This window comes from Pinus tabuliformis, chromosome X, assembly GCF_031772625.1.
Source record: "Pinus tabuliformis cultivar Carrire ecotype Pingquan chromosome X, CPIR1, whole genome shotgun sequence".
Lineage (NCBI taxonomy): Eukaryota > Viridiplantae > Streptophyta > Pinopsida > Pinales > Pinaceae > Pinus > Pinus tabuliformis.
The window spans coordinates 287,166,186-287,238,274 of NC_142308.1; positions in this window are offsets into that span (position 1 = coordinate 287,166,186).

Genomic DNA, 72,089 nt, shown 5'->3' on the forward strand with positions numbered 1-72,089 from the left:
GTACAAAGCTCTCTTGAGTCGGCACACATGTGACTCACAATCGAAGGTCTCAAAACCTTTCAGCTGCTCTATGTACACCTCTTCCTCAATATTGCCATTGAGGAATGTAGTCTTCACATCCATCTGATGGATCTTCCAACCCATTTGTGCTGATAGTGCCAACATCAATCTGATAGATGAGTACCTTGCTACAGGAGCAAAAGTCTCATCATAGTCAATCCCCTCAACCTGTGAGAAACCACGGGCAACAAATCTTGCCTTATGCTTCTCCACACTACCATCAACAGCTTTCTTTACCTTGTAAAGCCAACGGGAACTCACAAATGACTTGTTCTCCGGTCTCGGAACCACATCCCAAACACTGTTATGAACTATGGAGTCATACTCCTCCACCATAGCATCAACCCAAATCGGCTACTACACTGCTTCCTCAAAGGAAGATGGCTCAGTCTCAACACATTCCCCAACAAGGGCCATGTATCCAGTGTACCTCTCAGGTGACCTCCTCTGTCTGCGCTGAGAAGATGGTTCTCCCACATTCTCTCTCGCATCCAACAACAATTTGTTAGCTTCTCTTGTGTGCTTCCATCCATCTCTAGAAGACTCTATTTGAGTGAATGTCACCACTCTTGGATCCTCTGCATGCGGCTGCTTCGCATCAGTCTGAGGCTCCTCCTCCTTAGGAACCAACAGTTCCTACACACCCTGTAGTTGGAGCTCCCTCTCAAGGGAAACTCGCATGGCCTTCTGCTCATCAAACTTGAGATCTCTACGAACCATTGTCCTCCGACTGGTAGGAAAGTACACTCATTAGTTGTGGGGTGTATCAGTGTACCCCACAAGTATCCCCAACTCTGTTGTTGGCTCAAGCTTCTTCCGTGCATCCTTTATCACATGGCAATATACCGATGAGCCAAAGATCCTGAAGTTTCTCTTACCGGAGAAAGCTTCCTCTGGTGTCTTCATCCCAAGTATGCAATGCGGGCTTCTATTCTACAAATAGACAGTTGTGTGCATGCCTCAGCCCACAAATGAAGTGGTAGGCCTTGGTCATGCAGCATCGCCTGTGTTGCCCCTACAATAGTTTTGTTCTTCCTCTTGGCTACCCCATTCTGCTATGGGTTATGAGGTGCCGTCAACTCTCGTTTAATTTCTTCCACTACATAGAAGTCCTTAAACTCTTGAGAGGCATATTCTCCATCGTTGTCACTTCTCAAGGCCTTGATCTTCTTCCCTGATTCTTTCTCGACCAAAGCTTTGAACTCACAAAACTTTGAGAAGGTTTGGTCCTTCTTCTGCATGAAATAAATCCAGCATTTACGAGAATAATCATCAATGAAAATCACATAATACCTTTGCTTCATTATGGATGCTGTCGAGAATGGTCCACACAATTCAGTATGAAGTCACTCTAAGATTGCTTCTGCTCGACCGTCTCAATCATGAAAGGAAGACTTGGCATACTTTCCCAAGGTACAACCTTTGCATGTGTCAACTTGCTCCAGCTTACCTTTGGGAAGTCCGGTAGATATCTGCTGCATTATCTTCAAGGCCCCATGATGAAAATGGCCCAACCGCCTGTGCCACAACTCGCCAATGTCTTGGCTTTGCACCAATTCTGCTTTCAAACTCAATGTTGCACAATCATCTACCTCTAGTTTATAGAGATTCTTCACTCGAATCCCGATCCTCTTGGTTTGACCCGTGGCTATGTGTCTTAGGAACGCCTTTCCTTTACTAAAGACAACATCGTAGCCTTTGTCCTCCAACATCACGACAGATACCAAGTTCTTCTTCAGTCCAGGCACATACTTCACATCTATCAAGGTGAGAGGAGCTCCATGCTCCCTCTAAAAAGCAACCGTGCCCACTCCTAAAACACTGTACTTTCTGTCGTCACCCATCTCTATGCGCATCTTGAGGTCTTTCTCCTCCAAGGTACTGAATAAAATTTTATCGTCGGTCATGTGGAATGAGGCTCCACTGTCAAGATACCAAACACAACCCACCATCGATGACACCATGCATGCGATGAGGGTAAAGTCCATTTCGAACTGAGAGGCTAATGCCTCACCTTCCGATCCTTTCGAGGATCCCTTCTTGGACTTCTTCGATGGGCAATTAGTCGCATAATTTCTCATCTCATGACAATTAAAGCATCTCACTTTAGACTTGTCAACCTTCTTCCCTCCATGAGAAGAATTCGATTTGGAATGGGAAGCCTTCCCCTTCCCTTTCCTTGCCTTACTTGCTAAGGCCATATTTTCTTCATCATCATTCTTTGATGAAGAACCATCTCGTGTGCTCCTCCTGATCTCCTCCTGCATCAGATCTGACCACAGTCGTTCCCAATCCGGCAGTTTCTCCCTTCCATTCATAGAGTCTTGGTAGCTATTCCAACTCTTTGGAAGGCTGAGGAGAGCGAGTTTCACCATATCATCATCGACAGTAGTTATTCCCACACTACTAAGCTCATCTCTGTAGGTGGTGAGCTTGTTCAGATATGTGGAAATAATATCGCCCTTCTCCATCTTGATTCTTCGAAGCTTATCCTTGAGCGCCAATTTCCTCTGGTCGCTACTGTTCTGGTAGAGGTCTTTCAATGTATTCCACATTGAAAATGGAGTATCCTTCCCGTGGAGACTTGAGACAATATGGTCTCGAACTCCCTCCAGGATGATCCGTCTCACCTTCGCCACACACTTCTTCCATTCAGCCAACTCTTGTGCATTAGTTGAAGCTAGCTTTTGGATTTCTTGATCAATGAATTCCTTCAAGCCGTTGTCTTCTAATACAACCTCCATGCGATCTTTCCATGCTATGTAATTCGAGCTACCATCCAAGGCATACTCGAGTCTCAAGCCATTGAACACCATTGGCCAACCTTGAAGTATGATAAGAATTTTATTTTGTACCTGCAACCCTAAACTTCAAACTTCAAATTCTCTCCTCAGTATATTGTTCACAGCTCTAATAACCTTTGCTCTGATACCATGTAGAAATTCTGACTGTAGATTAACCTGATAATGCAATATAACTAAAGCAAAATACTTTAATCTACTTCTATAATCAAACTTGCGGAAGCTTAATATATTTGAGCAAGATCAAGCTGAACACATATAACCAGAAGAAGAATCAATGCACATGAAACACAGAAGAATACTCTGGGGAAAGCCTCAGCTAAAAACCCCGTTATCTGTATTATCATACAAGTGGAAATATATCAGGATTACACAAAGCCTTAGCTCTCACAGCTAGCCATCTCTCATTACAATCCCTCACTATGCTCATAGACAAAATAGACTGCTCATATGCCATCTCCTCTGTTGTCCAAGCTCCTATTTCCTTGCGTTGTTTCTCCTGGGTGATCCAGCTATTACCAAGTGTAACACTGATCACTCACATTGATCTCACACCCTGTAAAACTACGCAAATCTCAAGGAATGAATTCCTTCTGCATGGATGAGTTTTGTTTATAGGAAAACTCATGCAACTGATAGTACATTGTCCCTGTCTTTAATCTCAACTAGGTCTTTCTCTGAATAGACATGCATGAGTTACTAATGAGAGAATCTTTAGTTATCTGGAGTACACTAGTTGGATGCATGCATGCATTAACTCACTGAAATCACAATTAGTTCCTCAAACAGTTTCGAACTAATTTAATTGGACTTAACTCAGTAAACTGAGCTAACTAATTACAACTCAAATATAACTCATCCTTATCTCCTTAATTAAGGGATAATCTCCTTAATTTAAGGGATAATTGTTGCATGACTTCACAAAGACTTCTAACTTGAATTTCTCCAACTAATTAACTCAAGATGAATTAATTAATTATTATTCAAGCAGCTGGTGAGACTAAATTCGAATTTTAATTCCAAGACAAATTAAAATTGGAATATTCTTGTTTCCACATTTCAACATATTGTTCCTTTATGTTCCACTGCATTGATGACAATGATAGTTTTCTTTCTACATAATTGCATATGATATTGAATAATGATGTAAATCTGAATAATGTTATGATGTTACGGGGTGAACTTAATGTGTTAATGAATAAATGCAATTATCAAAGAAAAGAACAATATAACCCTATGGAGAATTAGCAAGCCTTTAAAGAAGAATTGATTCACCATATGGACCACCTCAACTTATCCATTTATCCTAATTATAAGTATAGTCTCTCATATCCCCTTTCTCAGATAAACATATTTACAAGACTTACCATATCTCAATTGTTTCGATCCGGGAGAAGGATAGTATATATTTGTGAGTTTAAGATGATCAAAGTTTTAGTTTCATCTCTGATGTTTCTCCACTTCCAGTAGGCATTTTCAGTACCCTGACAAGGTCACTACAAGAACACAAGCATTGCTTTGTTTCCAATGATCTTGTTCAATACTCCAACGAAGTTACTTGCTTCAAATCTTTGTGCAAGAATCCTTTCTCTTCTTTCACCCCTTAGTTTATTTCAATATGTGCATTGGCATTTTATCGAAATTTATATCACTAGGGTGGAAGAGGGATCTAAACGTATTGAGAGAAAGAGAATTTATTCCTTCAGAGATTGTTATATACCTCTGAAATTAATATGCCCACTCTTAGTTGTCTTCTTTCCCTTCTCTACTTGATTGGATCGACAATAAAAATACCATTCAATCGGGTTAAGGAATGAAGATCCTACAATAGATATGGGCATCATGGTTTCGCTTATAGATTTTGTTCGAATGGATCATTTTTTCCATTCAGACATCATTGACCTTAAATGATGTGTAGGCCCAACTAAAGAAGAGGAAGACAGATTAGCTAGATAAAAGCAATTTCATGCATAGTCTTATTGAACCAAACCCTAAAGAAAAGACATGACAAAATAAGAAAGACAAAATCAAAAGAATAAAGCAAAAACTTAAAAGAAAAGCAACATGTAAGACAGGAAGCAAGAGACAAAGAAAATACAAAAACTAGATGCGGAGCCAAGTGCAAGGTCCATGCAATGCAAAATAAAACTTAAATGCAACCAAACCTACTCCTAATTTAACCGGCTAGAAGGTTAGGGTTAAGTAAAGTGAAATCTCCAATGTAGCCATAGAATTTGCTCCTAACCTACAAGTACAAATATACGAGCAATTATAAGAAATGGAAAGCAATGTGCAAAAGTAAAGATAACAACTTGAATACTTTTCACGAGAAATTGAAGGTCTGGCCTATATGCAGAAAAATGTGTCATAACAATTAATCTTAACCGATCTGTAACTTTACCTTGTTGATATAAACAATAGTCATACAAACCTTAGAAAATTCTTTTGAATGTACCTTCCTCTATGTTTTCATTCTTAGAAAACATCAAGAAAAATTGTAACTTATTATTAACTAGGAATTTCTAAGTAAGATGCTTCCATCCAATCATAGATTCGATCATGGAATCCAAAACAATCCTCTTGAAAACCCTGAAATCCTTGAGAAAATGAATTTTCAATTAATGGCATGGAATCAAGGGGAGAATCTTGTAAGGGAAATTGAATTTGATCATGTTCAGAAGGATTGTCAAGATCATGAAGGCCTGACATAACCATCAACAACAACTGAAGTGCTTCAACTACTTGAGAAGTATCTGAAAAGTGAAATGATGAATCATAAGAACTTATGGCCTTGATGCTATCAACAAATGTAAGACAATTATCATTAGATACACTTGTGGGAAAAGGATTGATTGAAAAGCAAGTTTTAAAGCCAACTTATGACCAAATGGGTTGATTAAGACATCAGATTCTCCATTATTTGAACATAAAGATGGATCAATTTGAGTAGTTTCACAAATGATTTGAATAATAAAATCACTTTCCTTACATGTTGAATACAAAAAATCACCACCTTGTAATTGACTATAGTCTAAACCAACATCATGGAATGATCCGGATTTAAACAGGAACGCAAAAAATTACAGAGATAACCATAAACACAAAGATGCAGTGGAAACAATACTTCATTTCATTAATGTAAAATACTGAGATATGCTTACAAACAGAAAATGGAAATAAATAACTAGGGCGATGGTAGTTTATCTCTGAGAAGAGATGTGGTGGCTACATGCCTCTGAACTGTGTTACAATGAGGCTCGAATGCCTATTTATTGTTAAGAAAAAATGGAAAACCCTAAACATCCAAAAACCTAACCCTAGAAGATGAAACGCCAAACTGTGGGCCCCATTTGGGTAAATTGGTACATCAACTTCCCGGGGTCGTAACTTTGGCATACGATCTCTGTTTGACGCGTACAATATCTCGTTAGAAAGATCTATCCGAGAACTACAACTTTGGGAAGAGCAACATCGGTCCATGGACCCATGTTGCTCCCAGTTTTCCCAAAAAACGTCGTTTAGGGCCTCAAAACAGCTCTGGAAGTTCAGGACCCGAAAAATTGCTAAAAATAGTAAATTGTGCTACAATTAAGGAAATTGAAAAGCTAAAATAAACCATGGTGGTGGTCCAAGTGGACTTGGCGGGTGGCCACCAATATCCACCTGGATCATTCCTCCCCCCTTAGGAAGCAATGGTCCCCATTGCGTTGAGTTCCTCCATGAGATGAGGAAACTTTTGTTGAACTTGGTCCTTGGTGAGCCACTTGCCCTGGTGAAGGAGTTGGCCTGCTTTGACAACTCGATACAGTTGGATGTTCTGCTGGCGAGTGTGCTTGATCTGTGTGTCCATGATCCAATCAGTTGCAGCTTGTTCCATGCAATCTGGATTTAACTCTGTGGGTGTGAGTTGTTTTGCAATGTCGGATGTGTCTAGTAATGGTGGAAAGTATGGCCGAAGGCGGTCCACATTGAACACTGGGTGCAGAACAAGGAATGGGGGAATGCTGAGCTCAAATGCATTATCTCCCATAACCTTGGCAATGGTGTAAGGACCATATCGGAGTGGTCTAAGTTTCCGATAGGCTCCGGTAAGGCGTTCCTTTTGCAAATGAAACCAAACTTTGTCGCCCACCTGAAATTTGTGTGGCACCCGAAGTTGATCATGTCGCTACTTGTACTTGGCATTTGATTTCTCCAGAATGTCATGGACTTGCTGGCGAATATGTTGGATGTGCTCAATGAAGCTGTTTGCCTTATCTGTTTCAGACTGGACATGAGCCGCACCTGCGTGAGTAGCTGCAAATGGCATGGCCACATCAATGGGACATAGTGGCTGGAATCCCAAGCCCACCTGAAAAGGGTTGTGGCCAGTCGAGCTGTGGAGATCCTAATTGTAGTTGCACTGAACATAGGGGAGGCTCTCGTCCCATGTGCGTGGATGCTTTGAGTTGTACATGCGCAGAATGTGTACAATCATCCTGTTGAGGATGGAAGGCTATGGACTTAGTGAGTTTGGTGTCCAGCATCGACCACAGACTGGACCAAAATGTACTGAGGAACCTGCTGTCCCAATCTGAGATGATAGACTGTGGGATCCCAAAGTGTACCCACACTTGTTCAAAGAAGAGTTTAGTAGTGGCTTCTGCCGTGATATTCTTCTTACAGGCCGCCAGAATGGCCATCTTCGAGAACCTGTCAACGACCAAAAAAACACAGTCATTTCCATGCTTAGTGGAGGGAAGGCCTGACATGTAATCCATGGAGATGGATTCCCAAGGTTGACTAGGGGTAGGCAGCGGGGTATAGAGGCCTTGCTTCTTGACTGCTGGTTTGGAAATGGCACAGGTAGTGCATGATTTGATGTACTTCCCGACATCCTATCGAAGATTTGGCCAATATAAATACTTCTGCAGTACTGCCACCATTTTCTTGACCCCGAAATGCCCAACAGCTCGACTGTAGTGTGCTTCCCAAATCATCTTGGCACGCTCGCTTGAAGGAACACAAAGGTGACCCAGGTGGCATAACAAGGCATCCTGGAGGTGAAAATCTGGAACATGCCAACCCTCCAAGAGTGTCTAGTATGTGTGGCCGAATTTTGGGTTGCTTTTGTAGAGAAGTGGCCAATCAACAGTCTCGTGCCCACAAGAGTTGAGCACGGTGGTTAATGACATGATCGGTGGTCAACTGAGGCAATCTGCAACATTATTGGTACTGCCCTTCTTATACTTGATATTCAAATGGAACTGTTGCAGATATGTGGACCACTTCTGATGGTGATCATTCTGCAGTTTCCCTTGGGTCTGTATGAACTGGAGGGGTCGGTGGTCTGTGTGGATGACCGTTTCCTTCCCCAAAATGTAATGTTTCCATTTTCGGCAGGCCTGCACAATGAAATACATCTCTTTGTCATAAGTGGGATACTTCCGGACTGTGTCTGAAAGTTTCTCACTGTGATATGCCATTGGATGCTCGTGTTGAGTAAGGACTGCCCCAATAACATAGTCAAAGGCATCTGTCTTTACCTCAAATGGTTGTTGCAAGTATGGCAATGCGAGCACTGGTGCCGAGCAGAGGCTATCTTTCAACTCTGTGAATGCCTTCTGTTGAGATTCAGACCAAAATAATTTTGCTTTCGCTCCTCCTTTGGTGACTTGACTCAAGGGCCAAGTGATATGAGAAAATCCCAACACAAACCTATGATAGAAGTTGGTAAGACCTAGAAAGCTGCGGAGCTCCATTAAGGTGGTTGGAGAGGGCCAATCCCGAATGACTTGGATCTTGGCTGGATCCACATGCATCCCCTATTCATCAATAATGTATCCCAGATACTGAACCTGGGTCATGCCAAAAGTGCATTTCTCCAAATTGGCACATAACTTGTGTTGTTGCAGTGTTTGGAGAACCTGTCGGATGTGGTGGAGGTGCTCTTCCCAACTCTAGCTAAAGATCAGGATGTCATCCAAGTATACCACTACAAATGAGTTGGTGAATGGCCATAAGATGTCATCCATTAGCCTCATGAAGGTTGCAAGAGCATTCGTTAATCCGAAAGGCATAACCAACCATTCGAAAAGGCCCTCCTTGGCTTTGAAGGCAGTCTTCCACACATCGGAGGGTTCGATTGGTACCTGGTGATATCCTGACTTCAAATCGATCTTGCTAAAATATTTTGGCCCCTTCAGTTGGTCTAGGAGGTCATCAATCCGTCGGATCGGGTACCTATTATGAACAATGATCTTGTTCAGCGCCCGATAGTCAATACAGAGTCTCCAAGTCCCATCCTTCTTCTATACCAACACGATCGGGCTCCCACAGGGCGATGAACTCGAACGGATGTGACCTTTCTGTAGCAGCTCCTAAATCTGCCTCTTGATTTCATCATTCTCCAGAATGGAGCACCAATAGATTGGTCCATTGGGCAGCGGCGCACCTGGGGTCAGATCGATGGAGTGCTTGACCTGACAATGCAAAGGAACCCCTGCGGGGGAGGTGAAGATGTCCTCGTACTCCTGCATGACCTTGTCCATTTGGAGTTGTCGTGTGGAGGGGCCCTGTTCAGAGGTCGTGGCCACCGTCTTCTTCTTTTCTTGAGGGCGTATCATCAGGAAAACAAATTTCCTGGTTTTGGAAATGAGCTTACTGCATTGTTTTGCAGTAACCAAAGAGATGGCGGTAGGCGGTGCTACCTCCGGTATCATATACAACTTATTTCCCAAAGTAATAATAACAGCACGGGGCCTTGATTCATACACAACATGTTGCTTCCACAAGTATGGTTGTCCTAATAATACATCACAAACTTCAAGGGGAGCAATGTCACACAATACCTCATCCGTGAAGGGCTTGATGTTGTATGGAAGGCGACACTGCTGGCTCACGTGAAGATCCCGTCCTTGGTGAAGCCACTCGAAAGTGTAGGGTTGTGTATGTGCTGTGGTCAGTAAGCCCAGCCGCTTCACGACCTCTGCCGAAATGAGGTTCTTTTGGCTCCCGCTGTCAACAATGAACTGCAACGGGGATCCCTTTACCCACATCTAGGAGTGGAAGAGACGATCCTCCTCTGGATCTTCGGGTTCCTCTTTCTGGATCTTCGTGGTGGCAACGGTGGCATTGGGCTTTGCATCAATAATCTGCTTCCCTTTGTCATTCCCCTTGTCGGGTTCTAACTTAGAGTTGGAACATGCATCTGATTCTGAAACCTTTATCTCAACCACCAGTGACTGCTTGGCCTGACACTCGCTTGTGTTGTGAGTAGAGCTCTTATGGAACTCACACCATTTTCCCGTGTCCTTTTTCGGCTTCGCGGCACTGTTCTTTGCTTGCAGCTTTGGCAAGTTGTCTTGGGCCACCCCGCCTTGGTTTTGTCCTTTGTTCTACAGTTTGGGGGCACCTTTCCCTTGCTTCAGATTTGCATATCCAAAGTCTTGCTTCTTCTGTTTAAACTTTTGCTCGACCTTGACGGCATATCGGTATGCCGTGCCAAGTGAGGAGATGTTCAGGAATTCTATTTCTTCCTGGATGTACTTGTGTAGGTAGCCGTGGTATTTGAGTATCAAATGCTGCTCTAAATCCTTGATACCCAACTTTGTGCGAAGGGTATGGAAAATATTGGTAAACTCTGGCACGTCTTGGTCCCTTCCCTGCCGCAGCGTGGTCCACTTTATGTATTGATCCTCATAGCTTCCGACAGGGTAGTACTGCTCCTTGATGGCATCCCGAAATGAATTCCAAGTGGGTGCGGCTGAAAACAGTGAGCCGGTATTTTCATCCTTCTGCTCGCAGTAGGTTTCCCACCAGTCCTTGATGTGGGGGGCTGCTTTGAGAAGAGCGAAAATAATCTTTTCCCGATTGGAAAAATCATGAACAAAAAAATAACCCTCTAGCAGATTTAACCATTTATTGGCAGCAACTGCGTCTATCTGACCCTCGATTATGGGGATTTCAAAATTAACTTGTACCTTAAACGGTGTGGCGTTTCCAAAGTAGCTGTGGGAAGCCGATGCGTCGCCCCTAGGTAGCCGCTGAAAGATCTAGGCAAAGTTGTCCATCATCGTGTTCCTTTGTCACTCGAGGGCTTCTTCGAGCAATATTTTGATAGGATCTCCTACCCCCTCATCTTTCTTTTCATCTGCCATGGGAGGCCGTCGGGTTTTGCGAGGCTGGTCTTGCAAAGGTTCGACCAGTTCAAACCCTAACTCCTTATATCCCGACCTCATTGGGGACATGCAAAGAAAAACAAAGAAAAAGCAGACCGCTCTAATACCACTGATCCAGATTTAAATAGGAACGCAACAAATTACAAAGATAACCATAAACACAAAGATGCAGTGGAAATAATACTTCATTTCATTAATGTAAAATACTAAGATATGCTTACAAACAGAAAATGGAAATAAATAGCTAGGGCGATGGTAGCTTATCTCTGAGAAGAGATGTGGTGGCTACATGCCTCTGAACTGTGTTACAATGAGGCTCGAAGGCCTATTTATTGTTGAGAAACAATGGAAAACCATAAACATCCAAAAACCTATCCCTAGAAGATGAAACACCAAACTGTGGGCCCCATTTGGGTAAATTGGTACATCAACTTCCCAGGATCATAACTTTGGCATACGATCTCCGTTTGATGCGTACAATATCTTGTTAGAAAGATCTATCCGAGAACTACAACTTTGGGAAGAGCAACATCGGTCCCAAAAAAAGGTCATTTAGGGCCTCAAAACGGCTCCGGAAGTTCAGGACCCGAAAAACTACTAAAATTAGTAAATTGTGCTACAATTAAGGAAACTAAAAAGCTGAAATAAACCATGGTGGGGGTCCAAGTGGACTTGGCGGGTGGCCACCAATATCCACCTGGATCATGGAAATCAGAAGAATTAAGAATGAATGCTAGTATAACAAATATAAGAAACCAATCAGGATACAATGAATCAACATGTATTGAATTAGATTCAACCTTCACATCAACTTGGGACATTAAACTGTCAAGATAAGTAATTTTATCCACCAAATAACTCAAGCATTCACTAACACTCAAGAGGAGAGCTTGTGCCAGAAGGAAAATGATTAACATCAGAATATTCACAAGAATGACCAGGAGTTGATTATATTCAGGAGCATTTGACAAATGTGAATCCTTTGGCCGATGAAAATATTTGTCATCATAATTAAAAAGACAAACTTCAGAACTTTGTGCATCCATGGAAGATGTGCATTCCAATCCTGAGTTCAATGCCAGAGTTTTACATGATAAATTAACATAATCATCTATCTGATCAGAAGCCCAATCTTGAAAATTAGAATGATTCTTTTGAAAAAACCCAAAATTTATCAAGAATGAGTCTACATCCAACGAAACAATATAGAGAATTGAATTTTATGAGGAAATCCAGATTTGACATAGTTCGAGGATCTCACTAAGATTGCGAGAACTTGACATAACCATCAACAAGAATTGAAATGTCTCGACTCCCTGACAAGTACCGATATTTTGGAATGTTGGATAATTAAATTTTGAGAGTTGAGTCAAATTGTGCATTGCATGTAGACAACTGCTATTAGTTATTTCAACAATATCACTATTATTTGAATCTACACCACTAGTTTGATCATATTTTTCAACTTCAACAGACATATTACTCAAGTCATTAGATTCTTTTAATTGAAAATCTAGAGATGTATAAATCATAGAAATCTCATGAGGAACCCGATTTGAAGAGTTGTCCTCATGCAAAATAGGATATTGCAAGGAATGGAATGGATGCTCAATGATTTGATTTTCTCTTCTTCCTCATGGATGACCTCACTGCCTTGTGTCAATCCAATATTCTTCTCATTAGATTATGAACTTGCACTGTAGGGAACACCTTTATCATGAGTTAATTCAATAAAAATAATAAGACACAAGGGATAGTGATTTGAAGAAGAAGTACTCATGAGAGAATATTCATGAGAAATCAAAAGATCAATTGATGTATCTAGGAAATCATAACGACATACATTAACAGAATCATTGTTGTCAGGATGGTGGCTGCCCAGGGCTTCGGGTTGATTAATAGCTTTGATTTCATTTGATTGATTGTCAAGATCACTAGATTCTAAATTAACCAAGAATTAAGGAATAACATCTTGACATAGAGGAAACAAAGAAGAGATATCAAAAGTATCTTCACCTTTCTGTCCCTCTACCTATGGAATGTGACCATGTTGTACTTAATCAACATTTAGAACAAAAAATCGAGAATTAAGAGTATCTAAAGTACTAGTTGGTGGTACGAATTGATTAAGTGGATCAAGGTACGAAGGGTCATGAAATGTAGATGATAGAGGATGACAGGTATCCCTTGAAGAAACATCACTTTTAATGATATCAGATTCAAGATTTCATTTACGTACATTAATGTGATCTGTGGAAATCAAGGGACCAGTGTTAAACTTAGGTTGCTTTTTCATAGAGTATCGACCAAGAAGATAAAATGAGGATGGGATGAATGGATCATCAATCTATTTTATATTTCACAACTTCAACAACAGTACCAGAGACAACCTTGTTAGGCCATGAAAAGGGAGAAGGATAAGGGAAAAAAGGGGAAGTATGCTCCCCCTATGAGATTAAAGGTGTCTCATGATCAATAGAAGTTGGGAGAACACTATTAACTAAGGATTCAAATTCAAATGGTTTCAAGTATATTTGAGCCAAGCATTGAAACTTTTCTTTGAAGAAATCCCAATCCACATATTCTTTAGGAAACTCATAACATGAGTGAAGAAATATATTACAAAATCCTCTATTGATTCATTAATATTCATTCTAATTTGATTAATTATTTTATAAACATCTCTATAATCATACATGTCAAAGGCTTGATGAATCTCCTTGAAGATTTGTTCAAATGAATGAATAGAAGTAGATGGTAAGGTATGACACCATAGTTTAACTCGACCTTCAAGAGTGAGGGTAAAAAATTTACAAGCAACATCTTCACAATTTATTTCATGAGATTCACAAACTTGAGAAAATGAGATGTATGCTCGGCTATGGGTATTCCACCCTCGCCATCAAACTTTAGTTGAGACGAGCTGTAAAAAAAGTTCCACGGGAATTGAAGGTTTAAGATTGGATCTATTAGAAAGACATCATGGGAGTATGACTTGGGAACGAGACATTCAAGATAAGATATTCAAAGCACACTTAATGGGCTCGACTTGTCATCTGACCCACCTTTTAGCGCCAACTGTTGACGATGCTGGAAATCTGTCAATAAAGGGGGTCTATGTTATGCAACCAGTTCATAGAAAAGATAGATCAACAACCTAAAAAATATCCTCTTAAAGGGGGAAACCTCCTTTACATTACATAAATGAACAATTCTTGGATGATACAAATGATAAGACCTCCTTTCTATATATAGGAGTCTAAGGGGTCAAAATATAATCAGAGGCTACATAGAAATAATAATGTAAGGGCGCAACAATAATAATAGCGGGCATCAATGGGGCACAACAATAACAATATGGGGGCTAAATGGGAACAATAATAAAAATAAGGGGGCTACACTAACAATAACAATAATGAGGATACACTAGTATTATAGGGACCTAACATGCCCCTCTCCTTCAAAAAAGTGTTTTCCTCAACACTTGAGTAGTTTTGGATACTTCTATATAAATTCTCATCCTCCCATGTGGAATCTGCAACGGGTAAGTTCTTCCACTTAATGAGATACTCTCAAATTTATCGCTTTTGTAGCTGTCGTGTTCTTGTTTCCATCACTGCTTCAGGCTCAAATATGTTTTTTCCTTCTTCGTCAAGTTCTAGTAACGTTGTTTGAACTGGAAGCTTGTCACTGATAACCTTCTTTAAGCATGAAACATGTAAAACTAGGTGTACTCGTGAAGATGCAGGTAGCTCCAATTTGTATTCCATAGTACCAATCTTTTGCAACACCTTGTAAGGACCGCAGTACTTGGGTGATAATTTATTATCCTTCTTAGCTTGCTTGAGAGACATTTGTTTGTATGGTTGTATCCGTAAGAATACCTAGTCACCTACATAAAAACTTACTTCACTGCGATGTTGATATGCCTATTGTTTCATTTGATTATGTGCCAGAGTGAGGTTATCCTTTAAGAGTTGGAGAAGTTGTTGTTAATGCTCGATGTGATCTTCCACTGCTTGAACATTAGAATTTTCTCTTAAAGATGATGTGATGGATGGTGGATGATATCCATAAAGTGCCATAAATGGGGTCATTTTTGTTGTAGTATGGAAGGAAGTGTTATACCACCATTCAGCTAGAGGTAACCACTTGACCCATTGTGTTTGTTTATAAAATACAAAGCAACGAAGATATCCTCCAAACATTTATTCAGTATCTCAGTTTGCCTATCAGATTGAGGATGATAAGATGAGCTATGAGCTAATTGAGTACCAATACAAGAAAATAATTTTGTCCAAAACATTCCAGTGAAAATGGGATCTCTGTCAATTACTATAATATTTGGGTTTCCATGAAGCTTTTGAATTGTTTCCATAAATGCAGCAGCAATTGTACTTGCTTTAAAAGGATGATATAATGCACAAAAGTGTGCATAATTGGTAAGTCTATCAATTACCACCATGATGGCACTCTTTCCTTCAGACTTGGGTAAACCTGTGATAAAATCCATTGGGACCTCCTCCCAACGTTGACTTGGAATGACTAAAGGTTGTAACAAACCCGGGGTCTTAATTGTCTCAACTTTATTTTGTTGGCAAACCAAACATTTTGCCACAAACTTCTGAATATTAGATTTAAGGCCATCCCAAAAAAAATCCTTCTTGACCCTATGGTAAGTTTTCAAAAATCTTGAGTGCACTCCTAAGGGAGAGGTGTGCAATACCAAAAGAATCTTTTGTTTGAGTTGGGAATTCTTACAAAGATTCAAGAAATCTTTGTACCATAATGAATCGGGTTTTCAGCTAAATGCATCAGATGTACTAGGATAGTGCTGCAAATTTTGAATGAGTGTCCACACCTCTTCCTCATTCTTCCATTCATCCCTTGATTCGGTTATCCACTCAAATTGGATAATAGAAATGGCACAAAGCAATGCTTCCACATCCTCATCCTTTCTTGAGATTGCATCTGCAACAAAATTTTTCTTCCCTTTTTTGCAGATGATTTCAAAGTCATAACCCAACATCTTTGTCACCCATTTTTGTTGCTCTTCTGAAGATAATATTTGTTCCAAAAATTATTTAAGACTATCATGATATATTTTTACCTTGAATTGTCTTCCCATTAGGTAAGGTCATCATTGCTTTAGTGCATGTAGTATTGCCAACATTTCCTTCTCATGAATAGGTTTGTATAAATACTTTCCTTTGATTGGAAGGTTTTCAAAAGAAATGGGTCTTCCTTCTTACAATAAAGCAACACCAATTCCATTTCTTGAGGCATCACATTCCACAGTAAATGTTTTTGTGAAGTCTGGTGTAGTTAAGACCGATGCTTGGAACGTTGCCTCTTTAAGATGTTCAAAAGCCTTAGATGCTTTTGGAGTCCAAGAAAATGCATCTTTCTTCAGTAACGATGTTAGAGGTACCGCTATTCTCCCATAATTATTAACAAACTTGTGATAGTACCCTGTCAACCCAAGAAATCCTCGAAGATGCTTTATAGTTGTGGGGATTTTCCATTCCTTAATGGCTTTAATTTTGTTAGGGTTTGCCTTAATACCCTCATGAAATACAATATGACTCAAATATTCTACCTGCTGCACTACAAAAAATCATTTGGAGGTTTTTTCATATAATTGTTTCTCCTCCAATAGTTTGAGCACCCTGTCAACATGTTGAACATGATCCTTCCAAGACTTGTTATAGATTAGTATATCATAAAAAAATACTAACACAAAATTTCTAATTAAGGGTTTGAAAATGGAATTCATCAAAACTTGAAATGTGGAAGGTGCATTATTAAGGCCAAAAGGCATGACCAAAAATTCATAATGACCCTCATGAGTTCTTAATGTTGTTTTCGGAATGTCTTCAGTCTTCATTCTAATTTGATGATATCCTGAACAAAGATCCAGCTTGGTGAAGTAAATTTCTCCATGTAATTCATCCAACATTTCATTAATGATAGGAATGGGAAATTTATCTTTAATAGTGATCTTTTTGAGCTCCCTATAATCAAGACACATAAGCAATGATCCATCCTTCTTGTGCACTAATACTACCAGAGCAGAGAAAGAACTTTGACTAGGTTGAATTATACCCGCTTTTATAATTTATGTAACCATACATTCAATTTCACTCTTTTGGGCATAAGGATATATGTAAGGCCTGATGTTTGGAGGAACAGTTCCTGGAATCAAATGAATATCATGATCAAGATCACGAATAGGTGGGAGGCCTTTGGGAGTCTCAAACACCTTGGAATGATTGTCCAAGACTTTTTGGAGATCTGGAGAAATATATGATTTCTATGTTGAAACCTCTAGTGAGCATGATTGTGCAATTACACCCTATTTTTATTTCTTCAAAAGATTTGCCATACCATTAGAGTTGATTATCTTTCCTGGTTTCCTTGCGATACCCCTTAATTCAACTTCCCTTCCTTCCCAAAAAAAAAAATTCAAAAAAAGTTCTTGAAAATTGAAAGCTATCGTCCCTAAATATTGTAACCATTGGACTCCTAGTACAAAATCAACACCACCCATTGGAATGGAAATCATTGGACTATTAAATACATATTCCAACATGGCTAGCTTGATATTATGGTACTTTCTTGAGAAATTTATAGTTCCTCCATTTTCAACCATCACTTGAAACTCTGGTGTTGGATATAGGAAGAAATTCAATTCCTTGGCTATCTTACAATGAATAAAATTATGGGTACTTCCTAAATCAATCAACACTATTAGCTTTTTCTTCTTGATATATATATTGAGAGTTTGAGGAGTGGTAATTCCGTCCAATGCATTACAAGATATGGTCGGATTCATTTATTCCTTCTCTCAGGTTGGTTCCAGGTGTATATCCTCCTCTTTTGATGTTTCTTGTTCCTTTTCTTTCCCCTCTTCACAATATATGTAGAATAATTTTTTTCAACACACTTATGACCTTTAGTGTATTTTCTATCACCATTGTAACAAAGCCCTTTTTCTCTTTTTTCCTTCAATTATCATGGTGTCAACCTTGTAGGTTGTGGAAGACTAGGAGAAACAACACTTCCATCTTTATAGTAGTGAGTGGTAGACTTCCTTGTTGCCATAATTTTGCTTTCAACTTTTCTTGCCACCCTGAATGCCTTCTACAATGAATCAAGTTCCCAAAGACGAAACTCATGTTGGATGTTATCTTTTAAATTCCCTATGAAGACATCAATCCTATGCTCCTCTGGAATATCAGTTACCCTAATATCTAATTTTTGTAAGTTTTCAATGTGCTCCACGATTCAACCCTTTTGTTTGAGATCTATTAATTGGCTAAAGAAGGTGTTGCTCTTTGTATCTTCATAATGTGTCATATTTTCCTCCGTAAAAATTAACCAGGTGACAAGTGGTTTACGAGAACAAATCCTTATATACCATACAAATTGATTGGGTTCTAAATATAAAGATGTAATGCATACCTTTTGTGAGGGTTGCACATCTTGTAGATAAAAATATTGCTCCATCTGTAGTATGCATGTCACCGGATCCTTGGCATAAAAATTCCTCATATCTATATGTTCTTAAACCCCACATTGGAGTCTCTAAAATCATAATTCATATTCATTTTGTCCTCTTCATGATCTTCATGGATTTCCTTGTCACCACTGGGAAGGATTTCTTGCAACAACTTTGTCAATCCCACCAACTTGACATTCATCGCATCCATGCCTACTTTAAAAACCTCCATGTTTCCTTTTATGCCATCCATGTCCCCTTTTAAGCCATCGATGTCCCCTTTTAGTTCATCTTTGGTTGCTCTTTGTGAGAGAGAAATTTGTTGCACTTTGTCCCATAATTTTAATATATCATGTTGCAATTCTTCCTCTTCATGCATCATAGTAGAGATTTATGAGGGCTTAATGGGTGTAGAATTATTTTGTTTGGGTAGAATTTTAGAACCACCTAATAATATTTATGCTTCAATGTGCCCTTTGAATCACTTCAAACTGATTTTTGAAACAAAAGTTATGCAAAATTAAAAAATACACACCTTTTTCTTGCTTTTTAGGAGCTCAATATTGCAACTATTGTATCTCTGTAATTTTGGATCTACTAGATCTGAAATTTTGTCCTGTGGTATCCCTCTGAGTCTTCTTTATAACCCCACAAGTCATACCTTGATTGGATTCTTCAAGAAATAGTTATGCCCAATCTCCCACAATGGCTTGATTATCGACTAGTTCAGAAGAGCGAACTTGTACGGAGTTCCACGTGTCACTGCTTCAACTTTCGGCCCTGAAAATGACACAAGAAAAACTACAATCTATTTAATTTTAGCCACTTTTTACGAAATTCAAATCCAATGCTCAGAGAGAAATTTATCACGATTTTCCCTAAATCACCTGTTTGAGATTTAATTCTGGATCCTTCAAAAATCTAAACTTCCTCAGATCATATCTACGAAATTATAGCGAACCAAGATTTTGAATTTGTACATGACATTCACCAAGATTTCCTATCCACGTGATTGAAATTTCAAATTCTGAAACATCGTAGAAAAAAAGTTATAGTGAAAATTCCAAGATGACATGTTTGAAGAAGCGAAACCCTATAATCCAAAGCTTCGAAACCAAATGTTTTGCAACCAATTCATAGAAAATATAGATAAACGACTTAAAAATTATCCTCTTCGAGGGGGAAACCTCTTTTACATTACATAAATGAACAATTCTTGAATGATACAAATGAAAAGACCTCATTTGTAAATATAGGAGTCTAATGGGTCATAATATAATCAGATCCTACATAACAATAATAATGTAAGGGCACAACAATAACAATATGGGGGCTACATGGGCACAACAATAACAATAAGGGGGATACACTAAAAATAATAGGAAGGGTGATACACTAGTATTATAGGAACCTAACAGTCTCCCTGGTATGAAGTCCCAACTAGACCTCACACCATTTGGAATAGGAGCCCCAACAACAAATATGACCGATTGCCATTATGCTTAGGAATTTTCCTTGGCCATAATTATCAACATAATTTATTATGCAATAAAACTTTGAAACAAGCAAGTTGGCAATGTGAGGCATACAATTGCAATGCATATATGGTACTTTTATGGAAGGGAAAAGAGAGAGTGAGTTGCTAGGCAAAAAGTAATAATACTTAGCTAAAAAAGACACACAAGAGCATGAAAGAATCATTGATTAACCTGCAAACCAATTCACAAGATAAAAATGATAATAAAATCAAGTAACAATGCACATTCAATGAGAGGCATATTGAAGCCAATGAAATAGTTCATTTTCATTAGTATGTGTTAATATAAACATACACCACAAACAATGAAAGAATATTCTCACAATCATTCACGACATATGCATGAAAGTGTGTCGAATCAAATAGCTTCATATATAAGTGAAAGTGCCAAGATATACAAGTAAAATGTTGCCACAATATTCCCAATAGTCACAAAGTTACAACTTGCTCCTTCAAAGGAATATATTCTCTCCTATGCCAAAGTAGAGAAGCTGAGTTGAAAAGTCCAAAGTCCAAATTCCAAATTCCTCTTCTCTTGAGCTATGAGGATGTATTTATAAAAAATGAGGTGACTCTTCACCTCCCTCATAAATCTGAGCTTCTACTCTTACTTCTCAAATTCCTAGATGACCTTTGAACTTCTAATCACTCTAGAGATTTCTAGTGACTTTTCACATTCCATGTGGGACCCTTGGCCTTCCACACATTTCACATTTTCTCATTTTTAATAATTAAAATCCACAAATGATGTGGCAAGATACATTGACATATATGGCTTTATGATGACACTTGGACAAGCCATGAATTGGCATTGATGACATGGGACTTCATTATGATGTTTCTGAGCCAAGCCTTGCTCCTAGCTATCATCTTTCTATCTTCTTCATGATGGATATTTGCTTGTTCTTTATCTTCAACCTCCAAAAGTTTTATATGAGTGTCAGAACCTTCCAAGTTAACACAAGTTTCCATGTATTTTGTTTTGGTCTAATATTCCTTCAAGTTCTTCATGATGGTCCCTTTGATGCTTCTTCTCTACAAGTGTTCTCAAGATAACAGTGCCTGCAAATGAAATTCACTCGTGAGAAGACAACATTAGTTCTGAAATATCCCAGTTTATCTCGTTCCTTATGCAAAATGTTGATCAAGTTGGGACAAAGTGCATGACTAAGAAGGGGGCTCAAGGATTTTTTAGTGCACAGCTCCAGGAGGTAGTGATGAAGGTATAATCATTGTGACTATGTAATACGTAGTGGCTGAGAGACTGGAATTCAGAACTACACATTTGATGGAGATAGTGATGCAGTGAGGTAGGCTTGCTCACTATGATTGCACATTGCGAAGTTCAAGGAATATGGAGCCAAGTGATTGGGCAATTGCATAGGTCAAGGAGGCAGTGAGGCCTAACTTTTGACTAAGAATGTGCAGTGTACAATGGAAGACTAATTAAGAGGGAGAATTATGCAAGTTTCAGGGACAAGAGGTAGAGAGTGAAAGCAATCAAAAGCGACACTTGCGATAGTAAGAAAATGTGAAAATGACACTTGTAAAAGCTAGAAAAAATGAGAGCGCTGGTAAGGACCGGAGGGGCTCGACTGATAAGGACCTTTAGGTACTCGACCCCAAGGGAGAGGAGAGGGCTTCGCCAACTGGGCGACACATGCCAAAATGAAAAGAAATAAAAAGAGACACTTGTTAAAGTGAAAGCAAGCAAAAATGAAAGTTTTAAAAGTGAAAGTGACACTTGTGAAAGCAAAGGTGCACAAAAACAACAATTAAGAAAACTCACTAAGGTGATGATATTGTTAACACTTCGTAATTCCTCCAGGCTAAGGAGAGTAACCCAAAGGTAACCAAAAACCACTTTGAAACTAGAATCTAACCCTTTTTAGTTTCATAGAGGGCTCTCCTTGTATGATTCTTTAGTCACTTAGGCCTTAGACTAGGTATGAAAATGAGATGGGAATAACATTTAACAATTTTCTGGCAGGGAAGAAGGAAAATCCATTAGGAATACAGTCATATAAAGTTGATTGATTTTCCAGTGAGAGGATAAAGGGATGAGGTATATTTCGATAGGGGAAAGGTAGGAAGTCCTTCTGGTTTTTTCAATTAAATTCGTTGTAGAAGGGTGAGAAGAAAAATGGTGAAAAAAAGACATACAAAGCATCTAACTGAAGGATGAATTTTAAATGTCATTAAAGAAGAAAACATTAATTGTTTCGTAAGCTATAACAGAGTACTTTGATAGTGAATTCTGAGATAAGTGATTTCTTAACTAAACATCAAGACATACATTCAAGCATTATAATGATAAAAAGGAAAAATTACAACATAAGAAAGCACATCATCATTAGGAAATGACACAGGAATCCCTACAAAATCAGACCTCAGTCTTTTTCATTCACAGGAAAAAAATCAAAAAAGTATAATGCACAATGTTTCCTCTCCTAACCCTAACCAACCCCTTTATTCATCAAAATCACATCATAAATAGATCAAAAACAAGTTGTTCCTTCCTTTAGGAACCAAATTCCCCCCAAAAAAATCAGTTTCTGCCTTCAGCAGCGAATATAGAACCACTTCTCTAGAAACTAGGAATTGTTTTGAGTAAGGATTTCTCAAACAAATTACATTAAATACAATGCCTAAATCGAGTTTCAAAGCTCCTAAACACCTCAAGACATTTACCATGACCATAAAAATTAATTACATAAGATTTAGACAAATTATTCGGTCAAAGAGCTGATTGTGTGAAAGCCCAGCATTGGCGCTGCGCTACTTCCTACTCCAGCAAAAACGCAACACGAAAGCACAATGAGTTGATGGTTTGACTAGTTCTGACCACTTTATGAGCCTATGAATGAGTCATGCATATAGAAAATAACTTGGACATCATCAACTTCCCCTTGAGAAACCTCTTTTCATTTTGTAAAGCTTCCATCTTTCAAAAACTCCACCTACAGTAAAAGTGCAATGCCTATATGAAAGTGAAACGAAATCTATCCTTCACGATTCTGACTAATGCTAAGGTCTTTGAAAAAATAAACAACCTATTGATGATGTTGATAGTCTTGAAAGCCTTTCTCAAGTCGCCACTCACCAAAAAGATGCCAAAACATCACATTTCCATCAAACCCTAATGCCTTGTCAAAATTCAAGATTGTTGTGTAAATTGCTCCCTTTGGAAAAGTTTCATAAGCTTCAAAATTCTAACTGATTGTTCTCCCAAAAAGTTCATACAAAATATAAAACTCTCAACCTCCTTATCTAATCTTATTCAGCTAGTATACTTGGGAAAAAGGGAAAAAACAAAACTGTTCTGATTACTTGTTCAATACTCATACTTTGGCTACCTCGGCCAACAAATCAAGCTTTCCTCTGTCCTTCTCTTGTATTTCCTACAACTTTTATTTAGAAACCCTTAGCTCCTTCCTCAAAGTGAGGTTTTGTCTACATATTTTCTTGAGCTTCCTGTGTAAGGGTAAAGTCATTTTCAATATATACTTAGCATTTCGCAATGCTGGCTCACACATGTTCGAATGGTCATATATCTTTTGTCTGACCCTTTCATCTTGTTTCTTAAATCTAATGATATCATTTTGGGCTTTCTTCAACTACATCCTCAATATATGAAATGTATGTTTCCCTTCATCTACCTCAACCTTCTTCTCTTTCTGCATTGACTCTTCCTTCTGTAGCTGCAACTTTCTTGCTGAAGACCTAGTCACATGAACTCTTGTTGATGGAGCCTCTAACTCTTGAATGTCCTCTGTTACAATCTTCTCTTTACCTTTGGACTTGGTGACAGATGGAGCTTCCTTTATCATTGGTTCTGTTTCACCAATCTTAGGTGTCCTTTCTAAAGCAGTCTTCTTCAATTCCCTATTGTCATGTTGTAGTTGGGCAATGACCAAGTGTGCCTTCTTCAATTGTTCTTGCAGTTCTAAGATCTCCTTGTCTTTATCATCTAGAACAATATCCTCTGGTATGGTATCTAAAACCTCAGTTGGTTACTCAAGTGTGTGTTCCAAAGGAAATTTCTTTGCAGTAGCTCTAGTGAGTGGCTTCTTGGGAACTTCTGTTATGAAACCAGCTCACAAAAAGATAGAAGAAAGAGATAAACGCCTTAGAATTAAGCCTCTTCGAGGGGGCAACCTCCTTTACATTACACAAATGAATAATTCTTGGATGATACAAATGACAAGACCTCCTTTCTATATATAGGAGTCTAAGGGGTCATAATATAATTAGATCCGACATAACAATAATAATGTAAGGGCACAATAATAACAATAGTGGGCTTCTATGGGACACAATAATAACAATATGGGGACTACATGGGCACAACAATATAATAAGGGGGTTGTACTAATAACAATAAGGGATTACACTAGTAGTATAGGGACCTAACATGCCCCTCTCCTTCAAAAAGTGTTGTCCTCAATGCTTGAGTAGTTCTTGATGATTCTGTATAAAATTCTTGTCCTCCCATGTGGAATCTTCAGCAGGTAAGTTCTTCCACTTGATGAGATACTCTGAAATTGATTGATTTCGTAGCTGTCGAGTTCTTGTTTCTGTGACTGCTCCAAGTTCCAATATGATTTTTCCTTCCTCATCAAGTTCTTGTAATATTGTTTGAACTGGGATCTTTTGCAACTTTTTAATGAGTGGCCACACTTCTTTGTCCTTCTTCCATTCATCCCTTGCTTCGTTTATCCAATCACATTAGATAATAGAAATAGCACAAAACAATGCTTCTACATCCTCATCCTTTCTTGAGAGTGCATCTGCAACAACATTTTTCTTCCCTTTTTTGTAGATGATTTCAAAGTCATAACCCAACATATTTGTGACCCATTTTTTCTGTTCTTCTAAAGATAATATGTGTTCTAAAAAGTATTTAAGACTATCATGATCCATTTTTACCTTGAAGTGACTTCCCATTAGGTAAGGTCGCCATTTCTTAAGTGCATGTAGTATTGCCAACATTTCCTTCTCATAAATAGCTTTCTTGAGATGTAGCCGTAAAAAAACCTAATCACCTACATCAAAACTTCCTTCACGGCGATGTTGATCTGCATGTTGTTTCATTTGATTCTGCACCAAAGTGGCATTATCCTTTAAAAGTTGGAGAACTTGTTGTTGATGCTTGATGTGATCTTTCACTGCTTGAATCTTTTTCTTCATGATATGTCCTTCTATCTTGAGAGTTTGAGGAGTGGTAATTTCTTCCAATGCATTACAAGATATGGTCGGATTCATTTCTTGATGCTCGATGTGATATTTCACTTCTTGAAAAAATTTCTTCTCGATATGTCCTTCTATCTTGATAGTTTGAGGAGTGGTAATTCCAGCCAATGCATTACAAGATATGATCGCATTCATTTCTTCTTTCTCAATGTGATCTTTCACTTCTTGAACCTTTTTCTTCTTGATATTTCCTTCTATATTGAGAGTTTGAGTGGTAATTATTGCTAATGCTTTACAAGATATGTTTGGATTCATTTCTTCTTTCTTTGGGGTTGGTTCCTGGTGTGTATCCTCTTCTTTTGATGTTTCTTGATCCTTTTCTTCCTCCTCTTCATAATCTATGTAAAATAATTTCTTCTCAGAACACTTATGACCTTTAGTGTATTTGCTATCACAATTGCATCAAAGCCCTTTTTCTCTTTTTTCTTCCAATTATTGTGGTGTAAACCTTGTAGTTTGTGGAAGGCTAGGAGAAAACAAACTTACATAATTATAGTCGTGAGTGGTGGGATTCCTTGTTTCCATAATTTCACTTTCAATTTTTCTTGCCCACCTGAATGCCTTCTCCAATGAATCAGGTTCCCAAAGACGAACCTCATGTTGAATGTTATCCTTTATAGTGTTGCGAAAATCGCGATTTTTTGAGTTTGGCGATATTATCGCCCGATTTTACGCTAATTTTTTTCACAAAAAATTGCGATAACTTGAAAAAATCGTGATTTTTGGGAAAAATAAAAATAAAAAATAAAAATTTCTCCGATTTTTTTATGAGGAGGAGGAGGTGACACAACCTACCTAGGCTACCCCTGTCACCAGTAGAGGACGTGGTCTACCCCCTGTAGCTCCTAGTTCTTTAGCTTCTAGAGCACAGCAGAGTCCACTGCCAACTCCATCGACATCTACATCTAGAGGGGCAGAGGAAATCAATAGTATTAGACTTTAGTTATTTGGTTCATTTCATTGTATATGACATTTTGACTCATGATATGAGATACATTATTATATTTTTTGTTGATATTTTGAGGCTGAGTTGGGACTCAGGAGTCAGGACTTACTATTCAGGACATGATTCACTATTATGTGTGATGTAGCACTAGAAATGATATTACACATCTTATATATTAGTTCTTTTATCATATTTATGTGTCAATGTATTTATTTTATGTTGTAGATGCTTTAGATATTAAAAAAAATGAATATTTTTGTATGTTACGATTTTTTCCCGATTTTTCCCGAGTTTTTCCCCATTTTTACAATTTTTTCCGATTTTTCCCCCTCGCCGATAATATCCCAATAACGATTACTGCAACATTGCTTTAAAGTTCCTATGAAGACATCAATCCTTTGCTTCTCTGGAATATCATTTACCCTTATATTCAATTTTTGAAAGTCCTCAATGCGCTCTTCCATTGAACCCTTTTGTTCGAGATTTATTAACTGGCTAAAGAAGTTGTTACTCTTTGTATCCTCATAATGTGCTATCATTTCTTCCGTCAAAATTGACCAAGTGAGAAGTGCTTTATAAGAAAAAGGCCCTTTATACCATAAAAATTTATTTGGTTCTAAATATAAATATGCAATATGTACCTTTTGTAATAGTTGAACCTCATGCAGATCAAAATATTGTGCCATATGTAGTATCCAATTTATTGGATCCTTGCCATCAAACTTCCTCATATCGCCTTTTCTTGATTTTAGGAGCTTGACCTTGAAACGACTGTAACTCAGTAATTTTAGATCTCCAAGTTCTGAACTTGTGTCCTGCAGTAGCCCTCTAAGTCTTCTTTCTAACCCCACAAGTCTTATCAGAATTTGATTCTCCAAGAAAGAGTTATGCCCAATCTCCTAAGATGACCTGATTATATAATGTTTCAGTATAGTGAACTTGTACGACATGCCACGTGTCACCATTTCTACCTTCGGATCTGAAAAATATACACAAAAAATTACAGTCTGTCCTCTTTCTATAAGTTCTTACGAAATTTCAATCTGAGGCTTAGAGAGAAAGTTATGACGATTTTTCCAAGGCACCTTTTTAGGATGTAATTTGGGAGTCTGCAAACACCCTAACTTGCTCAAATCATATATCCGAAAATATAGCAAACCAAGATCTAAAATTTGGACCCAAGGTTCAGACCGATGTCTTCTCATATGGGTTTTGTTTTGAAATTCTCTAACTTTGTAGTGAAAACGTTATAGCAAAAATTCCACGATGACCTGTTTTAGATGAAATTATGGAGCTTGCAAAAACCCTAACTTCCTCATATCATATCTCCGAGAATATAGTGAGACAGGATCTAAAATTCGGACCCGAGGTTCAGTGCGATTTTGTCTCAAATGGGTTTTTTTTGTCACTTCTAAAACGACGCAAAAAAAAAAAAAAAAATTATAGCAAAAATGCCATGATGGCTTGTTTGCAGCAGCGAAACCCTAGAATCCAAAGCTCTGATACCAAATGTTATGAAACCAGCTCACAAAAAGATAAAAGAAAGAGATAAATGACTTAGAATTAAGCCTCTTTGAGGGGGAACCTCCTTTACATTACACAAATGAATAATTCTTGGATGATACAAATGACAAGACCTCCTTTCTATATATAGGAGTCTAAGGGGTCATAATATAATCAGAGCCGACATAACAATAACAATGTAAGGGCACAATAATAACAATAGTGGGCTTATATGAGGCACAATAATAACAGTATGGGGACTACATGGGCACAACAATATAATAAGGGGGTTGTACTAATAACAATAAGGGATTACACTAGTAGTATAGGGACCTAGTAACTTCCATTACCTCAGGAGAAAAGTGCAGTTTTTTACCCTTTTTCTTTTCTGATGGATCAAATGAAGCTGATGGCCTTTTTACTGAACTTTCAACTGATGATTGCACATCTCTTGCCATAGATGAAGGTGTATCTTTTTTACTCCAAGGGCTAGTTGGTAACTATGCTTCCAACTTTGATGAATCTAAGAATGCTTGCCATGATTGATTTCTCTTCTTCAGTTCTTCTACCACCAACAACTTAGTCAAAGAGAAATGGAAAAGACTGGGCTCCACTTGGATTTTCTTACCTTGAACCTTATCTTCCATCTTACTAAGGCTTCTAAACAAATAGAAAGGCAGATTCAAAGGGCTTTTGCCAGTGAAATGCATCAAAAGCCTAAAATGATACTGTTGGATCCTCCCAAACCTACCTTCAGAAGTGAAGTAACTCTAGATTACCTTCAGAATTTTGTTGTAGGGTTCAAGCAGGTATTCTCTAGGTACAATAGCTCCATATCCCTTGTTTCTATACTTTGGTTTTAAGAAATCCTTGTAGTTGATTATGTCTAGAGGCATGCCATTGAACCATTGTTCTCCTTGTAGAGGAATTTCTGTAGCAGCTAAAATGGTGACATCTGACACTGGAAAACTCAACTCTCCAATCTTAACATCCACCCCGGTGAAATTCAAGGCAAACTCTTTAGTGAGTTGCACACTATAACCCTGGATCTTCTCACAAAATTTGATGCAGCCAACCTATTCAAATACAACTCTAATTGTTGGGGCTGAGATTATCAATGCAAGGTCTTGGGGCTAAAACCTGGATGTATGTCCTCCTTTGTGCTTCTTTCTTTCTAGAGTTGTCATGAGTTCACAACAGAGATGAATCCTAGGGTTTTTTAATGCAATTTCAGTGTTTGCCAATTGAGCGCAGCAATATGGTAGCAGTTATGAAATAGGGATTTAGATAAGAGTTTTATGGAAATTTAGAATGAAAATCCCTATATTAGCAAAATCGGACAACAACAACTCATTTCTTAGACCCAAAGCAACAACTTATTGTTTTTTTCTTACAGTGGAAAATTAAAAACACAGTCGTAGCGAGAAAGTGCAACACATGGGGGAACAAATTCTTGATCCTTAAGGGCTGTAACAATAAGTTTTTAGGCTCTAGACCAGTTAAATGAAATGTTGGGCTTCAAAATATGTATGGAAAACAAAGCTTTGAATTTTTTATGCAAGTAACAACATAAAATGCAGCAAGTGAAAGAAAGTGCAACATATGTTTTAGGCTCAACAAAGAAAACACAACAACCTAAAAATTTGAAGTTTGCAAGGTCATATGCGTGTTTTTTTTGACTGGTAAGAACAAATTAAAAAACATGCAAGACAAATCATCCAAGGAAATGATGAATTGGAACCTGGAAGTGGTGAAAACCCTTTGTGTTGAAGAAACACAATGACTGTCTCTGAGCTCAACACCTCCCCTGCAGACTTAATGCAACATACTTCAAACAATGTCTAGGAATATTTTGATGGAACCAAGAATGGATCTCTAGTATTTTAGATGCTAAACAAGTTTTTTAAATTCCCAAGGTGACCAAACTCGACTTTCAAAGATAATCATTGTGATTTGGAGCCTTAATCATGAAAGCTCAACAACTGAAAGAAGCAGAGCATGTCTCATAACCGTTGTACTGGAGGTGATGTCACAGCACCATTTGGATTTAACAACCTAACTAATTGACCTGACTCACTAATTTGTCCCAATGATGAGAAGACAAAACTTATTATGACCTCACTCATGATTTTGTATGAGACATAGACCCTAGACTCACTTAACCCAATCTTTTAGGGAAACGATGACTATCTTGACATTATCACTCACACACTCTAACATAGTTACATCAATAATGAAATCTTACATTCTTTACGAAGACCAATAGCTTGATCTCTAAGATATCATAGCCAAACCTTTACACATTTACCAAAATGAATTTAAAAGACTAAACTTGTTTTTTACTACTATAATACATCTATGATATAGGACACTAACAGATACAATGAAAGTAAATTAATGTTCAGGGACAAGGGATGGCTCCCCTTCCTTTAAAAATTCAAAGAGTATGAAAGCGTTGTGATCCTGACATTTTCGTAAGAGCTTGATGACAAATTTTCTTGGGTTGGAGACCTTGTAATGGAAGTAACATAAGAGTTTATGGTGTTTTCCACTAGATTATGATAGATATGAGATCTATGGTTTGAAAACAAGCAAGTGGAGAAGGGGTCATGGATGAGGTTCTTATGCTCTGTAGAGCTAATTCCAAATCGGGGGAAAGGTGTGCCTCTATATTGGATTGTGGATAAATGGAGAATTTTTTTTCTTCATTTTGCAAAATATATTACGTGTGAAGGCAGGTGTGCTATTACATTCCTCTATCATATCAGGTTGCTTCTTCACTTCAACTTTGATGAACAATTAAATTTTCCTTTCGATCTTTATAGGATTTTAGGTAGCATGGAAAAAGGAGTCCAAAAAAACCTAAAATTTTGGTTTTCGCCTCTATCACCATGGTTTGATTAAGATAGTAATTGTAGAAGAGCTCCAATAGAAAGGGGACACTTGGGATGTTTTCTTGACCATAAAAAATTTTGGTATCTCACCCCAAGGATTACTAAAAGAACGAGTAAGAAAACTATCAGAGAAACAATTGAGGAAGTTGCTAATGAATAGGAGATTGAGCCTAAGAGCAAGAATCACGATGAGGATGATAGTGTGCATGAAGTTATGGATTTTGGAGAGAGCTATAAGCAAACTAAGAGGAGAGGTAGACAACCTATTGTCGCTAGAAGAGGAATCATGAGCATGGCTAGAAAGGAACCTTCAATGCAAGTTGGAGAAGTTTCACTGCCCCCTTTTGAACCCTTGGAGAAACCTCCATCTTTGCCTCCTCAACATTTTAGAGAGGCTACCTCAGCACCCCATGTCGAACCCTCTAGAAAGACTATATTTTCTCCTCCTCGAAAGGCTACCTCAATACCCCATGATCATTCTAAAGAGGTTTCTTCCATGCCCATTGCACATAGTCATATCAAACGAAAGGCCCTTAGTGACATCTTCATTTAGAAAATCTAGAACCAAGTTCTCAAAATCCAAAATTCATGATTCTCACCTTTATGACTTCACTAGCCCTTCAAAACCTATGAATTCAAATACACCATTGACTATTATGAGCTTGGAAAGCTAAACTTGTCTTCCACTACTCCAATAAAACCCTCCTCCTCATAATTAAAGAAGAAAATTAAGAAAATTCATTATTTTAAAGATGAAATTGTCTTATTCAAAGTCCTGGAAAACTATATTAAGAATGAGAATTCCATCCTAAAGAGCAAAAATCCCCAATTTCTACAAGAAGTTGATAGGATAATGGTAAATAATAATAAGTTATTTATGTTGGCAAAAAAGTGGTTTAAGAGGAATCAATACCTGGTAAGACACAATAGGGCTTTGGAGAATAAGCTTCAATCAATAAGGAAAAGGAATGGGACAAACATGAACATTTATGTTGGCACCTGTTATAATAGGAAGCCATCATCAATTTTGCTCAACTTTGTATAAGTTTTGCTCAAATGTACTCATAATTGATTGAGATGATATTAGATGGATGTTTTGTTTGTGTGAGGATATGCAAAGGCTTAGGCATGAGGGAGATGTCCTTTGGATTCACATCATTCTCATTTCCAGTCACCCCTTTTACTCCATAAAATTTCGTCTTTAACCAGGCATTATCCTTCTTCTTACACCATTATAAGGGAGAAGTCCTTAAAAAGGGTTGTGAGTTACATTGTAGGTGAATCATCATTATTTCCATTGTTTGATGCATTAAAATTCTCAATTAATACCAATTTCCATTAATGACATAGTTTGATATAGGTCCTATAACCAATGTGGTTTCTAATAACCAACCTCGATGTTTGATATGGTTGCACACTTCTTGAGAAAAAAGTGCAACACATGTTTTTCTCATAGTAGCCTTGAGAAGCTTTTATGTTTAATGGATCAAGTCAAGGGTGGTCAAGGAATGCACTAGTCTCTAGTCAACATAGCGGTCAACCAAGGGCCCAATTCAAAATTCTCAACAAGGTTATCAGGCCTATGCAATTATCCACCCAAATTTACATATACCAAATGATTTCCATATTTTAGAAAATTCGATTGAGGCTTGACACTATAAGGGTATATGATAGGATCACTAATGTTTAATCCATTCTAGTTATGCTCAAATGCAGTAGAAAGGGGATTCATTGAATCACGTTGCTCATTACATCTCCCATGTAAAATTATATATGTCGACCTTTGCACAGAGGAGGAGATCATAAGGTCTATAAAAATATATATTGTAATGTTGTTAGTCTGAGGAATGATTGATCCGATCATTGAGTATCTAAAACTTTCTATGTATTTTTGAAGATAGAATAATACAACCATTTGTGTTTTTCAAATCACATCTTTTTTGTTTGAACTATGCATGATATAACTTATTTAGGCAACATGAGTTGGTTAGAAAGGGCCCACCAACTTAGCCACATTCCCCTTTGTTCTGTAAGCTCTATAATGTAGTTCTTATTCCTCGTTATTTGTGTATTGTGTGATGATTTACTATGCTAGTTTCGTTATACAAATTATGAGATTTGTGACATCCCTATCCCCTCAGTTAAGGCGAGGCCACTCATTTTGACATTGACGCCATAATAGCACAAAAATATATAATGATATAATAACATGTAATAAAACCATAAGACATAACTCTTGTACATGAATAAAACAATCCTTAGATACTTATTTATTAAAATTTGTCGATTGGTTGCAAAACTTATACATGCCACCTAGTTGTAGACCAAATTTCTCTAGTTCTCTTAGAATTCGGTCACCCTCAAGTTGGTGTTATCGGGAAATCTAGTGTCCACTCGAATCTGCTAGTCCCACTAAGACTGGTAGCTATCTTAGAAACAAACAAACTAAAACCACTTTTGTTTTCCTTTATGAGAAGTAGATAAGAGGGGAATGAAGGACACCAACCTCAGTCTTGCACTTGGTTCCTTGCTCGGTTCCTCTCCCTTCTGACAGATCTTTGCCGCTTCTCCTTTGTCTACCCAGCTTCACAGAGCACCTGTGGAATCAAAGCAGCATAATACTATTGAAGAACAAAGATCTACAATCATAAACAATATAGGACCAGATATATATTGACCACACAAATGCATATATCATCAAACATACAAGAATGTGGAGGAAAACTTGAATCGCTTTATTAATAATCAAGAATAGCAAAGAGGATTACAACCAATTTTTCTGACCCAGCGTCACCCTCTAGCATGAAAGCCCTTCTTTCACCTCATGAAAAGCTTAGATCACCCAACACTATGATATTCCAACAAGAAACCAAAAACACTTCCTTACAAGATATAAAATTCCAGCCTTTGGATCTCTGGGAGAGGGATCCATATATAGATGATTGCAGGGGGGTGAGCCAGCTTCTGGGATTCTGATTAGTGTCCTCTCTCTAATAGTTCTTGATTCCACTTGGAGATTGATGATCTCTTACTCATTCCTGGGTGAATTTAGAGAGGCAAGTGTCACAGGAGAAGTTTCTGGAAGATTCCATGATCATCCACCTCGCAAATTGACTCTGCCATTTGTCCACTCTCGCCCATCGCACCCCATAGAAGGGATTTTCAGTATGCATCACACCTCCCGTGTGCATTAGGTGGGATGCATCACACTTTGACCATGGAGCAGGTGAGATGGTCTAGTTTTGACCAGTTCTGAGCAGTTTTCCCTAGAGAACTTCTGGGAGATGATGTAATCAGCTGACCTTGTTCTTTTAGGGTATGGAACAACACCTTTAGGGACTTAGGAGCCCTTGGTTTATGGACATGTTTGATTGGGGTTGCAGTGCCCAAAAATGTCTATAACAGTTGCCCCCTAAAGCATGAGGTCGTTAATCTTTGATGTCGGGTGAAATGCTTTATCATGAGGATCCGAAGTTTTTTCAAGCTGGAAGGCGACCTGTAATAAGATACAATACAATACATTATCTTCACAATATCTTTCATGATCTAGCTGAGGCGGGCATTCCCATGCTCAGCTTTATAAATTCATTTTCATGTACATAAGTCAGACAACCGTCTGTGCGGGAGACCGATGATCTAATAGATTCATCATCCTTTGATTCAGATGATCATCTGTGCAGCAGCAATGTACATTTGATGTCTTTATTTTCCTGAATATATTGCAGCCCGGATGGATGAAACTAGATCTGGGGTCTTCAAACTCGTTCAATCTTCACTCGGAGTATAAGTCAATCCATTTGAAAGATGTTCTGGAGTCGAACATGGAAAGACATAGTCTGATTACCAGCCAATGATGTAAGCTGTTAACAGGCGCGAGAGGAATCACCGATAATGATGATGACCCTCAAGGTACTACAGTACAATTCGCGTGGTGTGAATAAGGGACTTGGCATCGAACACCACGCAAAATCTTTTGGTCGAAGGTCATTGATGTAAACATGTCGCCGAAGGTGAGAAACTTTCCATTGAGGCATGCAAGCTTCAAAGTACTGAAGGGGTTGTTCTTAAGTCGACTTCTTGGATAATGAGCTGATGTCGACAAGAAGCGACCCGCCGTAGGAGGGCCTTAATGAATCCCTCATCTACGACACGGAACGGAGTAAATGATTTTGGAGGTGAAAACGATCTGATGATACAGGGTTCAGGGTGGCGGTCATGAAAGAATGGAGCATGAATGTATTGTAGTGGATGAGACACAGGTGAATTCTCTGAGCGACTTCTCTTGAACATACCGGCGACACTGACATGATGGATTGGTAGCGTTAACCCCAAATGTGGATGGTGTGATGGACCAACGGTGATATGACCATTGAACGGAACAACCCAACCCGACTCGGATGCGGAGTGAAAGTGTCATGTTCAACAGCGACTTGCTACCAATAAAGTTTCTTCAAGTTTTCTTCCTAATTTTTCCCCAGTCATTGCTGACCAGTACCTCTTTATTTTTTTCAAGCTTGAGGAGGATAACATATGCTTGTTCTATAATTTTCCCTTCGGGCAAACCCGTCGCTATATTTTAACGAGCTTAGCGGCAGTGAAGCTCGTTCTTGTCTGTATGGACAAGTTTGTCGCTATTCGGTTTTAACGAGTTTAACGACAAAGATAACTTGGTCCTTTTCAATTTTAGAGAGTCTGAAAAGGGACGTAAAGGAAACTCCAATAATCCTTTTTCGCTATGTAATCCCTTAAGTCCGAAAAAGTATAAAATAATACGAAAGGGATGAATTTTCGGTAATTTTAACGAGCCGAACAAGACAAGCGCTCGATCTTTTTGTGTAATAATCCCTCAGGTCCAAAAAGATTAAAATCTAGAAGAGGGATAGCACTTCCAGTCACTTTAACGAGCTGGGGAGGCCAATCGCTCGACAATATTTTCATATTTTACGAGTCAGTTGAAAAGAGCTTAAAGGAGACTCATTTTTTGAGGAACGAGTGATAATATCGGGTAGCAGCTGATTCCAGGTAAGGTTTGGAATTTTCCAATCACGGCAGCGTCACAAGGATGGCTAACAGGATCACTCTTCGCAGCTGTTCCTCAAAAGGGGTAAACAATCAAATGGAGGTGAATGATCGACTAAAATAGAGTGGAGGTGATGATGAGAACAAGACCAAGGCTCAAAAGTTGATGATAATGCATTCACAATGGTTATTTACCGGAAATTGGTTCATTTTTTAATGAGCTTAAACTCTTGGGAACGTTTGCTCATTGCTTATGTTTATTTTTTAACAAGCTTGAATTCCGCGTTAAAACTGCTCGTTGCTTATGTTTATTTTTTAACGAGCTTGAATTCTGCGTTAAAACTGCTCGTTGCTTATGTTTATTTTTTAACGAGCTTGAATTCCGCGTTAAAACTGCTCGTTGCTTATGTTTATTTTTTAACGAGCTTGAATTCCGCATTAAAATTGCTCGTGATAATGGTCATTGATTTAATTTCACCATTAATCACTTTTTTCCTTCAAAGGTTGTACTTCCTGTTCAATTGCTTCATCAAACCGATTAGAAATAGACAATATATGTTTCAAAATGAGTTAAAACACTAATATTTTACTTGAATTACATGAAAAGTAATTTAAAAGTGGTTTTTACCCCTCATTTTACCATTTCATTTGAACTTTGGTTTGTTGGAGCTCTGGAGGTGCTTTTCCCCCTTGATTTTCACCAGCTGATTTCAGGAGATTCTGTGGACGATTCTTGGTGCCGTCTAGACCAGGTAGGAGCTAAACCTGAGCTCTTCAATTGCATTCCTTCCTTTTTGAATTATGTGCATGTTTCCCTATTTTTCTAAGCCTCTGGGGTTTGAAAAATTCACCCTGGCTCCATCGCACCCTTTCTATATCGAAAGGTGCGATGCATCCTGGCTTGGCCATTGGCCAGTCAGGATGCATCCCACCCAGTACACTGTTGGGGGTGCGATGGGCGCGAGAAGGGAAGTTTTTGCACTGTTTTCTCATGGAATTTTTGCTTGTTTTTTGCCAAATCAGGACCCTAACTCTTCTCTTGTTTGATTTGCAGAGATTCATCGGAGCAAAATGGTTGTTACATGGTGAGAACGTGAGCATGAAGACGAGGACATGCTTGCTCTACATGACCCGGTTACGATAACTGCACTGCGAAACTGTGGCTTGTTCAAGTTTTTCCGCATTTCCAGCATGAGGCAACAAATCAACTTGTTGCAATATTTTCTCGATGCCTGGGATCCTACCAACCAGGTGTTTCAGATCAGAGGCAAATCTATCCCCTTGACTGTCGTGGACATCTATTTTTTGACCGATTTATCGAGGTGTGGTGCCCCTCTTTCATTATCAGGTTTCGCCTGTGGGGGCGAATCCGTGAGAGATTATATTAGCCGGTTTTGCAAAGAGGGATCTCAGTCGAGTAGGGACGGCAAGATCAACATCCGAGCTGTCGATGACCGGTCCTTGAGGACCATTCTGTTTACTTTTACTAGACTGGCTGGTAGTGCGGCTCCTCACGTGGCTAACAGGTCTTATATGCAGTACGCCTTGGAATGTCTTGAACCAAAGGTGTTCAACTGGTGTGACGAGGTACTCCCTGTGATGAAAGAACAATTGACCAAGGTAAAAAACGGAAAATTGAAGAACTTCGGCTATGGTTCTATTTTGACCGCTTTCGCCTTGGAAACGATCCCACTAATGCAGCCGCAGTACATCTCACTTGGCTTACCTCTACCGACTAAGCCACGGATGCAGAGATGGGTCGACCTTATGGCCCGACATGCTGGTCATTCCCAGGTTTCCTTCTCTGATACCTTTTTCGAGTGGTTCAACTGTCAGGAGATGGTTTTTTCCGAGTATCCATATGCTAGTATGGATTTCCGAGGTGACCCGGATTTGGTGCTGCCGGCTGGTGAGCAGTGGGGTGTTATTGGTAAATTCTCTGACCATATCTCTGTTCATCGTTTCTTTTTATAATGTTCTTGTGCTTTCTTCTATCAGGACTAATCAAAACTCATGTGCTCATGCAGATGTTGGACCAGTTCGGCCGGTAGTACGTCTGAGAGTACCAGCTGCTGCTCCAGCAGGAGAGGCTATGGGGAGAGCTATCCTCCGTGACCTTGATGTGGCCGAGACTCTTTTAGCATTGCAGGATCAGGTTGAGGGCCTCACTCTTGGTATTCCAGACGTGAGGACCGACGAGCTGCCCCTGAGGTTGCAGCGACATACTACTGGCGTGCCGAGTCAATGGACTAGGCTTTTACGCATGATTGCATAGGTGGTGACTTGTTATCACCAGCATCATTAGACTAGGGTGCCCCCTACCATTTTGAGTTTTGGGTCATTTGACCGATTTTTTCCTGGTTACAGAACATTATGTATGAACCATAAATAGTTATATATGTATTTTTGATTTTCGGAGCTTTATTTTGGTTGAGTTACGTGATCTTGATGCAATATTTGATGAAATGTTTTTTTTATAAATGTTGCAAATGTCTATCTAACACATAATTTTCCAATGAATCTATTAATGTGTTTAAGTTTCTGGAAATATGCTGATATTGAATAGAATCAAACTGCCTTTCCAAAATCTTGACCCTTAGGAACATGCGATAGATAGCTGGATTTCGTACGGAGTAGATACCAGTGAGCTGTAGGATGACGAGTTGTGAGTCTAGCCTAACGACTAGTCGGCGTATGCCACACGTAATGGCATCAGAGAGGAGCTCTATCAACGCGCTGTATTCAACAATATTGTTTGTTGACTGACCAATACATACCCCTCTGAAACTCACTAACTCGCCGCTTGGATCGAAGATGGCCCAGGCCGCAGAAGATAGGTTCCGCGAACTACGACTCACTCTGTCGGCATATCCAACAAATGATTCCAATAGGTCCGACATCTGCAACAAATGTAAAAGTGGATCACTTAACCAAAACAATTACCCTTAGCGAAAACAAAAATGTAACAAAAGCATAGGGGTTACTATCTTGAGTCAAGCATAGTAACGCTTAAGGTACAACCCGTTGCGAGGTTGCGCCAGTGGAATCCCATCATAATCTACTAACTCGTAGGCTCCTTTTGCTAATACACGTTTAACAATATAGGGGCCCATCCATAAGGATTTGAATTTACCTGCTCCCAATTTGTCGGATCCCTGGTCGTAAAGTAGGACCAAGTCACCTTCCGAGAAGACACGGGGTTTGACATTCTTGTCGAACTGCGCCTTGACTCGTTTCTTATGGGCTTCGTTAGCCAAAGCGGCATCACGATGGGTTTCATCCAATTGGATTAGTTCCAAGAAACGAGCCTCTTCTTCAGAAGTTCCGGGGAGAAGGTCGACTGCGAGTTTGAGGGACGAGATTTCACACTGAACTGGTAAGATTGCTTCCAAGCCATACACCAATTGAAAGGGTGTAAACCTGGTGGCATTCCTCACCGATGTCCGGTATGCCCACAAGGCATAGTACAAGATCAGGTGCCAACTCCTTTTTTGGACTCCAATCATACTTTGCAGCATCCGCTTCAAGACCTTGTTGATTGCCTCAACTTGTCCGTTAGCCTGCAGATAATACGGAGTAGAGTTGTCATGGGACAGCCCCAACTTGGCAGCCAACTCAACCATCATGTGATTGCGAAAATGCGATCCATGATCTGTGACTATGGCCTGTGGAACGCCGAATCTGGAGACTACATGATTGAAAAAAAAGAGGGTAGCCGTTTCGCCGCTGTTGTTTAATGTAGGCATCGCCTCGGCCCATTTGGTAAAATAGTCTATTGCGACTATGATATACCCATGCCCCCAGGCCGAGGTGGGGTTACATGTCATGAAATCTATGCCCCATTTGGCAAATGGCCCAATAACAACTACTAGTTGCAGAGGTGCGGGTGGTATCTTGGTTTTTCGATCAAAGATTTGACATGCATGGCAACTTCTAACTGCGGTTATGCAATCTTTAAACATTGTTGACCAGAAGTATCATGCTCGTAGAATCTTTTGCGCCGTAGCGTAACAAGATTGATGCCCCCCACACGCGCCTGAATGGCAATCATTCAGGACTTTTTCAGCCTCCTCGTGGGTGAGGCACCTCCTCAGAACTGTATCAATACCACGACAGTAAAGTGTATCACCGACGATCATGTAGTCTTTTGCTTGGTATCGAATGTGTCATTGTTCCGAGTGGGAGGTATTAGACCTATATGTTTGTGTTTGGAGATAGATTATTATGTCTTCATACCACGGATTGCTTGAAGATATCATAAACAAAGATTCGTCCACGATTGCTTCTTCTGATGTTACATCGTTGGACGACGATGGGAGATCGTATAGTAACTCCGCGAAAACCAGGGATTTCTTTGATTTGGATTTCATAAATTCCAGATCAAACTCTTGTAGAATTGCTATCCATTTTGAGTATTTGCCCCCCAGCAACTGTCGCGACAATATATAAGTCATGGGGTTGCAATTTGACAGAATGGTAGTTTTTCGAAAGAGGATATAGTGTCGAAATCTCTGTATCGCTTGAACAGCTGTGAGAGCTAGCTTTTCAATGTAGGAGTACTTGCTTTCTGTATCATTTAAGTTTCTACTTAAATAATATATAAGATGTTCAATTCCATTTTCTTCTTGAACTAAAACCATTGTGATGGTTGTATCCGCTGCAGCTAGATACAGGTTAAAGTCTTTTTGATAATCAGGAGCGTACATTAATGATGCTTTTATTAGGGATTCTTTTAAAGCATCAAAGGAAGCTTGTGCGACCTAATCCCAAAAGAAGGGAACTTCTTTTTTCAATAGACGAGTATAACCTTTAGCAAGTTCGGCGTAATTTGGAATGAGCCTCCTCAAAAAGTTTGCTTTCCCTTGGAGTCTCTGAATCTGAAGCAAATTTGAAGGTGGAGGCAAATTAATGATCGCCTCAACCTTACATGGGTCAAGACTAATCCCGTCCTTTGAGACCACAAAGCCAAGTAAACGACCAGAACTGACACAGAACACACATTTGTGTGGATTGAGTCGTATCTTGTAGTGTAGGCAACATAGAAATATCGCTCTCAAATGTTGCGGATGATCGGTCCGCTTTCGCGAATGAGCCGGAAGGTTGTCGAGCTATGGTTGAATGATGTTTTTGATGTCATGGAAGGCATAATTCATTGCCCTCTGAAATGTTTCCCCTGCGTTCTTTAAACTAAAGGGTAGCTTGCGATATGCAAATGTGCCCCACGGACAAATAAATGCAGTCTTTGACTGGTCCTGTGGGAGGATATTTAGTAGATTATACCCAGAAAATCCATCCATAAATGAGAAGATTTCACATCTGGCGCATTCATCAATTATCTGGTCAATGAACGGTGTAGGGTAGTTGTCTTTTGGACAAGCTTGATTGACATCCCTATAATCGACGCACACTCTAATCGTTCCTTGTTTTTTCATTACAGGAACAATATTTGATACCTAATCGGTTAGAGGAACCAGGTAAATAAAACTAGCATGGAGAATTTTTTCAACTTCTACCTTGATGGCAGCGGCTTTCTTGGGGTGCACCTGTCGTAGCCGTTGTCGTACCGGTTTGACATCTAGATACATCTTAATTTCGTGTTCAACTATGCTCGAGTCAATGCCTGGCATTTCATCATACGACCAAGCAAAGACATCTCTGAATTCGCGAAAAAGAGCGTTATATATTTCCAGTTCTGAAGGAGAACAAGATTTGCCGACATGAATATTCTCTACAACATCTATTTTGGTCGAGATATTTATGGCGATAGTCTCTTCAATATTGGACAAGTTTCGCTCGGAATCCACCGTGTTTACAGTATTTGATAGAAAATCAAAAACTGAGGGATGATGAAGGTCACTAGGAGTATCTTCTTTGTAATCCAGAAGATGGGAACGATGGTGGTAATATTCCCATGGTGCCCCGTCAATCATCATTGACTGAACAATTCCTTCGTTTGTATAATGTACTTGCAACCAAGGATCTGAAGGGGTACCATATTCCTTAGACCTATCTATCCAAACGCTTGATGAGCGTTGATTTGGGTTTGCCTCCCATGCCAGAAACATTGATTGCTACAAGATTTCTATTGGGCTTGGAGGCAATACCTGCAGATGATCCATGTTAATATCGTTTTCAGAGATCTTTTGAATAGAAGATATCATGTTGCAGGTTCCCACCGTTGCCACTTCCGCCAGATTTATTGGAGGCGGTAGGGCAAAAGTCCCCATTAATATAGGGTCTTTTAGTAGGCCTACTCCGAAATTTTGAAGTGAATGAGGGCTTCCATGGATCATTGAAATGCTTCCCGTAACTTGTGAACTATTGGGGAGAAAATTTTGTTGTTCGACAATTGTAATTCCTTCTTGAAAGGGAAATGCAATCTTCCTGAAATAGGTCGACACAACTGCTGCCATAGCATATATCCAGGGCCTTCCTAGTAGGATGTTGTAATCGAGGTTTCCGTTAATTACTTCAACATCTATTTCTACTGTTTTTCCCCCCAGTTCGACTTGCAAGTTACTTAAAATCTCGTATGGGGTGTATGTTCGTCCATCAAATGCTTTTAATGTTGTCGAAGATCGCGACAAGGGTGGAGATCCTAAAGTTTTCCAGCAACTCATCGACATGATACATGTAGATGCCCCCTCATCAATAATTGTTCGATGAACAGTTTTGTTGAGGGCTTTCACTTGAATAAGGAAAGCTAGTTGAGCTAGTAACTGAGGGTCATATCCTTTGTGATTAAAGGACACAAGATTGGAATCCGTTGGGTCAATCCCACCTATCGCTGATAATAAATCCTGCTTTTGAGAGGGGCAATTTTGCAGTACCTCAAGTGTCGACATAGTGGATGGCGATTGGGCCAGATCCTCCACTATATTATAATGTTGTGCTGCTCTGGCACGAGGATTAAATGTCGATTTGTGTACTACTCCCTTTGGCGGCTTTATCGTTAGTTCAGGAATGATGGGTGGCACAACTTTGGTCGAAGTTGTTGTCGAACTACTGGGTTGATCATTGGCCTTGTTGTCCGACAGCTGTGGATTCCCGTAATCTTTATTCCTTGTCGATATCAAAGCATCGTTTTGCTGCTTTGAAACCGACAACATTAGCACTTGGGACGGGGAAGCATTGTCACTAGCAACCAGATTTGTTCCTGGATTTGGAAACGGATCAGTCAATACTGCCGAGGTTTTTGAATTCTTGAAGAATTTTCTAAGCTCAGCTTTATATGGACATTCTCTTGTCCAATGATCCTCATCACATATTAGGCATGGACTTTTTGGTTTCCTATCTCCAGAAGGGTTTGCAGAAGATTTTTCAGGGGATGACTCTTCCTATTTTTTCTTCTTCCCTTTCTTTTTCTTCTTGCCTCCTGGTTGCTTGGTTTCTTTGCCTTTGTCAGTTGACATGACATTTACTTTCGAGGCGAGAAGTTCTTCATTTGCATTTTGACCTAAAACCGTACGAGCTTTTTTCGTCTTAGCCTTTGCGGTTTTTGTGCTGGTCGTTCCTATCATGCCGTCCCCGGCATGAGAGTCTTTGTTTGATTTAGGAGATGGAGGAACGGAAAATTCTGATCTAGGAGCATCAGGGATTTTATCGTAGAGCGTGCTAGACTGAGTATAGATCAAGTCTAGATATTGCGCACGAGCAATTACTTTCTCTTCAGTGACGACTCCCCCCTTTGCCACATCTTCCGTAATAGAAGGTAACAATGACTTAATAAACCATTCAGCCAATAGCTGATCAGGAACATATGTTTTTACCATTCTACGACGACGTCGCCACTCATGAATATGATCGGATATGTGAGTGGCCGTCGTTTGCTTGAAATTGGTAAGAAGCTCTGTTCCCGTTTCGTACCTTATGGGTAACTGAAAATGGGTTAAAAAGGTTGTGGCTAGGGCGCTGAAATTATCAAATGAAGCTCTAGGCAATTCGATATACCATTTTGCTGCCGGACCAGTTAACATTCATTGAAAAAGGCGAAGCCTGATCGAATCATCATTTAGGGTGTTAGACGAACACCACAGGTGAAAGGTCATCACATGATTCGACGGATCTTCACCCAGATTTCCATTAAATTTAGGAATATCTGACGGAAGTTTATGAGGAATCACTGGCCACCAAGGGGCGTAAGCGATTGGATCGTTTGTTAGCCGATTCAGATTTGGTAACTCTAAAGTTGCCACGAAGGGCAACTGTTGATTCAGGTTCGACGAAGCATACCGAGGATAAGATGGGATTGCCTGAGCAGTGGGTCTTTGCATACCATCATAGTGCATTTGATGTTGATAACTTTGATAAGGTTGATGGGCATAACCATTATGAAATGGTTGATGTTGTCCGTTTTGAATATACGGCTGCCCATTACTTGCAAAGACTTGGTGCTCAGATCCTTGGTAAACTTGTTGGAATTGTGGTTGTTGATATTGCACCAGCCATGGTTGTGAGACCATGTGTTGTTGCCCAATACTGGTTGTTTGACCAAGATGAGGGGTAATGGTACCCGTTTGAGCCTGGGTCACTCTAGTTAAGGAGCCACTAACCGATGATTGTGGTGGTGTCGCAGGGACAAGGGGCTGTTGGATTGCGACCTGAGAGACTTGAGGTTGGCATACAACAGGTAACGCTTGTACTTGCGACACCGTCACAATAGCCGGTGTAGTGGGGATATTTGACATAGGCAAACTTTGTTGCATTGAGTATACAACTCTTGGTTGTTGAGGCAGTATTGGCATCCAACCACTGGATGTAATTCCAGCATAACCTGAATTCTGTTGGGAACTCTCATATGTTTGACCTCCTGGAGGAGACAATGAAAGGGCATATTGCCCCCCATACGGCGGTAATTCGGTGCTTAAGGGAATTATTTGCCTTTGAGGACCGGACTACCCAAATTGACATTGCGAAGGATCAATTTGTTGAGACTCAACATAAGAGATTCCAGATATTATTCCGGATGAACAAACGGGAACAGACCATACTGTCGAAACAGCCCCTGGATGGATCCCATCTAGTGATTGAGAGCTAGTTGCGACAGATGGTATGCCGACGAACATTGTTGGAGTAGCAGCAGGAAGTTCTGTCGCTGCTGTGTCAGATGACACAGTCCTAGATGTCGACAGTTGTTCAGACATATCTAGTCTATCCAAAAGGTTTCCTAGCGATTCTACAGGAACTTCCGATAACAATACACTAATTTCTGATGAAGAAGGATATTGTGTGACCCCTATTCCAAATTGCGATGGAGTACTAGATGGTGGATCCTCTACAATCTCTTCTATAGCAATCAAACCGGGTGGAAGAGGTAGACCGTCAGGTCCGTAAAATATTTCCGGTGCTGAAGAAGGTATAGATTCTGCAGCGACTGATGTTTGGGGAACAACACCTTCCGAATCAGCTATGGATGGAGCCGATTCAGGTATAGAAGTGTTTACCTTCACACTAGGATCAGTTCTACTGTCCTCTTGTGGCTGCGGAACTTCTTCTATAAAGGCAGGAATACCAGAAATGTTTGGAGTAACCGGAGTTTCCGAGGGTGTCGGAACACTCGTTCCAACCCGACCAGGGGACTTTGAGCCGGTTAAATGAGTTCGCTTTGTTCGGAATAGTTTTGATTCTGGGGACAAATACGATTGACTCATAAGTCTCCGCGAACGACGGGGTTTCAATTGACTTTCTTCCACGATTACGGATTACTCGATCAACTAAAAATAAAGGGGAAAATGTTTCTAAATTAAATGAATTTTAGACGCTTTGACACAACTTGTTTTTTCAATTTTTAAGAGTCGAGAAAAAACAAAAGATGACTCTAGTCGCCTTTGATTTTTAATGAGCCTGAAGTGACAAGTGCTCAGATGGACCTTTTCCTTTAAGGAGTCTGAAAAAGAGCGAAAGTGACTACTCTGGAAATCTAGACAGAGGGATTACCAAACCAATCGCAAAACTGCAGAAACTTTTTACGGTACGACAGTCAATGTTCCCGAATGTTGTGTTCAGTGCATTGCGATCGATAGGGCGGAAGACACGGCTTCCTATGGATAAAGGATATAGCCTATTGTGGTCTCCCAATATATACTCGACGGTACGTGGGAGCACAAGTCCGTACTGGCACTTGTCGTCTCAAAGAGGAGGAATCACCCAACCAACAATGAAAGCGATAGTTACTAGGCTTTACGACGCCGGAATACGTCTCTAGCCTAGACTTCTAGATGTTGTGCGTTAGGTTCCAAAGCGTTTTTAGGTTCATTAAATTTATTTTACAGTTGATCTTTCTTAAGAAATTTGCCTTTCAGGTTCACCGCGTGATGTAGATGTACAATTCCTAAAATGCAATCTGAGATGATAAACAATCGTTTAATCTTCTTTTTGCAATGAAAATCCTAGCTACTAAAGAAAGAGAGATGATATTCTTTCAACATATAGCAGAGAGCACACACTAGATGCACTGTCCTAAATCAAACCAACAAGCAGTCTAAATGCAAATGCACATGCATGTATTTGTTTTTAGCTTTCTTAATGTGTGAATGACAAGAAGAATGCTAAGTACAAATCTGAATTATCTTTCAAAGTGACAGTACTAACAAATTTCTTTCAAAACGAAAGGAAGATAATGACGACACTTTACTATTTTGAATTGAAAACTGCTTTCGACACTTGAAAAACTACTTAATTCAAATCAAATACAAGAGTAACTGTATAATCGACCATCAAGAACAATCCCCTTCACTGAAAACGACACTTGCGACACTTTCAAATCAAAAGACGACAGTTCGAATATGCTACTACTTTGTAAAAGAGAACTGAAAATGGCGGAAAATACATAAAACATTTGCACAATGGAAGCAGAATGATGGAAATGAAGGGGATTTCCATAGTGGTATACTGATCACAGACAGTAAAACTCCATAATAGAGCTGAAAAGAGTGAAGAAAAAACCAAGACCTGGAAGAAAAATTAGCCTTTTCTGATCATCGCACCTGTTACACAGGGAAACAGGGATGCATCCCACCTACTGCACACAGGAAGTGCGATGCATCCAGATTTCCTTGAAGAGAGGGTGCGATGGTACCAGGACAAGACTTTACTTGGCTCTTGGTCACAGTTTGCAGCTCAGTTCAGGGATTTAGGCCAAGCAAATGATGTACAGTAAATAGAAATCACAGAGGCTGATCTAATGAGGTTACTAGATCCACCACTAGGGCAATTAGAAGGTTTGCAAATCAATTGTTCAGTTCATAAACAAAACCTGGAGATAGACTGAAGCAGCATTGATCTACTTTGCACTTGCATAGCAAATGCAGTTCGAAGGCTAGCTGGCTTGACTTCAGGCTCCGTCTGTAAGTTTATAAAACAAACAAATATAGACAAACAATTTATTGGCTCCCCAGCGGAGTCGCCATTTTGTTATCGGGAAATCTAGTGTCCACTCGGATCTGCTAGTCCCACTAAGACTGGTAGCTATCTTAGAAACAAACAAACTAAAACCACTTTTGTTTTCCTTTATGAGAAGTAGATAAGAGGGGAATGAAGGACACCAACCTCAGTCTTGTGCTTGGTTCCTTGCTCGGTTCCTCTCCCTTCTAATAGATCTTTGCCGCTTCTCCTTCGTCTACCCAGCTTCACAAAGCACCTGTGGAATCAAAGCAGCATAATATTATTGAAGAACAGAGATCTACAATCATAAACAATATAGTACCAGATATATATTGACCACACAAATGCATATATCATCAAACATACAAGAATGTGGAGGAAAACTTGAATAGCTTTATTAATAATCAAGAATAGCAAAGAGGATTACAACCAATTGTTCTGACCCAGCGTCACCCTCTAGCATGAAAGCCCTTCTTTCACCTCATGAAAAGCTTAGATCACCCAACACTATGATATTCCAACAAGAAACCAACAACACTTCCTTACAAGATACAAAATTCCAGCCTTTGGATCTCTGGGAGAAGGATCCATATATAGATGATTGCAGGGGGGTGAGTCAGCTTCTGGGATTCTGATTAGTGTCCTCTCTCTAATAATTCTTGATTCCACTTGGAGATTGATGATCTTTTACTCATTCCTGGGTGAATTTAGAGAGGCAAGTGTCACAGGAGAAGTTTCTGGAAGAATCCATGATCATCCACCTCGCAAATTGACTCTGCCATTTGTCCACTCTCGCCCATCGCACCCCATAGAAGGGATTTTCAGTATGCATTGCACCTCCCGTGTGCATTAGGTGGGATGCATCGCACTTTGACCATGGAGCAGGTGAGATGGTCCAATTTTGACCAGTTCTGAGCAGTTTTTCCTGGAGAACTTCTGGGAGATGATGTAATCAGTTGACCTTGTTCTTTTAGGGTATGGAACAACACCTTTAGGGACTTAGGAGCCCTTGGTTTATGGACATGTTTGATTGGGGTTGCAGTGCCCAAAAATGTCTATAACAGTTGGGGTTGTGACTCCACTTAGCATTAGATTCTTGATCTAGGTATGTATCCAGTACCAAACATAATAGGGCCAAGGTACCAAATCCAACAACCTCAAAAAAACAAGCTCACATCCCCCATCAACTCCACACCCAAGTACTGCACCCCCTTCTCTCCACCTATAGTCCCTCGAGATACGCCACTACCTTTGGGGTTTCTATCTCAGGTGGCCAAGGATGTACAGAGTCTTGCAATTCCAGGAGTCCCTGCTGCCCTCATGGGTCTCCAAGTACCCTCTAGGCCCTCACCTAGGGACACATATCCCCTTCCTGATTCCTTATTAACTAAATAGGGGAGCCGCCGTTTTATAGGCATGGTGTCCCTTTACCTTTTATTCCAATAATATATTACAATATTATAATATATTTTCATATAAAGATTCTTTTCTAGTCGTAAAGTCTTAACCCCCCACCAATACTCTTTTCGTCCCTTAGTTTGCAACGCATAATATGTATGCTAGGCTCACTGTCCTTTTACCACACACTCTCTTTGGCCTGATCACATAATCACTCTAGCCTTCAAACTCGTAAGTACTTTTATCCACTAGCCTAACACATTATACATAGACACACACACAAGCCTCCATGGAACTTGGCTCATCGACCTAATAATACAGGTTCTTTGCAATTACACAAGAACGCCATCCTTAAAACTTATTTGTACACACAGGGGTACGTAGGCCTCAATATAACTCGACTCACTATCCTAGTTATCATATGCATAATCACATTTACAATTTGAGGGTCTAACCAGGGGTATTATAAGGTTGGTTGCATCGAGAGGCATTCTCCAACCTAGTATGGTAGAGATGTTGTAATGTAATGTCCTGTAAACATTTTGATTCATTCAAAATAAAATAGAAATAAAATTAGAATTAACCCTATGTTAAAATAAAAATAATTTCAAACTAAAATAATAAAAATAAAAATTCTACATTATTATTATTAGTTTTATTAATTTTTGTTGGGTAGTTAAGGTAAACTTGACTTGGTCAAGTTATTGGTGGTTTTTGAGCTCTAGGTTTATGGGAACTCATGGTATTCATGTGGAATATAACCTATTTAAAGGGGGGAAATTAGACCAACTTATATCCATCTTAACTTAGGATCTACCAAGCATCGAGAGGGATCAAAGCTCATTTCACTCTAAAAGAGGTTTACATCTCAAGAGATTTGACCCCTCTCCGCACTAGGTAGATCTGAAGTTAAGATGGATCTAGGTTGGTTTATTCATAGTTTTATTGTGAATAGATGTTTAAATGACCTCGTGATAAGGCTGTGTGATTCTCCTTTTCTGATGGGATAAGATTAATGTTAAATATGAGAGGGCATGGACACACTATCTCAGTGAAGACCTTCTATTCATTCCCCTCCAAGAAAATGAAAGAAAGGCCCCAAGGAGTTTGCACAATACTAAAGAAAGATATGGGACCCAATGTGAAATGAAGAAACAAGTACAACTTCCAAGCATCATTATCTATTATCTAATTCCAGCCCCATCATCCTTACTCAAATGCCAAAAACATTAAATGACAACACTTATATGAGACAATGTCTAATATATTTCATAATTGTTTACCTACTACTTCATAATTGTTGACCTACCATCATGGAGTGAGCATGATGATCAAATTGATGAGCTGACCAAATAGTGGGTGAGAGGCATCTGTGGATCATGTGAGGTTGCTAACTAGAAAACTACATCTTAGGAGAAATTTTTTCTCTTAGTGTTACCCCGTAGATGGGTAACAAGCCCAAAGAAACATGTATATACGTTGAGATAAGAAATAATGAATGCCAACCATACAACTAATAAATACACATATTGTCAATAGGTAATACTTCAACCTAAGACAAAGTGCTAGTATATTTAAATTATCAAATTTAATTTTGTACTTTTTCAACCACTTACACTCCCAAAGTGCTAATATATTTAAATTATCAAATGTAATTTTGTACTTTTCAATCACTTACTCTCCCAAAATGCTACTATATTTAAATTATCAAATGTAATTTTGTACTTTTCAATCACTTACACTCACAATGTAATTTCTAGAAATTTACACTCATAAGTATGAATTCTTCATCATCACATTTTACTTATTATTTATGATTTCACTCATAATAACTTTTCAATCATTGACACTCCCATTGTGATTTCTAGAGATTTACATTCATAAGTATGAATTCTTCATCATCACATTTTACTTATTATTTATAATTTTACTCATAATAATATAGTGACTTAAAACACTTTCCAAATCAACTCCACTTCTAAATAAGAAAATATAAATAATTAATTCTCATACCAATATATCTATATATATAGATATATGCAAAGCATATAAACTAACACTATATGATTACAAACCTAAAGCTAACATTTTGTAGGTTATACAAATTATAAAATAACTTATATATTTATAGAGCAATTACTACCTCTATGTTATAGTAGAGTAGAAATTTAGAGACTTTTTAAAATTCTTTTTAGAATTTTACAAGATTACTTATTATTTATGATTTTACTCATAATAATAAAACGGTGACTTAAAACACTTTCCAAATCAATTCCATTTCTAAATAAAAAAAAATATAATTAATTAATTCTCATATTAATATATAAATATATAGAAATAAGCAAATGTGATATTCTTCAGACTATGTAAATATTTTAATTAATGCAGTTTGAACAACTATTTATTTTCTAAATTTAAAAATACTATTTTCGAAGTTAATTTTTTTTTTAATGAAAACAGTAGTTAACAGTGAATATTATTTTTACTCAATAATCAGTTAGGGAAACAGTTACCTATTCCTAACTAAGTTCTTGAAACTAATTTCTTGAGGATTTATTGAGGAGATCAAGAGGATAGAGGTATCTAAGATCCAGAGAAAAGAAAAGGGAAAAATACTAAGGAACAGGCTGTGTTGAAATGTCAGACAAACCTCATCGTCATCATCATGTGCAGTTAGCTTGTGTGTGACAAGTTACGAAAGTGGCAACACAAGGAGGGATTGGAGGCGAGGGCGGGAGCGGAAGAAACGCGGCGGCCAGGGTTCCTCAGCAAGCGGAGTTCGATTCGTATGGAGAGTGGCAGGGGAGGGAGCTCGGCTCCCTCCTACAAAGATGCAGTAGCCAGCAGAAGTAAGGGACCTACTGGAAACAGTAAAATCGATATGAACTACAGAATCAAAGACAATGAAAAGGAAACAGACGGGACCAGAACAAAAGAAAGCAGTAGCATAAAGGACAAAGAGGAAGAAGACAAAAGTCTGGGTTCAAGAGACAAAAAACTAAAAGGACCTTGCAAACCAAAAGCAGAAATCACTCCCCGAGTAATATTAAATGATCCTGCTCTGCAGGAGCATAGGGAACATATGGGAACCTACGCCATAATCTGTAAATTCATGGGACTATGGCCCACTGAAAAGGCTTTACAGACGTGGATCAAGTATCATTGGAAGCCCAAAGGAAGCATTGACCTACATCTGGGGTCAAAAAGATTCTTCATAGTAGTGTTCTCCAACATCGAAGACAAAGACAGAGTATTCGAAGGAGGACCCTATTTTTTTGCTGCAGTAGGTCTCTATATGAGACCTTGGAAAATGAACTTTGTCCCAAAGAGGGAGACTTTCTCTTCGGTTCCTGTGTGGGTAAGGCTCTACTCTCTACCTCTTGATTATTGGCAAACTGAATCGTTGGCTGCCATTGGTAATAAACTAGGATGCTATGTCAAAGCTTCTGAAGCCACAAGAAGGGGAAAATATACCTCCTTTGCTAGAATCTGTGTGGAAATGGATCTATCAGGAGCACTTCCGGACGAAGTTATCCTGGAAGTTTTGGATGAGGAGTGGGTGCAGGCGGTTGACTACGAGCATATACCCTTCAGATGCTGAAGATGCCATGAACATGGGCATTTGTTAAGAGACTGCCCTCTCAGCAAAGAAGATAACAAAGAAAAACTCAATACAACGAAGGACACTGAAAGCTTTCAGAAAGTGGCCAGTAAAGGAAGGGGAGGAAAAAAGGGATCAAAACAACAACATATTGAGGGGCAAAAAGGCAGTCAGAATAAGTTTAAAGTGCTAGAAGAGACTGAAGAAATCACAAGAGAAAATCAAGATCCGGAGGAAGATGCTAAAGAAAAAGAAAAGAAAGAGGACTTAAATCTCTCTCCGGCCATTGACTCTCTAAAAGAAGCAATGAGAAGTGAAACAGAAATGGAAATGGACCAGGAAATGACTCAAAGTGAAACAGATCTGGAAGAGCACGAACTACAAGAAATCCTCGACAAGGAAAACTTGGATCTGGAAGGATTCCTGATGCAAGGAACCAAAGGAGGAATAGATTCTCTGCCCCAAGATGAATGCAACAGAATACAACAATTGTTTTTATGGAAAACTCAGGAACAAGGACAGGAGAAAGGTAAGAACATCCACAAACAGGAGCACAGAGGGGTGAAAACAATGAAATTAAATCCAGGATTAGCCACCAGAAATCCAGGAAAGAAGAGAGGCAGAAAAAAGCAAAATGAGCTCCTGATGGAGTGTGGAAAGCTAATGATAGACTCAGGTAAGATGAAAGATCTAACCAGTTACTCCTTTACAAATCTTTAACTATGAAGTTCATCTCATGGAATATCAGAGGTCTAGGTAGTAAAAGAAAATAGAGAATGCTAAGTAACATAATGAAACTAGCAATGCCAGACATAATCTTCATTCAAGAAACAAAATACTCCATTCAGAAAATAAAACAAATCCATAGCAAATAAAACAAATCGAGTTTCTAGAAGTTAAAGCAGAAAACATAGCGGGGGGCATTCTTACTCTTTGGAACCCCCAAAAAGTCATCATTGTAGATGCGGAGGCAACGAGAAATTACTTATCAGCTATCATTCAGCCAATGGGGATGTCTAACACCTTCCTGGTTATGAATGTCTATGGTCCTCAGAGAATAGATGAGAAGCTTAGATTTCTGAACTCCCTGGTAGATCTCAGAAGCAGACATAAAGAAATCCCTTGGGTCATTGGAGGAGACTTTAATATGATTAAATCTCTTTCGGAAAAAAAAAAAAAAAAGGAGGCACCAGAATCCTCAGTAGAGATTCAGTAGGATTCAATTCTTTCACAGAAGACATGAAGATGGTTGACTCTGAAATGCAAAACGGTCTTTTTACTTGGAATAACAAAAGAGGAGGTAATGCTCAGGTTGCCTCTAAGTTAGACAGATTTTTGATCTCCGAGAAGTTGATGCTCACAAATTCAGAAATATCTGCAAGTGTTCTCCCATTTGGAGGCTCTGATCACTGGCTGATTCAATTAGAAATCAAGGGAATTGATGCTCCCAAGAACAGACCCTTCATATTTGAAAATATCTGGCTCGCCCACCCAGATTTTATCAGCAACATTGAGGAATGGTGGTCCGAAGATCTACAGATTCAGGGCTCCAAAATGTTCCTCCTCCATAAAAGGCCAATGCACATAAAAATCAAACTCAAAGAATGGAACAAGAAGGATTTTGGTAACATTTTTGCAAACAAAAAATCATTAGAGATCAAAATGCAGGAACTAAACTAAGCAATGATCGCAGAAGGTTTTGATAAATCCAAAAGTGAGCAAGCTGAAAAACTCAACCTTGATTGGGAGAATTTATGCAAACAGGAGGAAATTTTTTGGAGACAAAAGTCTAGAGTTCAATGGCTCAAAGAAGGTGAATGGAACACTAGGTTTTTCCACCGTTCCACCATAGCCAATAGAACGCACAATAGAATCTCCTCAATATTGAATGACGATGGGGAGCTTCAGACCACTCACGAGAATATTGAAGCTATGATGGTTCAACATTTCAGAGGTATCACAAATGAAAATAATCTAGACAGAGACCATCACATCAAGGAAATTATAAAGAATATTCCCAGGATGGTGTCTAGAGAAGATAACTTTAACCTGAACAAACTAGTAACTGAAGCAGAGGTTAGTACAGTGATCAAAGAGATGCAGAATTGTAAAGCTCCAGGTCCAGATGGTTTTAACGTGGACTTTTTCAAAACCTGATGGAATGTTGTCAAACAGGATATTTTGGATGTGGTTGAGGAATCCAGAAGAAGCAGATCCATTTTGAAAGCCCTCAACACCTCTTTCATCTCCCTGATCCCCAAACAGGACTCAGCCCTGACTCCTGATAAGTTCAGACCCATTGCTTTATGCAATGTTGTTTACAAAATCATTTCTAAGATCCTGGCCAACAGACTCAAACCTCTTCTGCCTTCTTTGATTTCTGGGGAACAGTCTGGTTATGTGGAAGGAAGGCAAATCCTGGATAATATTATTCAGGCCCACGAGGTTGTTCACTCTCTCACCAGCAAAAAGCAGGCTGGTATGATCATGCAATTATACATTGCAAAAGCCTATGACAAGGTGAACTGGATTTACATCAAAAAGGTCCTTTCCGCATTTGGGTTTGATCATGACTAGATCAGATGGGTTATGGCTATGGTTACTTCACCCAGCTTTTCAATTCTAGTGAATGGCGCGCCCTCGGAGATCTTCACTCCTTCCAGAGGCCTCAGACAGGGAGATCCACTCTCTCCCTTTCTTTTCATCCTCATGATGGAAGGATTGGGCCAAACCATTAAAATCGCTAAAGTTTTAGGTAAGATCAAGGGCCTTAAATTAACAGAGAATGGCTAAGCCTTAACTCATCAACAATTTGTGGATGACACCATGCTGCAGGGTATCCCCACAGTCAAGGAAGCTACAGCGTACAAAAAAATCTTAAATGACTTCGCCTTGGCTTCAGGTATGGAAGTCAATCTCTCCAAATCAAAAAAAAAATTCTTTAACACTAACATTGCTATTCAAAGGAACATCTCCAGAATTCTAGGCTTCCAAAGGAAGGTCCTCCCTTCAAAGTATTTGGGAATCCCCCTTACGGATAAACCAATGCGCAAAAGTATCTGGGAACCGGTGCTCAACAAGATGCAAGACAAGATCAAAAGATGGACTTTTAGAGTGTTGAACCTGGTTGGCAGATTGATTTTGACGAAGGCAGTTCTTCAATCCATCCCTATTTTCTTTCTATCAACCCTGCCAGCTCCCAAAGGGGTTTTACAGCAACTCAGGAACATTCAGAGAGACTTTCTCTGGGGCAAGGAGGAGACAAAAAAGAAATGGGCCCTCGTTTCTTGGGATAAAATCTGTAAACCCAAAAGTCATGGAGGCCTAGGCTTAGACGATCAGGAGATTCTAAGTAATGTTCTAGGAGCCAAACTCTGGTGGAGATGGGTTAAAGAACTAGAGGCGCAATGGGCTAAAACCTGGAAAGAAAAATATGCCAGCTCCTGGCAAACAAGTGATCTCATTAGAATGTCAGGGAACATAAAAGGCTCTCACATCTGGAATAAAGCCTGGGATAACAGAAGCCTAGTTCAGAACAACAGCTTCTGGGAAATCAGAGCAGGTGAACAAGCTCTCTTCTGGGAAGATAAATGGCAACAAGAACCAATGTTGTTAAGGGAGGACTTTATGAGCATCAAGCAGGAAACTGATTCCCAAGGACTAATAAAAGTCAGGGATTTCTGGAATCTTCCTCATGACACTGAGAAATGGAGAAGCTGGAGGAAAATAGAATGCAGAGGGGAAGGCCCCATAAAGGCAAAAACAGAAGAACTTATGAAAATTTTAGAACAGAGAAAGATCTTGGTCACAGATGGGCAGGATCAGTTAAGATGGGGACAAAACAAAGAAGGCATCTTTAACATCCATGAAGCAAAAAGAATTACCCTTAACCTAGATCCCTGTGTTTCGGCAAAGTCCTGGCAAAAACTTTGGAGCCACCAAGGATGGATGAAGATCAAACTATTTATGTGGTTAGTTCATCACAAGAAAATATTAACTTGGGATAACATTCAAAAGAGGGGGGTTATGGGGCCCTCTAGATGCCCATTATGTGAGGCTCAAGAGGAAACAATAGAGCATATTCTCAACAACTGTACCTATATCAACTGGTTGTGGGATTCTTTCAACATCATTTTTCAACAGACAGACAGAGATAAAGGTAGCATCATTAATACCCTGAACAAGTGGAGAAAAAACTTTTCAGAGATTGAAATCCTTAATTTAGCCTGGACCTTGACACCAAGCTTCATTATCTGGAATGTTTGGAAGGAAATGAATAAAAGAATTTTCAAGGATGAAAAGACTACTGCCATTTGCTTGATGGAATTAATATTAAAGCAGATTAATGAGACCGTCTCCACCACAGTGCACAGTTACCCCTCGAATCCTCCCACTGCGCGCAAATTGAGAACTCTCAGGCAGCTGGGAATTCATGAGATCATACTCCAGGGTCTTAGCAAAAAAGTAAGAGTGTTGGAAAGGGAAAATGAAGTGAATTTGGTTATGAACTCATCCATGGTCATTTGTCCCAATCATAGATCGTGAAACTCCTTCATGTTTTCATCATAAAACCTTTCTGTTAGATATTTCTCCTTAAAATATCTCTGAAAATTTTCCCAAGTTATGTTTTGTTCATTAACTCCCCAGACTGTTTTTACTTCCTCCCACTATAATGTGGCTTTTCCTTGTAGCTGAAAAATGACTAGTCGAGCCTTTAGATTATGGTCATACTCGTATAGTTGGAAATACTTGTTCATGTTAATGAGCCATGCCTCTGCCACCTCTTCCTGATCACCATCATAGAGAGGAGGTTTTATTTTCCGAAATTCTCGTTGAAGCTCTGATTTCTGTCTTTTCTGTGTCTTTTGATTTGACACATTGTCTGATTCTTCTTCATGATTTTCTTCACCTCTTTCTGTCTCCATATTCTCAGTTCGGTATTCTTGTTCCCCTGTCATATTTCCATGTTTAGGGCTAGGGGCTAGTGGCTGATGGTTCTGTCTATCAGATAGATTTTTCATAATTTTCTCTTGCTCTCACATTAGTCGCTCATTGTCTGCCCGCAACTGGGCCATCTCGTCTTTTAGTTCTTGTATAGTTTCCAGGATGGTTGTGTTAGCATTTCGTGGCTCATATCCTAACTGTACCCATACTTCTGGATTACCTTCTTGAAATGATGTGGGTCCTGTTCCCATTACTGTCCGATGGGGAGGGTTCCCAGTTCTCCTCATGCTGACTGCTCCCTGCTTCCTACGTGCACATCACCAAAGTTGTTATTTCGTCATTCCAGAGGTCTCAGTTTAGCAACCTAAGCGCTCTGATACCATATGTCACACATCTACTTAGACAATTTACATATACATTTAAAAAAAAGTTTTACTTATCTTATTCAACAATTCCTAGCATTTCCATTAGCATGTGAGCATTATCATTCCAATGAAAACCGTTACACATAATTAAAGCATAATGTATATATTTTTGTAAACTGGTTAGGAATTAATATTCAAAATTACATTATGATCTCCTCTCAAACTTTGATCTAAGATTACACCAAGACTATACAGGCGAGATGAGGACAATTGTCCGTCTCACGTAGTGGCTCAGCTCACCAAGTCCACTTGTTTCCTTTCGTGGCCTTTCCAAATAAATGATTCTGGTACTGTTTGATAACACCACCATCAATGGAAGTCTGGTTCCATCCTGCAATTAATACCTACCTCATTGTTCATCCTCCCGCATTAACTCTGGCTATCGTTGCTCGACCTAGGTGGAGGTGGCGCTTTGGTGGAGTCATTACTGTTGTACCTCGTTCACTGTCACCTTGGATCCATTTCGGATCAACAACACCAGTTTCTCCAGTAGATCAGACAGAGGAGGGGTTTCTTGGGGTTTCTAAATGTTGAATGGGTATGTTTGCCCTTTCATTTTTCCTCTGCGGTTATTGTTTCTGGTTTCTTTTGGGATGGTTGTATTCAAGGTTTGAGAACCCTCTACTAGAGTTTTCTTGTGCTCTGAGAATCTCTTACTACCTGTGTTTCATTGCTAGGGATACTTGATGTCCCAGGTTTCATTCTTCGGCCTTTGGAGTCCGTCGGCACTCATGGTATGAGTTTATCGTCAAATGATTTTCCCTCTCAAGATTTCCAGGTAAATTTAATGGAGGCTTTATTTTTAAACTCGTTCTTTGTCGTTTTATTTGCTAAATAAAACATATTAATCTCTATTTTTCCCACCCATTCGAAGTGGAGGGTTTTATAGAGACCATGTGATGGACAAGTTGTCGGTCAAGCCTAAGGCTCAGCTCTCTAGTCGACTTGAAAACTGGATTATGTTCATTCTGGGTATGCAAGGGTTCTGGCTTGATTTCCTTTGAAGTTAAGGTTGTGGCTCCATAGGGAGCTTCACAATTATATTTTTCCATAAATGCATTATCAATTTACCCTCTGTAACTTGAATTTAATTTAAGTTTATGAAGCCTTTCAGCTATGAACCATTTGCAAGATTAACCGACACTTCGACCGAGATTAGTTAATTGTATAATTTCACTTAAGGCCGAGGGTTCAGCAGTTCAAACCCTGGCTGGAATAGTTATGTTTTGATTCTAAAACTGTTGGGAGAATATATATATATATATATATATATATATATATATATAATCTTGTTTTCATCTTTAAGAAATTTCTGGAAATACAAGATTCGTTATTGTTAATTGTTTTCTCCTTGGAATTTATCTTTGTGTTACTGCTAGCCTTTCACTTGCGTTCTATGGTTGTTTAGTATCATATTTTGGTGTATTCAACTAATGTCTAGAAGTTTATGAGCACCCTATCACCTCCATCAACAATGGTTTGTAGTTTAGGAAGCATAATGCCTCTATTTCTATTTTGCAATATATTAAATGTGTTAAAGTCAATAAAAAGATTCTATTCCCGTTCTTATTTATGTATCTGAGAGATTGGTCGAAATCTTTGACTTTGCTCTTCGACTGGGTATTCTTACTGAAGTATTTTCCCTTACTTGTTTAACTGTTTTCTAGATTTTTTTTGAAAAGAAACTGTATGAATTTACGGTTCTAGGCATATCCGAGAACTCAATTATTTCCCTTTTGCCCTGAGTTTCGAAATGTTTACTCAGTTGAATAGTTGAATAATTTTAACAGTGTCTATATCAGAGTTTCGCTATGGTGAAAAATCTCCTCTTCGGTTTTCTTAACAGAGGATTTAGTGATCTTTTCTTAGCATACTGGTTATTTCTATGGAACAAAGAAAAATGAGGTTCCCTACATATGCGAAGAAAAAGCAAAAGTGCAGTGGTTCATCAATAGTCTTCCAATGTTCATGAAAGAACGGCTGGAGTTTGACAACCCAAAAACCATGGACGAAGTTATTCGTAAGGCACAGATCTATTACCAGCAAAACAAACCAAAGGGAGATTTAAGCAAGAAGTGGGCTGACAAAAAGGGGAGTAAATTTGTTCCCATCCACAAAGGGAACAAGGGTACAGGCAACAAAGGATCGTTTAAAGGTCCAATTAACCGGAAAACGAATGGAAATTAGCCCAGATTTAAGGTACCAGGCGAAAACAGGATGAATGAACAAGCTGGTAGATCTAAAATAGAATTAAATAACAGACCACCTGTACAGTGTTGGGGGTGCGGAGGGCCACATTATGTCAAAAACTACCCACAATGCTGAGGAGCTAATTAGATTTCGCATATACAAGAAGCATCTACCATGGGAGAGGTGGCTATGAGCATTCCTAAAATTAATGCCGCCCTTGAAGACCATCAGGCAGAATGTAGAAATTCCCACTGTAGATCACCTGGTAATGCAATGTACTAAAGAAAAACACTTGATCTACTTCTACAAACAATTTAGCGGAAGCTTAATCGAACATGAGCAACATCAAGCATGAACAGATATAACTGAGAATGAGAAGTAATCAACCATAACACAGAAGATATATCACTGGGGAAAGCACCAGCCTAAAACCCCAACTCTGTATTATCATACAAGTGGAAATCTTGTTCAAGTTACAAAAAGAATTAGCTCTCAAGCTATCCTGATCTCTCTGCACTCAAACAATACAACTCACAGACTCAATAGACATAGAATATATCTTCCTCAAGCCCTCCAAGCCTCCTATTTCCTTGCGCAGTTTTGATTGGGGTCCAATGATATCACATGTGTGAATTGGCCTCATCACACTCACTGTAACCTCAGGTCCAACTGCACAATCCATAAGGAATAATATTCCTTCTGCATGCAAGGAATATTCACCAAGGAATATCCTAGCAACTGATAGTACATTGTCCCTCCATCTGATCTCAACTGGGTCTCTGACTGAACTGACATGCATGAGTTATCCATGAGTGAATACTCAGTTATCTAAAATACAGTAGTTACATGCATGCAAGCATTAACTAACTGAACTCTCATTAATTTAACAAACTGTTAAATTAATCTAACTGGACTTGACTAAGTTAAACTAAGTCAACTGATTACAACTCAATATTACAACTCATCCTTATCTCTTTAACTGAAGGTTAAATTCCTCAATTAATGGAGAAATTGTTGCATGTGCTCACATAGACTTCAAGTTTGATTTTCCTTAACTAATTAACTCAAGATGAATTAATTAATTAATTTCCAAACTGTTGTTGATATCAAATTCGAATTTTACTTCCTATGTTTAGTCCAGGGACTGACTAAAATAAGAAGGGATCCCGAAATGCTATTTTTAGAAAAGCTATTTTTAGCACTTTCACTTTTCACCCATTGTAGCTAAGACCTCCAATGGCTGAACTGCTATTTATAGCAGTGCTATTTTTAGCAATTTCTATTTTTAGCATTTCTTGTTGCACACTTTTCAACATTCCCTCTCAACAAGAAAGGGATTATCAGCAACCCTGATCCTGTCTCTATGGAACTCGAACTTGCATTTTGACAATGCCTTTGTCAAAATATCTGCATCCTGCTCCTCGGTCGAAACATATTGCAACATCAATATCCTCTTGACCACATAGTCCCGTAGATGATGGTAACGGATATCTATATGCTTGGACCTGTCATGAAACACTGGATTCTTAGAGAGTTTTATGCAACTCTGATTATCACAGTATATCACCGTAGGATCCATCATCTGACCAAATAATCCCACTAGAATCTTCCGCATCCAAATGGCCTCGCATGCTACCTAACTGGCAGCCATGTATTCAGCCTCTACTGAGCTAAGTGCAACTGATCTCTGTTTCCTACTATACCAAGAAACTACAGTTGAACCAAGGTTGAAGATTCCTCCAGAAGTGCTCTTCTGGTCTGATGGACTACCAGCCCAATCTGCATCCGTGAAGCCTTGCAGCTTCACTCCCTCTGTCCGTTTGTACCATAATTCGTACTATGTAGTGCCTCTGAGATATCTCAGCACATGCTTCGCTGCCTTCCAAAACAGCTTGGTAGGCTGAACCATAGCTTGACTCAGCTGGTTCACTACAAAGCATAAGTCGGGTCGTGTGTTCACCAGATACATGAGTGAACCCACTAGCTGCTGATAAATAGTAGCAACTACTACCTCACTTGAAGTAGCATCCTCCTTCCTCCAGTTCCCAACTAGAGGATTCTGTATGGGCTTGCACTTCTCCATGTGAAATCGCCTGAGTATCTCATTGGTATACTTGCCTTGAGACACAAATACTTCCCCATCTTTCTGCCACACTTCCATGCCTAGAAATTAGTGCATGAGGCACATGTCCTTCATCTCGAACTCTCTTGCAAGGTCCTCCTTGCAAGACTGTATCAGCTGGTCATTACCTGTCAAAATTAAATCATCGACATAAAGTACAATAATCAATGGCTTACCTTCTACCATGATGTGGTAAAGGTTTGCATCTGCTTCACTCTTGGTGAAGCCCGACGCAGTGAAATAGTTGTCGATCCTAGTATACCAAGCTCGGGGTGCTTGCTTCAGCCCATACAGTGCTCGCTTGAGTCGGCAGACATGTGACTTGCGATCGAAGGTCTCAAATCCTTCGGGCTGCTCAATGTATACCTCTTCCTCATTCTTCCCATTGAGAAATGTCATATTCACATCCATTTGATGGATCTTCCAACCCATCTGAGCTGATAGAGCTAGCATTGATCTGATAGATGAGTACCTTGCTACGGGAGCAAAGGTCTCATCATAGTCGATCCCCTCAACCTATGAGAAACCTCAGGCAACAAACCTTTCCTTGTGTTTCTCAACACTTCCATCAGCTGCCTGCTTTACCTTGTAAAGCCATCGGGAACTAACCATTGATTTGTTCGTAGGTCTAGGGACAACATCCCACACACTGTTCTGTATGATAGAATCATACTCTTCTACCATTGCATCAACCCAAACTAGTTGCTGCACTGCCTCCTGAAAAGAAGAAGGTTCGATCGCTACACACTCCCCAACCAGGGCCATGTAGCCAGTGTATCTCTCGGGAGATCTCCTCTATCTGCGATGAGAGGATGGCTGCCCCACATTCTCTCTCACATCCTGCATCAATCTGTCAGCTTCCCGCGAGCGTTTCCGCCCGTCTCTGGAAGACTCTCCAATAGTGGTGGTCTCCACTATTGGATCCTCTACATGTGGCTGATTCACATCATCAGGAGGCTCCTCCTCCTTTGGAACTAAAAGTTCCTTATCGTCATGTAACTTGAGCTCCCTCTCAAGTGACACTCGCATGGCTCTCTGCTCGTCAAACTTCAGATCCATGCGCATTACGGTCCTTTGACTGGTAGGAAGAAACACACGATAGTTGTGGGGTGTATCTGTGTACCCCACAAGTATCCCCAACTCAGCTGTTGGGTCTAGATTCTTCCAAGCATCTTTGGTCACATGACAGAAAATTGGTGATCCAAAGATACAGAAGTGACTCACATCTAGTCACTTCCCCGAAAAAGCCTCCATAGGTGTCTTCATCCCCAAAATATGATGAGGACTTATGTTCTGAAGGTACACTATTGTATTGCATGCCTCAGCCTACAGATGAAGTGGTAGGCTTTGGTCATGCAACATTGCTTGAGCTGCTCCCACAATAGATATGTTCTTCCTTTCGGCCACCCCATTCTATTGTGGGTTATGGGGTGCCGTCAGTTCCCTTTTAATTCCTTCTGCAGCGCAGAAGTCTTTAAACTACTGGGAAACATACTCTCCACCATTGTCACTACGCAAGGCTTTTACTTTCTTCCTAGATTCTTTCTCTACCGAGGCTTTAAACTCACAAAACCTCAAGAAGGTTTTATCCTTCTTTTGCATAAAGTAGATCCAACATCTACGAGAAAAATCATCAATGAAAATAACATAGTACCTTTGCTTAACAGTGGAGGCTGTAGAGAATGGCCCACATACATCTGAGTGAACTCGCTCCAAGATTGCTCCAACTCTACTATCCCGATCCTGAAAGGAAGCTTTCGCATACTTACCTAGGGTGCATCCTTTGCATGTGTCTGTTTGCTCCAGTTTTCCCTTGGATAAGCCGGTAGAAATTTGCTGCATGATCTTCAAGGCCCCATGATGCAAGTGACCTAGTCTCCTATGCCATAGCTCGCCAACAACTTGGCTTTGCACCACCTCTGCTTTGGAACTCAGTGCAGCATAGTTATCTACCTCCAGCTTGTAGAGATTCTTTACTTGAATTCCTATTCGCTTGGTCTGTCTGGTGCCGATATGCCTCAGGAACACTTTTCCTTTAATAAAGACTACATCATAGCCTTTATCTTCTAGCATAGCAACAGACACAAGATTCTTTTTCAAACCTGGTACATATTTTACAGTAGATAGGGTGAGAGGAGCACCATGCTGCCTCTGAAACACAATTGTACCTTGACCTGAGACACAGTATTTTCCATCATCGCCCATCTCGATCCGCATCTGGAGATCCTTCTCCTCCAATGTACTGAAAAGATTCTTGTCACCCGAAATGTGGAAAGAAGCTCCACTGTCCAGGTACTAAACACAACCCACCATGGATGAAACCATGCATGCGATAAGTGAGAAATCCAGCTCAAATTGTGAAGCTAGCGCATCACCATCAGATCCCTTTGAGGAAACCTTCTTGGATTTCTTTTATGGACAATTCATAGCATAATGGCCCACTTCATGACAGTGAAAGCATCGCACCTTCGACTTGTCAACCTTCTTCCCACCATGAGAAGATTTGGATTGGGACGCCTTCCCTTTCCCTTTCTTAGCTTTACTTGCTAAAGCTAGATTTTCTTCATCATCTTGTTTTGATGAAGATCCATCCCTAGTGCTCTGCCTTATCTCCTCCTGCATTAGGTCCGACCAAAGTCGTTCCAAATCTGGCAGTTTATCTCTTCCATTAACAAAGTCCTGGTAGCTATGCCACCTCTTTGGAAGACCGAGGAGTGTTAGACTCACCATGTCATCATCAGCAGTCACGACCCCTACACTTGCTCATCCCTGTAGGTGGTGAGCTTTTTCAGGAACGTAGAGATTGTGTCGCCCTTTTTGCACTTGATCTTGCGAAGTTTGTCCTTCAGCGCCAGCTTCCTCTGATTGCTGCTATTCTGATAAAGATCTTTCAATGTTTTCCACATTGAAAACGGAGTCTCCTTCCCATGGAGGCTCGAGACAATGTGATCTCGAACTCCCTCCAAGAGGATTCTCCTTGCTCTAGCCACACACTTTTTCCATTCTACTAGTTGAATAGCATCGGTCGGATTTTGGACTTCTTGATCAATGAAGTCCTTGAGACCGTTATCTTCCAATACTACCTCCATGTGATCCTTCTAGGCTATATAATTCGAACTACCATCAAGGGCATATTCGAGTCTTAAGCCATTGAATGCCATCAATGAAATAGATGTGATAAGAACTCAATTCAATATTCAGAAACCAAACTTCGTACTTCTCCTGCTTGTATACTGTTCTGACTTGATCACCTTTGCTTCGATACCATGTAGAAATTCCCACTATAGATCACCTGGTAATGCAATGTACTAAAGCAAAACACTTGATCTACTTCTACAAACAATTTAGCAGAAGCTTAATCGAACATGAGCAACATCAAGCATGAACATATATAATTGAGAATGAGAAGTAATCAACCATAACACAAAAGATATATCATTGGGGAAATCACCAGCCTAAAACCCCAACTATGTATTATCATACAAGTGGAAATCTTGTTCAAGTTACAAAAAGAATTAGCTCTCAAGCTATCCTAATCTCTTTGCACTCAAATAATACAGGTCACAGACTCAATAGACATAGAATATATCTTCCTCAAGCCCTCCAAGCCTCCTATTTGCTTGTGTAGTTTTGATTGGGGTCCAACGATATCACATGTGTGAATTGGCCTCATCACACTCACTGTAACCTCAGGTCCAACTGCGCAATCCATAAGGAATAATGTTCCTTCTGTATGCAAGGAATATTCACCAAGGAATATCCTAGCAACTGATAATACATTGTCCCTCCATCTGATCTCAACTGGGTCTCTGAGGGAACTGACATGCATGAGTTATCCATGAGCGAATACTTAGTTATCTGAAATACAGTAGTTACATGCATGCAAGCATTAACTAACTGAACTCTCATTAATTTAACAAATTGTTAAATTAATATAACTGGACTTGACTAAGTTAAACTAAGTCAACTGATTACAACTCATCCTTATCTCTTTAACTGAAGGTTAAATTCCTCAATTAATGGAGAAACTGTTGCATGTGCTCACATAGACTTCAAGTTTGATTTTCCTTAACTAATTAACTCAAGATGAATTAATTAATTAATTTCCAAACTGTTGTTGATATCAAATTTGACTTTTACTTCCTATGTTTAGTCTAGGGACTAACTAAAATAAGAAGGGATCCCGAAATTCTATTTTTAGAAAAGCTATTTTTAGCACTTTCACTTTTCACCCATTGTAGCTAAGACCTCCAATGGCTGAACTACTATTTATAGCCCGGTTATTTATAGCAATGCTATTTTTAGCAATTTCTATTTTTAGCATTTCTTGTTGCACACTTTTCAACACAGAATTTCAGCCAACCATGGTTGAATTTGAAGGTAAAGTTTTTGACAGACCTATATCTATTTTAATCGATCTGGGGGCTACCCTGAGTTATATTAGCCCCAAAATTGTAGAACAGTGTAAACTACAATCTATCAAATTTAAAAATCCATGGCTAGTACAACTAGCCACAGGAGCAAAAAGAAGAGTTTTGTCCAAGGTCAGCAATTGCCCTCTAAGTTTAGCTAACCAGACTATTATGGCAGACCTTAATGTGTTACCCCTGGGGTCCTACGACGTTCTTATAGGTATGGACTGGTTGGAAAAGCACTGGTCCCTTATTAACTGTAAGACCAAAACCATTAATTATTAGGATGAGAAAGGAGAAAGGCAAGAAATTCAGGGTATTCAAAAACCTCTGCATATAAGACCTGTAACAGCCTCCCAATTAGCAAAATGCATCAGAAAAGGCTGCCAAGTCTATGCTATACAGGTGGGGTACGCTGATTCTAAAGATAAATATGCTTCTGTAGCAAGTATTCATGTGATACAAAACTTTCCAGATGTATTCCTAGAGGAAATCCCAATACTACCCCCAAAAAGAGACATAGATTTTACCATTGAGTTAATTCCGAGAGTTGCCCCAGTCTCCCGATCCCCTTACCACATGAGTATACTGAAGCTAACTAAATTGAAAATCCAGCTACAAGAGCTGCTCAATAAAGGGTATATTTGACCCAGTGTGTCCCCTTGGGGAGCTCCAGTGCTCTTTGTTAAAAAGAAGGATGGAACCTTGAGGATGTGCATGGACTACCGTCAGTTAAACAAACTAACCATTAAAATAAAATACCCTCTACCTCGGATTGATGAGTTATTTGATCAAGTAAAGGGTGCAACAATCTTCTCAAAGATTGATCTCCACTCAAGATATCATCAGATCCGGATAAAGGAGGAGGATATAGAAAAAACAACATTTAGAACTCATTATGGACATTATGAGTTCGTAGTGCTGCCTTTTGGACTAACTAACGCCCCAGCAACCTTCATGTGTCTCATGAACAACATATTTCATCAATACTTAGATAAGTTTGTATTAATCTTTATTGATGACATATTAATCTACTCTCGAAGCATGGAAGAACATAAGGAACATCTCCGTATTGTTCTGCAAGTCTTAAGAGAGCACCAATTGTATGCCAAATACAACAAATGTGACTTCTTTAAGGAGCAGATCCAGTACTTAGGACATGTCATCACCAAGAATGGCATTGCAGTAGATCTGGAGAAAATAAGGACTATCATGGAATGGCCGGTACCGAAAGATGTAGCTGACATAAGATCATTCATGGGTCTAGTTGGATATTATAGACGATTTGTGGAAGGGTTTTCTAGGGTGGCATATCCTATCACTTCTTTACAAAAGAAAGGGAAAGCCTTTAAATGGACCCCCGACTGCCAAAAGAGCTTTGATCAACTCAAGCATCTACTTACCACTGCACCCGTTTTGAGCATCGCAGATCCCAACAAAGAATACGTGGTTTGTACAGATGCTAGCAAGGAGGGTGTAGGTGGCGTATTAATGCAAGAAGGTAGGGTTGTAGCTTATGAATCAAGGAAACTTAAGGAGTACGAACAAAAGTATTATGCATATGACTTAGAACTGACAGTGGTGATTCATGCCTTAAAAATGTGGCGGCACTACTTAATGGGTAAGAAATTTCTGCTATTGACTGATCATCATAGTCTAACAAGCTACTTTAAGCAGCCCACCTTGAATGCTAGACAAGCTCGTTGGGAAAATTTCTTAAGCGAATTCGATTTTGAAATCAAGCATTTGAAAGGGAAAGAAAACCAGGTTGCGGATGCTTTGAGTCGAAAGGTAAATTGTTTATATGAAATTTCTTTCAGTGAGTCAAGAACAACTTTTTATGAGCAGATTCGTGAAACAACCATGCAAGATTTAGTGTATAAACATTTATGGCAGCAAGCAAAGGTTCCAAACAACCATGAACAACAATTAGGATATGAGGTAAATTCAGAAGAATTGTTGATTTATAGGAAGAGGTTATATGTGCCTAACGAAAAACATCTTAAAAATTTAATTTTAGATGAATTTCATAAGATTCCTTGTGCAGGCCATCCCGGATACCAGAAAATGATTTCTGCCTTAAGAAAGGAATTTTTTTGGCCTGGTATGAAGAAGGAGGTAGTGGAATATCTAGCTAGATGTCTGGAATGCCAGCAAATAAAAGTTGAGCACCAACACCCAACAAGTTTACTCCACCCCTTACCTATTCCTGAATGGAAATGGGAAACCATATCCATCGATTTCATCACTGGGCTGCCTAAGTCAAAAAGGAAAAATGACTCTATCATGGTAGTGGTAGACAAATTGAGCAAATCTGCTCATTTCATACCAGTCCAATCAACTTATAAAGCGGTGCAAGTTGCTAACATTTTTATGCAACACATTTTCAAGCTACATGGGATACCCAAAATGATCATCTCATACCGCGATGTGAAATTTACATCAGCCTTCTGGAAGGCCCTTTTTGAAGGATTGGGCACACAACTGCACTTCAGTACTGCCTATCATCCTCAAACGGATGGACAAACGGAGAGAGTAAACCAAGTGGTTGAAGACATGTTGCGAACTTATGTTATGCAACAACCATCGAAATGGGAAGACTACCTACACTTGGTAGAATTTTCTTATAACAATGGATACCACACATCTCTACAGATGAGTCCTTTTGAAGTGTTATATGGACGTAAGTGTAGAACACCCTTGAGTTGGAGTGGACTAGAAGACAAGTTGATGTTAGGGCCGGATATGTTGGAAGAAATGGTAAAAATGGTATGAAACAACTTAAAGGTCGCTCAAGACCCGCAAAAGAGCTGTGCTGATCGGAAACGGAGCTTTCGGGAATTTCAAGTAGGAGACCCACGGGGGCTTTACTGGAAGAGAAATATCATACCACGTGGGTTCATATTGGGGGATATATATTGAGGGAAAAATGAAATAATATATTGAGCATATAATATGGGGTAAAGGGTTTTTATATTGGCAAGTATAAAAAATGGAGCTCAAAGTTAATGAAAAATATAAAGGGGTATAAAAAATGTTAATGAAAAAATGGATACCTACAATATCTAGTGAAAGTAGGGGTTTTTTAAATTGGGAAGGTGTATTGGTTTCATATTGGTATGGGGTTAGATAATGTGATTTTTAGAGTTATTTTCCAATATGTAGTCAAATTAAGGGTATTGTTTAGTATGCCACAAACGCACGTGCTATGTCAGAGGTTCATTGAGTGAAGCCCCCATGAGGAGACCATGTTTACATTAGAATATGAGCTAAGAAAAGTACATTGAAATGGGCTAGATGTGCTAAGCTAGCACCCTGGTTTTGCGGGCCATTTCAAATCTTAGCTCAAATCGGGCCACTAGCTTACCAACTTGCCTAACCCAGCCACATTCGTGTGCACAATGTATTCCACGTTTCTCTACTTAAGAAATACATTTATGATCCTAAACATGTAATCAATTGGCAAAACATTCAGGTAAAATATCCAAGAAAATTTCTCTTTAAATACAAATTTATTAAAAAGTTGATTAATGACTTAAGTCGTTTTATTGCTATGTAGATCGAACCGGAAGGCAAGTTCTTGGTCGAACCTTTGGGTATACTAGATCGAAGAGAAGAACGCTGCGAAAATGAGTTATCACCCAGGTTAAAGTGTAATGGCAGCACTGTGAGCCGAAAGAGGCCACTAGGGAAGATGAGCAGGTTATGAAGGAAATCTTTCCGAATTTGTTTTTAGAAGGAAAACATCAGGACAATGTTACATCTTGGGGGGGAAGATGTGATATCCCCGAGACCATGTAAATATTTTATTTACTACAGTTTGAACAACTATTTATTTTCTAAATTTAAAAATACTATTTTGGAAGTTAATTCTTTTTTTTAATGAAGACATCAGTTAACAGTAAATATTATTTTTACTCAATAATCAGTTAGGGAAACAGTTACCTGTTCCTAACTAAGTTCTTGAAACTAATTTCTTGAGGATTTATTGAGGGGATCAAGAGGATAGAGGTATCTAAGATCCAGAGAAAAGAAAAGGGAAAAATACTAAGGAACAGGTTGTGCTGAAATGTCAGACATACCTATAGGGCCATGTCTGGTTTGGACCAGAGGGCGGTGAGACTATAAGTCTCAAGAAAATTACAGTTCCTGTATTCAGGAACAACTCGAGGGGAGACTACTGAAGTAGTCTCAAGGTTGGGAGGCAAAGATATAAAGAATTCAGGTCTGGGTGCAGACTGAAATAGGAATATTTCAAGCTAGACAATGGTTCAGATAAGTAATGATATCAGTTGCTTATTAGTTAGACTCTGTCCTGTTTATGATATAAATATAATGATCTTTCTCAGTAATTTTAAGAGTGAGATAGCTTGATTAAATTACGGTAAACTGTCATGTTAGTTTATTATGATATTGTATAAATTCAGGAAAAGACAAAAAAGACTAGCATTAACGAAATTCATGTTTTTCATAGAAATAGAACGAATAATGCTATAAAGCTAAACATAGAAGTGAACCTGAACATAAATATGATATGTAGAGCACAAAACCTCATTTTTCTTTGTTCCATAGAAATAACCAGTATGCTAAGAAAAGATCACTAAATCCTCTGTTAAGAAAAACGAAGAGGAGATTTTTCACCATAGCGAAACTCTGATATAGACACTGTTAAAATTATTCAACTATTCAACTGAGTAAACATTTCGAAACTCAGGGCAAAAGGGAAATAATCGAGTTCTCAGATATGCCCAGAACCGTAAATTCATATAGTTTCTTTTCAAAAAAAAAAAAAACTAGAAAACAGTTAAACAAGTAAGGGAAAATACTTCAGTAAGAATACCCAGTCGAAGAGAAAAGTCAAAGATTTCGACCAATATCTCAAATACATAGATAAGAACAGGAAGATAATCTTTGTATTGACTTTAAGACATTTAATATATTGCAAAATAGAAACAGAGGCATTATGCTTCCTAAACTACAAACCTTATTGCTGGAGGCGATAGGGTTCTCATAAACTTCTAAACATCAGTTGAATACACCGAAATATGATACTAAACAACCATAGAATGCAAGCAAAAGGCTAGCAGTAATGCATAGATAAATTCCAAGGAGAAAACGATTAACAATAATGAATCTTGTATTTCTAGAAATTGCTTAAAGATGAAAACAAGAATATATATATATATATATATATATATATATATATATATATTCTCCCAACAGTTTTAGAATCAAAACATAACTATTCCAGCCAGGGTTCGAATCGCTTCACCCTCGGCCTTAAGTGAAATTATACAATTAACTAATCCCGGTCGAAGTTCCGGTATAATCTTGCAGATGGTTCAAAGTCAAATATATATACATATATATTCTCCCAACAATTTCAGAATCAAAACATAACTATTCTAGTCAGGGTTCGAATCGCTTCACCCTCGGCCTTAAGTGAAATTATACAATTAACTAATCCCAGTCGAAGTGCCGGTATAATCTTGCAGATGGTTCATAGTCGAAAGGCTTCATAAACTTAAATTAAATTCAAATTACAGAGGGTAAATCAATAATGCAGTTATGGAAAAAATATAAGTGCCAAGCTCCCTATGGAGCCACAACCTTAACTTCAAAAGAAATCAAGCCAGAACCCTTGCATACCCGGAATGAACATAATCCAGTTTCAAGTCGACTAGAGAGCTGAGCCTTAGGCTTGACCGACAGCTTGTCCATTGCATGGTCTCTGCAAAACCCTCCACTCTGACTGGGTGGGAAAAATAGAGATTAATATGTTTTCTTTAGCAAATAAAACGACAGAGAACAAATTTACAAATAAAACCTCCATTAAATTTACCTGGAAAGCTCAAGAGGGAAAATCGTTTGATGATAAAATGAGTGTCGACGAACTCCAAAGGTCGAAGAATGAAACCCAGGACATCAAGTATCCCTAGCAA